General features: G+C 34.2%; 2 protein-coding genes across 3 annotated transcripts; both read left to right on the forward strand.

Moving 5' to 3' along the window:
- Window positions 1-23,744: 23,744 nt before the first annotated feature.
- LOC18430812 (disease resistance protein RPM1) lies at window positions 23,745-27,118 on the forward strand. Of its 2 annotated transcripts, none has more exons than XM_088863583.1 (2): window positions 23,745-24,139; window positions 24,241-27,118. In XM_088863583.1, the coding sequence occupies exon 2, from the start codon at window positions 24,241-24,243 to the stop codon at window positions 25,327-25,329; it is 1,089 nt and encodes a 362-aa protein (XP_088719709.1). In that variant the 5' UTR covers window positions 23,745-24,139; the 3' UTR covers window positions 25,330-27,118. The 2 variants fall into 2 exon arrangements, with proteins under 2 accessions (XP_088719709.1, XP_088719710.1); XM_088863584.1 differs by having other exon boundaries at window positions 24,025-24,078.
- Window positions 27,119-35,147: 8,029 nt separating this feature from the next.
- Window positions 35,148-36,239, forward strand: LOC18430813 (putative pectinesterase/pectinesterase inhibitor 61). The gene has a single exon (XM_006840954.4). It carries the CDS (start codon window positions 35,246-35,248, stop codon window positions 35,783-35,785), a length of 540 nt encoding a protein of 179 aa, XP_006841017.2. The 5' UTR covers window positions 35,148-35,245; the 3' UTR covers window positions 35,786-36,239.
- Window positions 36,240-55,732: the final 19,493 nt, after the last annotated feature.

Here is a 55,732-nt window from a genome sequence, read left to right on the forward strand (position 1 = left end):
AGCGAAAACAATACTTATGCTTGGTTTTCGGGCGTAAACTTGTCACAGAGTAGGGATACTAGAGAATGGATCCCGTCGAGTTGCAGTCGAGGCGAAAGTTAGGGCAGAGGACCCTTCCTCGCTCAGATGGCCGGCTTTCAGAATTGCCAAACCTGAGACCAGTTCGAAAGTTTCAAAAATCAAGATAAAATGGGGATGGATTTGAAAAGGTTCGAAATAAAATAACAGGAAACAAATGCAACAAATGGATAAAGTAAAATGAAGACACCAAGAGATGTCGCCGATTCAGGACCAGTCTGAGCACGACTTTTTCTTTGCTGTAAAATGTTTTGCTAATTGAAAGTAGTGTATCTTGTTTTCATTTGAGGATTGAAGAGTAGGAATAGGGACTACAGTTTTGGGTTGGATCTAGTTTGAGATTTGAATGGGCAGAGTCCGGGTTAGAGATCTCAAGAATTCAAAATGGTAAAGTCTTGACACCCAATATTCTCTCTCTTTTCAACCTCTTGAAACAGGGGTACGAGCTCCAATTGATAGACAAGTGTCGTGTCTAATCATCATCCAAAGTTTGTGATTTGAATCTAGGCTATTGATGACCATAGTAGCTGTCATGTTTGCCAACGTAGGTGTTAACTACATTATTTGTAGTGACTACAGGTCTCATAGCATCTTAGTTTGATGTTACGTCCCGCGTGATTTTGGGCGGTGCCTTGTTGCATATGCAACGGAGCTATCACCAGCGTTGCCATCCTTTGAAACTTTGTTTTGGTCATTTTTAGACTGAAACGAGGGTTGCACCTTCAGTAGATCATGATGGTACCAATTGTCTCTCTCAAAACTTGTTCTTGGCGATGGCTCCAACCAATAAAAAACTACCAGATTAGCCAATGAAGCTATCAACATCGTTGTAGTCAATGATGAGTAATTATTAGGTGTCAGTTCTTGCATTCCAATGTTTGGTACATGGCAGTTGTTTTGACCAATTAGAAGCTGTCAAATCTGCCACTCTCGTTGACATAGGTTGCTTCTCCATCGCCAGCAACGATTGCTATTTCCCTCATTCCGATGTCAGGTGGTTAAACTGTCATTCTCGGCCAATCAAGCAGACAACAAGGTTGTGAGCTTCGTTAACGGCAATTGTTCCTCTATTTTCTGAAATGATTACAGTATCCTCACTCCAATGTCAGACTGTTAAACCACCTTTTTCTGGCCAAGCGGATTGCGAAGCTGCTTCCATATGTGTCAACAGAGCTTCAACCTGGGTTGCAGCTGTCATTGCCTTGAAATGAAGTTGGACCCTGCGTTTCTATGGGAGGAGCGCAATCACATAAATTTTCAGATGAAAGTATCAAGGCGCTAATAACTGCTAAGGAGGATCACCTCTCATGTCCGTGAGTTAGTTGATGTCAAAGCCAGAGCCATCCATATGTCGAAAAAGGCAATTGCTAAAAATATATAAATTACATGATGCCAACAACATTCTAAATTTCTCATTCAAGTTGCTTGTTCTTTCCTTCGTCCCCATCATTTCAAGTTGAATATTGACGGGGCCTCTTTACAGAATTCAGGGGCCTCAAGAGGTGGTGGTGTAATAAGGGATGGTGACAGTGCCTTTATTGTTGCTTTTGTCACAACTTTTAGTATTGCATCTAACAATTATGCGGAATTTTATACCCTTAGAGTGGGCATTGATCTGGCCATTTAGTGTGATTGTCTCCCTTTGCAAATTGAGAGTGATTCCTCCCTGCTCGTCAATGTCAGTCAACGCCGATGTAATCTTCCATGTACACTTCACATGATTGTAGTCAACTGCAAACATGGCCTTTAAATGCAGTGAGTGTTATTAGTTTATTATGTTGCTTGCTATTTGTTAGTGTAGTTTGGTTGATAACAAAGTTTATTTTATACTTTTATATTACTTTTGTGTCATAGGATGTCTCATATATTTGAAGTGGTTTAATGACAGCCTTGTAAATAGTACTCTCATATAAATTTGCTAGCAAAATCTTTAAAGCTATATATAGGTTGAAATGTTATGTGCGTTACATCTATGTAAGGGTGCGGTTTGTATAGAGCCGAGGCTTTAAACAATCAAAATAGAGTGCACCTTCAACTAGTATTGAGATATGTGGTTTCAATATTGGAAAGCCTTGCGATAGCTTTAACATATATTTTCATATTTAATTATAGAATTTAAAGCTTAAAAAAAAATGTAGATCGATCATATCTTTGAAAATTTGAAAATCTTGAAAATTGATGGTCAAAAACTATGTTACAAGATGCACTACTTCCAAAACTTGAAATCCATGTTTTTCTCATGTCCATGCATCGTGATGTTGAGATAATCAATTTGAGGATATTTGTGCATCAAAACAACTCTTCTAGTGAAATTTTTGAGGTGGGCTCTCATTTGATTGTTTAGAGCCTCGGCTCGATATAAACGTTTTCTTTTATGTAATAGAAATCTGTACAATGAGGTTATTTGCTTTTGATATAAGTAGGTCATGATCATTACATAATCATTATGACCACTGGATGTGAAATTGGATGGTTAAGGATGTGTCATTGATTAGGTACAAAGTCCAAAATAAAGTTTATCGAATACTGTAATACACTTCAATCTATTGGATTTCACATCTAATGCTTAAAAAAGATGGTGATCTCCTCGTACTGAAAGTAAATGATCTCATAGTATACATTTCCTCATGTAATATCTAAGAGTATCTATCAATCTAGTGCACCAATGTCAATAACAAGTAGCGATCAAAAGATGAGGGCCTGAGTAGGGATGGGGCACTTCATAAATAATTTCCCAAAAAAAAAAACTTTATAAAGATCATTGCTATCTTTTAATGAGTACAAGCAATGAAGAAAATTATTTAGAGTAATTTGCTTCTTATGCTTATGAATTATTGGTTTTTTTTTCAATTTGCCCATATACTGAAAAGGAAATTTCTATAGAGGTCATGGCTTTGTTGCTCACTTCTAGTGGGTATGCAATCCTCTTAATAAGAAAGAATACATATATATCACATATGGGACGATGATAACCTTGAATCTGATCATAGCGTCCAGTCTTGAGAATATGATGAAGTTTGGCTGTTTTTTTTTTTGGTAATTGAGTGGGGATTGGGACCCTGTTTGTGTAGGAATGGAGTCTGAGACCTCTTTCGGGTCGGCTGAGGTAATATCACCGGGACCCTAGCCCATTTCCTATGCCAAAATTTCATTTATAATTTTATTTTATTTTATTTTTTATCTTGAAAGGTAAAGAATTTATGTACTTCAGTATTTATCATAAATTAAATCGAAATTAAATCGTGTCATTGCGAACTATGCGAATCCATGGATTGTTTTGTTGGAATTCTCTAGCCTTATGTTATACAGTAGATGTGCATGCTAGATTCTTTACTTTCAATATATCGCACATTTGAGCTCTCTATCATATTTTAAAGTTTGTATATATTTTTAATCATGCAATGTCATATACCTGAACTACAAGACATAGTCATAATCTTTAACCATGACATTGTCATTTCTAATCTTTATATTATAATAAGATCTTTCTAATCAAGATTTGCAAATGCATATTTATTTTTCATCATGGCGTTGTCATATAACTGAACCACAGTTTTAATCATATTAATTGATCATGATTCTAATATTTTTTTTGTTTTGACCTTGGCAATACCAGTTAGGCCATGTGTTGCTACGTGCAGTAATAAATGGCAATTGAACCAATGATTTAAAAAATGCCGGGTCCGTACGGAATCGTTCGGTCCGACTAGAGAATCGGTCATACCGATTCAACCAATATATAGGAAGTCGCTCATGCCTTGAACAGAACCGGTAATTTTCTACAGTAAACGACTTTTTGCTACCGTAAAAACAATAGTGCTACAGTAAATTATGTGTTTCCCCTTCTTTTCACCGAAAAATCTGCTCCATCCATGATTTTGAGTTGCTTTTTCAGTCTTTTTTTTTATTAATAATTTAGGGGAATCATTTTTAAGTCTATAAAACATTGATTGGGGTTGGACCGAACCCAAAAAGACACATTTTTTGTGCATTTTTTATTGGAAATTTGGATTTTTTTTGTACGGATTAGTGTTTTTTGCCAAAACATTAATCTGGTGCCCATTTTGCATCTATTTGATCCAATTTTTTTGTTCAGTGATCATGTAAATACTAGCTTTCATCAAAATTAGGTAATGTGGTTTTTTGTTTGTATATTATTACAATTTCTTTTAGCAAAAGTTTCGATTTTTTTATGTGAGTTAGGGTTATCTGCCAAAACATGAATCTGGTGCGCATTTTGCATTGATTTGACCAATTTTTTTGTTGAATGATCATGTTGAATATGATCTTCCATCAAAATCAAGTAATGTGATTTTTGTTTTGTATTTTTTATATATATATACTTTTTTGAGCCAAAGTTTCGTTTTTTTATGAGGGTTAGGGTTTTCTGCCAAAACATGAATCTGATACCATTTTGCATCGATTTATTCCAATTTTTTTTGTTGATTGATCGTGTTAATACGAGCTTCAATCTATAGTCCTCAATTTATGAAGATTTACAACATAGAATCACAAATTGTGGCCTAACTTTTCATGCTCTATTTTACCAATAGTTTGTGAAAAGCTTTGAGCGATCTCTATGGGAGGATTGATTCGTCGAATTTCTATAGGTGTTTCGAGCTACAAGGGCTTACCTTTCATCAAAATTTGGTAATGTGAAATTTTCTTTTGTAATTTTTTTTTTTGTAATTTTTTTTTTTATCTAAGAAATTTGTTAAATTACTTAAGCAAAAATATTTCAAATTTAATTTAAATTTTTTAAAATTTTTTTGTTGTTTACCATTTATTATAAAATTAACTTTTTGTTGTTTACCAGTTTTAAAATTTATTTTAGTTAGAAACTTAAGTGGCTCATGAAATTTGATTAATCTTAATTTTTTTGACTATTATCAACCATTCTAGTGGGTTTTTAGTTATTCATGCATTTGGTTGTATGTTTTGTTATATTATATCAAAAAAAAATGTCGTTGGATTTTTTTCCCTCTGTTTTCTTGTACTCAAAGATGCAATTTGATGATTGTAATGCCACAAATTACGGTTTTTGTGAAATTTTATCTTCAATCAAATATTCTTCTAAGTAAAATGAAGAAAAATATTTTCTACATGGATTTTGGAGTAAGAGCGAACCAAATCGCTAACAGGCTACTAATTTGGATGATCCGTTCCTAGATCGAGTCAATGAATTGTCTCATCAAATCAATGAATGGAAACAATGTTACCAAAATGAAGAAGAACAAAGTCCTCCATTTTGGTTTTAGACCGTATTTTATAATTTGTATGCTTTGTTGTACTCTATATATGATTATATACTTCATCCATGATAATTCTATACTTCTTTTGTGTGATGAAAATTTAATTGTTAATAGTAGTTCATATAGAGAAAGAACATCTCAATATTTGCATATCGATGCAAAAAAATGAAAATCAATGATGTAGTACCCCCAATTCTTATTGAAAATCTAAAAACCAACATTTATAATGATTTTTTAAAATTTTTAAGGCCGAATCCAACTAAGCTGGTTGATACGTCGATTTGAACCGCTTATTCATCGATCCAGACCGGTTTTGAATGCCCATTCCGGGTCACCGATTCTGTTTTTTAACATACTGATCTGAACTATAGAAGAAGGCTATTTAGTTTCATTGGGTCACTCATGATTTCTACAATATTCACAGGTCATACCTCTTGCTATGGCCAAAAGACTATCCTCATGCGAGTATATGCTCCCCCGGGAAAAGACCGATTTGAGATTATTTTTAAGACCTCAAATTTCGAGGATGTCACACATTAAACCTATTTAGAAAAAAAAATAATAATAGCATACACATTCCTTATATGCTTAAAAATAATGATATACTAAAATCATATACAGACTCGGATCTAAGTGTTTAAAAACTACAAAATCCATTTTTTATTTTTCTTTAAATACTCATTTGTTGATTGTAAAGTGGCTCCCAAAATTTTTGATTTGGAAAACACTCCTATGCCAATCTTTTACCAATGAACTAAGCATATAATGTGATCCATTGGGAGTATGCTACATGCCCACTTTTCTAGGTCCCAACCATTCTTGTTATCCGTCTGGGTCCATCCTTTCATTGGATTATTCATATAGCAAGTTGTATCATGACATACTTTCGTAGTTCATCACTGTTTTTTCTTTTAAATTTGATATTTCTTATGGAATACAATTTTCATCCTAAAAAAAACAAAGACAAAGGAAAAACAAGAAAAGAAAATTGGCTTGAGGATTTTTTTCATTCCTAGCATTCAATTCTATCTTTTTTTTTTTTACTGTAGTTAAGTAGCGTATTTGAACGTCTAACCAATAGTGTTTGTTAATTAAATGCCATTACTTTATCTACTAGCAACCCTTTGAATTGTTCCCCTTAATGGAAATACTGTTGATAGACTTTACTACTAATAAAGTTCCAACCACTGGGGGAATCTGGATAAATTTTAGTAGTTTTATTTTTTTGGGTAATTTAGTGAGGAATACAGGCCCTACCTATTTTTAAAAGGAAAAAGTTTATGTAAGGTTGCAACTTTAAAAAGTAGAGTTACAGATATGCTTCAAAAGTCCATCGGAAAATGTTGATTTAATGTTGAAAAAACCTCTAATTGATCATCTCAACATCCAGATGTATGAATACGGAAAGAAAAAAGAAAAAAAGAAAAAAAGAAGAATTTGTGTCCTAAAAGTAGTGCATCTTGCCATACATTATTTAGATGGTCCATTTTCAAATTTTATAATTAGATATGAAAATAGGTTTTGAGATAATCCTAAGAATTATTTTACCAAAATTACATGTTATGATAAAATTTGGAGGTGCACCTTAATTGGATTGTTTAAGGTTGCAACCTTATAGAAACCACACCTTTTTTTAAATGGTTACATTTTCGAAGCTGTAAGTGGGATTGGAGAGCACAATGTGCGACTAAAGTGTGGATAAATTTTTAGAGGGTTTTAAAACCAAATAAAAATGAACTCGAAAAACCTTGGCTTTTATAATGTAAAGCGAGATATACATCTTATTTATTATTTGTTTTGGTTTTAAACATCATATGTTTCCCTTGATTTGTGCTGCTGTTACTTGTACTCCTAACAAAAACCACATAGGAGAATCATGTTTCTTCAATTTCCATTGTTAAGGCCTTCAATTTTTTGTTCACATGACCAATTCACAGTTCAATAAAAACTTCAGCTTCACAAATTTTTGTAATTTATTATATTAAAATTTAGTTCAACCAAATGCTAAAACATATAAAAAAGCACTTTTCACCAAGAAAATAGAGATAAAAAAAAGATGACAAGAAGTAGAGGAAGTTAACAAAAAAGAAAAAGAAAAAAATATCGCTCTCGATATAGATTCTGGTATCTATATAGAGAGAACAAAAAAAAAAAACAAGAAAGAAGAAGAAGAATAGACACTATATGAAATGAGTGTCTACAATTAGGCCCTCAAAGTTGCTATGTAGCCTGATCTTTTTGCGTTTCAATTTTGAAGTTGCATACCTGATGGTGATCCGCTCATTTGGTAGTTCCTTGTGCATAACATACCTACCTCCACAACTGATGATAAGCATTTACGTATTAAACTTGAATATTGTAGTTTTGAGTTGCTACCATTGTTGTGGCTATCATTTTCCATCAAGAGATCACCATCTACAACCTATAGCGTTCCATCCAGGTATTCTTGGTCCACCCATTTTGGCAAGCTCAAACCATTAAAGAGTATAACCCCAAAGTTATAGACATCTCCATTGGTTGTTATGCTCCCCCATGTTCTACATTCTAATGGTAGATCAAACCATAGTGAGCAAGTTGGTGAATAATAATATATCAGCAAACCAAACAAATCAGTTTTATTTTAAAATTTTGGTGTTAAAATCGGTTAAAAAATACAGATCGTCCAAAAATAAGTTGCGTTATAGAATCGTGAATATTTCGGACTTGGCTAAAAAAAATGAAGTAAAAATATCGAATGTATGAAGTTATTGGATAATACATTAAAGCCATTGAACAATAATTTTATGGCCTCACCTAGTGTCATAGGAGTAATCCTATATAGTTTTTGTTGAGACTCTCAATAAATCTAACAACAATACTACTCTATTGTTAAAACATAAAACATATAATAGATTTATTGGGGGTATAAAATGAAACAAAAACAACGATAATACTAAAAACAAGAACTACATTAGCAAATAACAAGAACTATTGTTCATTAAAAAAAAAAAGGGACCTTAAGTATAGGATTTTAGGTAACTAAAACAAAACATGAACATTAAAATATGTAAAATGGTGGTCCATTCAAAATGCTATGTCATATACATCAATGAAATAAAAAATAAAATAAAAATATGAAATTAATCAAACTTCTTTATGCATAAAGAAAGCAACAAAATACGTAAGCAAATCCATATCTCACATTGAATTCTTAGCTACCTAAATCTTTAGTACCATGGAATCTCTCTCTTGCTCTTTATAAGGACCTCCCAGGTTTCAAGGAAAATAAATACTAAAGATTTTGCATTGAGTTACTCTTCTTATAACTCCACCTCTTATTGTGAGATATACTATTATTTTGATATCTTAGTTATTGGTGAAATTTTTTATAGAATTTTTTATTAAATCAAGATTTTTTATTTACTTCCACAATTAATGTGTTTATCTTTAAACCAAAAATTAATAATATTAAGTTAATGAAGAAATACATTTATAGGGAAGAAGTTTTTGAAAAGTTGTTTTTTTTAAAATAAAATAAAATAAAATACGGATTTATATGGGTTCTATTAACAATAAGTGATTTTTTAAAGATCTTTTGAAAAACTTGGAGTTCTTAACGGATTTAAAAAAATGAGAGATTTTTTTTTTTTAAAAAATCGCCTTTTAAATGAAGACTTGATAACTGTAGATCAAAGAGTCAATAGAAAATTCCTTGAGGAATAATATGTGTATCATGTAAAAGTCATCTTATGTTGTGGCCTCTCTCTCTCTCCAAGACAATGTCAACTCTTAATACACCTAGGGCTGGCAATGGCCTAGCCCGGCTCTAAAAAAAGTAGGTCTTGGGCTAAAAGTTATGGCCCAAGGGCTGAGCTAGAACCAATGCTGCTAGTTTGCCAGGCCTGGCCCTTTGTTTTTCTTGGTTTTTATTTTCTATTTATGTTCTTTTTTTTTTTTGTCGGCCTCGATCCAGCCCTATAGGTATAAGGTCCCGCCCTAGGCCAAGGCGAGCCCTTGGCCCGTGGCCACCCTTAATTAATAACCATGTGGACATAGATTAGCCCTTACTTTCCCTAGAAAGACCTTTTATTTTAACTTTATCTAGCATGATCCACTATCTCTCACAATTCATACGCCAACAAACAAGTTAATATATATTTAATGTAAGATTCTAAGATTAAACAAAATACATCTAAATAAAGTTAAAAAAATGGTGAAAAAAATCGATTTCGACAAAAATCGGTTTATGACTAGGGGTATTTTTGAAATATTTCATAAAAAAAGGGAAATCGTAAAAATAAGTACTTCCGGCCAAAATACGTTTCAATCTTTCTAAAATGATAGAACACATAAAAGAACATGTCACAAATAGTTTTTTTATTTTTTTTCGAATTGTTTATAATTTTTTGAATTTTTTTAAGGTCCCCAAATTACGATAACCATCCCGAGTACTTGGAACTCAGGCCAAGTAGCCAAACATAGCTATGAACTATTACTTACTTAGAACTCAGGCCAAGTAGCCAAACATAGCTATGAACTATTACTGTTAGTGCATATTTTCGAATTGTTGCGACATGTGCATTTGTTGGTGAATTGTTTTTCAGTGACAGAATTGAGTATGGCTTGCATGGCAATAATTAGATGAAACGGGTGCAACAGGAAAGGATGTAATATACCATTTACAATAAAATGCCAAAATCAATGTGGTAAAAAAGTTGTAACTGGAGCTATATATCTGATGGTTCCAATGGTGCTCGTCTCGGTAGCAAAGTTTTCCTCACCAATCAACTTTGCGAGTCCAAAATCCACAACATGTGCAGTCATATCTTCATCTAGGAAGACATTACTAGGTTTCAAATCACAATGTACTATTGGCACTGAACAATTGTGATCGAGGTATTCCAATGCATATGTTATATTTATCACAATGTTCAATCTTTGAAGAAGGCTCAGTCGACAATGTGCTTCATCTTGAGGCTACAACAGCTCTCTAGATCACCATTCGGCGTAAATTGCAAAACCAAAGATTTGAAATCCAATTGGAACATACAGTAATAATCTTTACCAAGTTCCGGTGGCGTATCTTTTGCAGCATTCTGCATTCTACTTGAAAACTCTTTGTGGCACATTCTTGTAACAAATTCAAAACTTTGATTGTATCCAGCAACCCATCTGATGGGATTTCTTGTAAACAGAACCAAAGCTACCAACTCAGTTTGACTAGTTGAAGTTATTAGTTGCCCGACGAAGTTCATAGTAAGATATCTCAGATTTTGGAGGTTACCAATGCTTACTGGGATGCTTCCCTCAATATAACAGCCACAAATGGTAAATGATTTAAGATTGTTTGAGAGGTTTCCTATGGAGTTGGGTAAAAAGGCTGCAATTGGATTATTGTCTAGTTCTATTACTTCCAAGAATGTGCAATTAGTTAAAGAATCAATGAAACTAAGGCTAGGACTTCCAGGCTTATTCTCTATATGATTGTCAAGGAGGTAGAGCTCTTTGAGAACTGTTAGATGTCCAAGTGATGTGGGCAATGGTCCATTGAATTGGTTCTCCCCAAGATCAAGTACAGTGAGCTTTGAAGCATTATGTAAAGAAGATGGGATTGGCCCACTCAGTTTGTTGGCCCAAGACAGTTCTTCAAAATTAGGCAATATAGTGAGGAAGTTAAAGGTCCACTCAAGTTGTTAGTGTAGGAATTTAAGATGGATAAACTACCTAAAAATCCTATCTCATCAGGTATGCTATCGTGCAGAAAATTTTCATCTAATGCTGCAACTTTTTACTGGCCACTGATGCTTGGTGGGATCTCCCCTTCCAACTGGTTGTCGCTTGTGCGTAGGACTTGAAGTTGATACAAGCTGCCGATTTCATAAGGTATGCTGCCATGGAAGCAGTTGTTTCGCAAGGAAAGAACTCGCAAAAATGATAAGAGTCCTTATGTGGGGGGTGAGTGTACCTTGCAGTCCAATGGCAGGAGTTCATGCTGGTGTTCCAGTCACCAAAGACATCATAGGGATCGAAGGTACCATGGTCTTTGAAGGAAAGCAAGACTTGTTGGTCGGTGAGGTTGTTGAGTAATGATAAGTGTGATACACACATAAGAGGCAAAGTCATGGAGAAAGCAAAGAGGATGAGCATAAAAAATGACAGAAGGTGAGACAACTCCATGGTTGCGGTGGAGTGGAGAAGAGATGGAGAGTTAGTTGTGAAGACATATGGTTGGGTAAGCTTAAATAAGGATTCCACTTTCTTCAAGATTTGGAGTCACCAAAAACAATAATGCAGCACCTGTCACCTTTTCTTAGTTGACATTACTGCCCAAGTGGTCCATAGTGTTGAAAAAGTGAGTGCATGTTATTTTTTCCATGCTTGATTTGGAATTATATGGAAAAATTACAAACTTTTTATGCAAGTTACCCAACCAATTTTTTTTTCTTATTTTTTCCCCAAAAGACATTTTTGTAGCAAATACCCACACTTTTCTAGCCATTAACCTTAAGTAAAAAAAGTAAATTTTTTTTTGACGAAAATACTATTTTACATACATTAAATTTTACCCATTCATGTGGGCTTACATGGGCTGCCGGACCGCTCTTTGACATTGCCTATCCTGTTAAACTAAAAATAGTGTCGGACCACTCTTTGACATTGTTGAACTCCGTTAAACTAAAAATAGTGCCAGACCGCTCTTTGACATGGTCGGACCTCACTTTGGGCCTATTGTCGGACCGCATGTGCCTATTAACGGACTGATTTTTGCCAGTGCCGGGCCACATGGGCCTATTGCCTGACCATTCTTTGTCAGTGCCGGACTGCTACTTGTACTACTGGACTGCCACTGTTTTTTATTGTACCGATATTACACTGCTGGACAGCCCTAAGAATATGCCGGACCGCCTTTTCATAGGAAATAGGAGAGAGAGGCATGGGTAAAAGTAAGCGAGGGTAGTTTAGACATTTTTTTTTTTTTTTTTGAGTTGAGAAGGCATTTGCTAAGAAAGTATATTTTGAGTTAAAAAGTGAGAAAAAAAAGTTTGATTGGAAATAACTTGCACACAAAATCTAGTCTTTGGGGGTTATTTATAATTTTTCCATTATCTTTATGAATAAGTAGGTCAAGTGGCGTATTCCATACGCATTGTAGTAGCTCATCCACCGTTCATTTTGAAAAACGAGGGTGGATATGAATCGACAAACTAACTATAATGGTCTAGCTAAGAAGCCGATTTACAAATTGAAAAATAAGCAAGTGTATCCTGGCTTTCATTTCTGCAGGTCCATTTCAATGTGTCCACATTTGGGGCCCTGTGTTCCCCTACTTGATGTAATGGACGAGCACTTTGTGGTGCTCTTTGTCTGCCCATCCTAACAATCACGTCTAAAAGTATATATATATATATATATATATATATTCTAATAAAATATATAAGGTTGCAATTTTTTTTTGGAGAAATAAAGTGCACATCAAAAATTCGATAGAAAAGATCTCCTCAATCTTACAAGTATTTTGACATCTACCACCAAGTCTCTCTACATATCCCTTCATTACGAAGAGAAACCAAGATGTTTTTACATGCATTGTAATTTTTCTATTTTATACAGTTCCCAGATTGAGCACCCTTCATATAGAGTGTCATATCTTATCAACATTGAATTAGCTCTCCCTAAAGTTTTACTATTATAAACCATATTTATAGCACACTATAGAACTTTGAATGAGCCTAAAAGGCGTCCATTATGAGGAGTACAAAGATGTGCTTTAACATGTCATGTCTTTCGATTTACTGCATAATAGAGTAAAAGCATCCCATGATAATAATATGATAACTCTCAATTCATAAAGAGTTTATCTCTGGAACCTTTTGAGTTTGAAAATAGACTCAAAATTTAAAAATCAATACTCAATGCCATCCTCAAATTACATCATTTAGTGAGTCTATTAATTAGTGACATTTACATCAAAATACAGTTTTCACAATAAAAAATTAGGTTGCACACCTCTAAATAAAACAATTGTTTCTCTCAATCCACAAAGAATTTCTTCATCAACTTTTTCTGTTGAAAACTAGACTCATATCCAAAACTTAACATTATGATGTGAATCCAAATAATATTTTTATTCGTATAAATAAGTGACATTCATACCACAAAACAAATCATTCTGCACAATTCCAGGGTGAACATTTTATAGTAAAATTGCATTTTCTCTCTATCCATATGGAGCTTCCCTTTCAAACCCTTTTTATTTGAAGATAGACACAAAAATGGCAATAAATATATTTCTACAGGCCTCATATATCTCGGTTAAATAGGCATGACAAATTTAGATATTCACATCTCAATTCAACACATCAAACTACAAAAATTTTAATTTTAATTTTATTTCCCATGGATTTTTCTCTCTCAAATAATTTTTGTTAAAAACTAAATTCAAAATAGCAATTTAACAACTCAGTGTGGGCCTCAAAACATTCTGGTAAGAAAAAAAATAAAATCATGACATTCATGTCATAGAAACAATTTTCATTTTCGTTGCCCAAAACAACAGTTGTGCATCCTTTAATAAAATGACCATACATTCCAAACCACAAAGGTTTTCTCTATGCAAATTTTTTTTTTTTTTTAAAGTAGACTTAATTTGATGAGTTATCGTAAAAAATTAACCAAAAGTAAAGTTATTTTCTTGGTGAAAAAAAAAATTACGGTACTCAGTAGACAATTCCTGGATTTTACAGAGTCATAATTGATACCCCTCAATGATATGTCTATAACTCTCAATTCCCACATAATCTCGCACTGAAATTTTGTAGGCAGATATTAATCTAAAAAACACAAAATATTACTAGGGTATTCATTAGAGAAATAATTCATCCTCTTGTTCATATCATTGCTCCAAAACAACGCAGAATACCTTTTTCAGTGTAGGAATCATGCCAATAATCTTTCCGAAAGTTTGTCATATTACCACGATGCCATTGGCTTTCAAATTTTTGATTCTTAGATCACCAAAACAATGAAATAAAAGAGATATGACAACAAGAGATCTAACTCTGTTACCAATGAAAATTGGACCATGTAACCCCAACCAAGTATAACGGTTAAAATTTTTCTTTCTTTTCTTAATTTTTACCACTCGGATTACTTACATATACCCAAATACATAATAAAAAACACAAATAATCTCACTTGCTACCATTTTAACAACTCTTTATTACATAAATAAAATTACACAAACTTGATCTTGAGTTCATGAAACATATAATACTCATGAAAACATAATGGGAAAAGTTTATATAAGACTGCAACCTTAAAATGTAGAATCACATATTCACCTCAAAAATCTATTGAAAATGTTGTTTTAGTGTTGAAAAAACACTCGATCGATCATCTTGACATCGAGATGTATGAATATGAAAAAAAAAAGTTGTTGAGTCCTGGAAATAGTGCATCTTGCTACACATTATCTAGACCGTCCATTTTCAAGATTTTGATATATTTATAGATCTACTTAATTTTAACCATTTTTGGCATTTAAAATTTTCTAATTAGGTATGAAAATAGATTTTAAGGTAATAATAAGAATTTTTTACAACAAAATTAAATGTTATGATAAAATTTTAAGGTGCGCTTTAATTGGATTGTTTAAGGTGCAACCTTATAGAAACCGCACCCAAAAATAATACTACAAACTATAAAAAAGATTAATAGAAGATTACCTCAACTAGACTTTGTACACCCCACTCTGGGTTTTTTTCTCCAATGGTGTACAGGATTAATAATCTATCTTAGAACTTTGAAGCATAGGAAACCATAGGCTATAACCCTTAAACAAACGTGAGAGCAATGGAACAATGTGCACACTACAAGATCTCAATACCTTGTGTATGGGGCGTGACACCTCTTAGCACCATAGGCTTGGGTGTACCCTCTATTTCTTCCTCAATATTTTTTTAAGGGAGAGAGGAGAGAGATGAGAGGTGTAGAGAATGTCTAAAGATTTCTGTTTCTTCCTCAATATTTTTCTAAGGGAGAGCGGAGAACGATCTTAGAGAGATGAGAGGTGTAGAGAAAGTGTAAAGATTTAACCTCTATTTATAGATTTTCTCTAGGGTCAAAGTTTCTTAGGATTAGTCATTCTTATAGGGATTATATTTAAATCATTGATCATAGGGAACATGTGGGGTGAGAGATTTGAGCCACATAATTTTTAGATTAGCCATCAAGATTCAAAGGAATGTGCTAGAACCTTATCATTCAGCTTCTTTAACTTATACCAATCAAATAAATAAATATGAAATGCATATTATACTCGTCTTTCTTTTCCATAATTTTCTTACACATACTTCAACTTGAAAAATCAAATTTCTTAATTTTCAAAACTTTCCTTTATTGTTTCAATCAAACTCTTTGCAAAACAATTTTCATAAATTTCAATTTAAAACTTCATGGCTTCTTTCACAAGCCACTAGAATAGGGAAGTTCTCTTTTATGTTGGGCATACTTCTTATGGAGCCCCAAGTGGGTACACACACATCGCCACATGCTTTATTTTAGTGGGGCCATGGAGTACAATGGGCCTCCATTTGTAATATTAATTTTAAAACAAAGAAAATGTATTAATTTTAAAACAAAATGATTTTTAGAAAAATGTGATTGTTTTATTTTTCTCTCTGAATATTTAAAACATTGAAACTTCAATTTCTTTGTGGTTATTATTTTATTTTTCTCTCTGGATATTTAAAACACTGAAAATTCAATTTCTCTGATTTGCAAATCTATTTTGTGAATTTTAAAAATTCAAACTATCAATTTAAAAATTATTTAATATCAAAATAAATTAATTCTAAATAATTTTGAAGGGAATCATATCCAACTAGGTCAATGAATTATAACATTGTTGAAGCACTCCATCTTTTATTGCAGACAATAATCCATACTCATTTTTTCAAACTGACTCAACTGTTCCCATGACCAACATACCATCACAGGGGTTAATGATTGACTTACCAAAGTCAGCCAATAGGTAAAGAGATACAATCCTAGTCTATAGATTATGGTATCTCCTCTAGAGACAAGTCCAATATCACACATAGCTGGTGCAACCTCAGTTTTGTGGTGCATAGGGGTAATCTCTCGCATATGTATATGTATCACCCTCAATGGTGATTTGATTTCTTCAGTCCCTTGACTCATTACCCTAGGCAACTCCAACCTCATCAATGGATGACTATATTAACCATCATCAGTTGTGCACTAAACCTAGATAATTGAGCATTTTTCAACTCGATTGGCCAAGCATGGTAAGCTCAATCTAAGTATCGGCAAATTTGCCTATTTCGTTCCCTTCAGACCATATTATCTTGGTTCCTATAGGCTACAATCTTTTGGTCCCTCTGGACCTTACTCCCACTAGAGTTCTTTGTTCTATTACAGTAGATATTGATTACATGCTTTTATAAGGCCATTAATGGCAATAGAGACCCAACAAATTTTGACATCAGTAGCAGGCTTTCTTTATAACCGTGGAGAAGAAATTTAGAGAGAGAAAATAAGTTTTGGAGAGAGATAAGAAAGTTCAAAAAATAGGTTTTTACAAAGGGAATGAGTTCTTAGAGAGAGAAAGAGAGGGGAGGTGGGGTGAGGAAACATAGTTTTTAAAGTCATTGGGCTTTTAGAGAGAGAGAGAGGGGGGGCGGTGGGGCCACCCCCTCTTTCCAATGTTTTTTATTTCCCAATGTTAGTTTAGGTTTTTAAATTAGTTTAAAGAATATTTTAGCATAATTTTTTTAAAGAATTTTATTTTTGGTTTACAAACAAGAAACTTTTGAAGATATTTTAATAGAAAAATAAAATGATGACAAAAATAATAATAATAATAATAATAATAATAATAATGAGGCTTCTAATTGGGCCAGGTTGGGCTTACAATTGGGCTAGTTCAATCCCAGTCCAAAAACATATTTTCGGGCCGAGTACAGTACGTGCCGGGCTGAAATTTTTTTTGAATTTTTGGAAATCTAGATTGCCACCGCTCTCTAAAAATCTATTATGGAACTTTCATTTCCGATTACGTTTGAAGCCTTTTAGGATCTTTAAAATCACTATTTTAGGGCTGATGATTTGCAGACGAATTAGATAAGAGTAGTTTGGGTATGGTTAGCAAGTAAATAATATATCGGCATGGTAATAAATTGGATTTATTCAAAAAAAAAAGTGGTAAAAATTAGGAAAAAAATACGGATTGCCAAAAATTAGATAAATTAGAGAATAGTGAATATTATGGATTTGGCTAAAAAAAAAGTTGCAGTGATTTTTCTGAATATTACGGATTTAGCTAAAAAAAAGTGCAGTGATTTTTTTTAATATTATGGATTTGGCTAAAAATATACGAGATGGGTAAAGTTTATATAGAGCTTAGGCTCTAAATAATCAAATTAGAGCCTATATCAAAAATTTCACTAGAAGAGATTGTTTTGATCCCCAAATATCATCAAATTGATCATCTAGACATCAAGATGCATGGAGATGAGAAAAAAATGGACTTCAAGTTTTGGAAATAGTGCATATTGTAACGCATTTTTGGACTGTCAATTTTCAAGATTTTCAAGTTTTTATAGATTTGCTTGATCTGCACTATTTTTTAAGCTTTAAATTTTATAATTAAATATAAAAATATATTTTGAGGTTATCACAAAAATTTCTAATATTAAAACCATATTTCTCAGCACTATTTGAAGGTGGGCTCGAATTTGATTGTTTAGAGCCTCGGTCTATATAAACTGCACCCATAAGAGATTAGGGAAAAGTTTATATAGAGCCGAGGCTCTAATTAATCAAATTAGAGCCTACCTCAAAACTTTCACTAGAAGAAATTGTTTTGATGCCCAAATATCCTCAAATTGATTATCTCGACAACACGATGTATGGAAAGCAGATCAAAATGGATTTCAAGTTTTAGAAATATTGTATTTTGTAATGCATTTTTGAACCGTCAATTTTCAAGATTTTCAAGATGTCATAGATCTGTAGATCTACACTATTTTCGAAGCTTTAAACTATATAAATAAAAATAAAAATATATTTTAAGGCTATCACAAAGATTTCTAGTATTGAAACCACATCTCTCGATACTATTTAGAGGTAGGCTCTAATTTGATTGTTTACCAACCGTGGTTATGGTGTAAGTATATTAAAACCATTGAGCTACAATTTGTATGTCCTCACCTTGTATCATGGAGTCAAACTTGACAATTTTTTGTCTAAATTTTTAATAAATACAACAATAACCTTGTAATATGGAGTCAAACTTGACAATTTTTGGCCTAAATTTTTAATAAATACAATAATAGAGCTTACTCTACTCTCCCAAAACAAAACATATGATAGACTTATTGGGAAAATACAATAAAATAATAACAACAAAAATACACACAAGAACTATATTAGCAAACTGAAAAATAGTAACACAAGGTATGAGATTATTGTTTGAAGGAAAAAAACAAAAATGGCCCTTCGTATAGGATTGTAGTTAACTACAACACAAAAATCCAGAAATATAAAATAGTGATTCATCCAAATTGCTATATTGTATACACTAATTAAATAAATAAATAATAATAAATGTGAAATTAATCAAACTTCTGTTTTATACATAAAGAAAGCATTTTGACAAAATATTTAAGCAAATTCAAATACTCGAAGCTCATCCTGAATTCCTAGTTGCGTAGACCTTTAGTTCACCAAATATCTCTCTTGATCTTTATAATGACACTCTATGTATTCGGAAAAAAAAAAAAAAAAATCATTGTGTTACTCTTCATTTAACTATAAATATTATTTTATTTTGAGATATAGTTGTTTTGATGGATTATTATTTGGTGAATATATTGCACTTTTTTTTAAAAGGAAAATATTGGTAAAATGGTTTATGGAAATTTTTGTTAAATCAATATTCTTAATTTACTCCCACTTTTAATGCGCTTATCAAGCCAAAATTTAAAGATATTAAATCAATGACGAGATAAAGTTATAGGAAAAAAAAAAAATTCGAAAGGCTTTCTGAAAAAAGATAAAATACGAATTTATATAAATTCTATTAACAAAACACGATTTTTTAAATTTTTTTTTAAAATACTAGAATTCTTAAGTGATTTTAAAAAATCGTATATTTTTTTTCAAAAATCGTATTTTAAGCATAGATATGCTAACTGGTAGGGGTGGCAATGGACCTGGACCCAACACGGGTCCGGGTATGAGTCCAACATTTGGACCCGAAGGGTCGGGTCTGAGTCCAAAACCTGGACTCGAACACTATCTGGGTTTGGATCCGATTGGACCTGATTTGTACCCGTAAAATGTTGGAGATAAAATACTTCAAGCCCTATTCATTTGGGTGTATTAAGGATTATATACAATAATAATTTGTGGTCATCTTTAGTTATTACACGACAAATTAGACTGCTTGAAATCTAATTATGAGTGATTTTGACCTTGTTGCCAATAATATGGATATATGATGGTAAAAAAAAAGGGAAATTATCATAAATATACCTTTATTTTTGCTTAATTAAAAATGAAACCCCTCAACTTTCATAAATCTCATCCACATTTTTTTGGCTTTTTTTACTAAAATAGTTTCCATAGTAGTTGTATTATTGTGAAGCCCTAAGTACCGTAATGACTACCCCATTTTATACGGTATTTTGAATGTTGTGATAACTCGACGTATTTTAAATGCCAAAACTGAAAAAAAAGGGTGTGGACGAGGTTTATGAAAGCTGAGATTTTTTTTTCCCCCCCTAATATGTAAAAAATTAAGGTATATTTATGATAATTTCTCGAAAAAAAAAAGCTCATAATGCGGGTGGCAATGGACCCGACCAAACCCAGGACCCGATGAGATAGACTTGGTACCCAACAGGTCGGGTATGGGTCCAACTTTTGGACCCCTCCAGGTCCAACACCTAGACCTAAATACTATTCACTTATGGGTTTAGGTCCAGCCAGACCCGACTCGTGTCTGATTCGTTGCGACCCCTACGAACTAGCCCTTGAACCATTAGAAAAGTGGAGATTCTTTGCACCAATGGTTTAAAAAATAGATTGTTGGCCCGGATCGGGTAACCCATAAACCCATTCGGATCGGTCGATCGGCAATCCGGATTGAGAATCGGCCGAATCGGTTGGATTAAGGTGTAAAAAAAATATAAAAAAATTATTAAAATTTATTATAAATGTTGTTTTTTTGAAATCCAATAAGAAATCGGGGTTTAATTTTCATTTTTTCATCAATATATGAATATTGAGATATTTTTTCTCTGTATGAACTTATTTTAACAATTAAATTACATCACATAAAATAAAAATCATAGAACTATCATGGATGAAATATATAATCATACATGGACCACAATAAACAATGATTTTTTTATAAGAGCATTTTAGTTTTTTTGAAAAAAACCTTTTATTTTTTTACAAGAAATGTTTGTCGTATTACATTTTTTTTTTGTTTTTAGCAAGAACCATTTTTTTGACAAAAAATACTTGTTGTATTATTTTTTTTTATAAGAACATTTTTTTTTGACAATAACTTTTTAATAATTTTTATTTTTTTGACAAAAACCTTTATTTTTTTTGACAAAAAAAAGAAATTTGACAAGAAAAATAATTGATAAGAACCTTTCATATTTTTTTATAAGAAATTTTTTATTTTATTGATAAGAAAAAAATTTGACAAAAAGCAAAATTGATAAAAAAAACCTTTCATTTTTTTGATAAGAAAAAAATTTGACAAAAAGCGAAATTGATAAAAAGCCCTTTCATTTTTTTCTTATGACAAAAATACTTGTTGTATTATTAATTTTTTATAAGAACTTTTTTTTTTTGACAATAACTTTCTATTACTTTTTTTTTTTTGACAAAATTTTTTTATTTTTTTGACAAAAAAAATAAATTTGACAAGAAAAATAATTGATAAGAACCTTTCATTTTTTTTTATAAGAAAATTTTTATTTTATTGATAAGAAAAAAATTTGACAAAATGCGAAATTGATAAAAAAACCTTTCATTTTTTCGATGATAAAAAAATTTGATAAAAAGCGAAATTGATAAAAAAAAACCTTTCATTTTTTTTATAAGAAAAAAATTTGACCTCAAAAAAATAAAATTGACAAGAAAAAAAATAAAATTGACAAGAAAAATAGTTGATCAAAGAACCCCCTTTTCGTCCGAAGGAGAATGGAACCCACGCCCTCCACATACAAAAAGATAATTACAACCAATAAGCCACATGATACTTAATAATATTAAAAGCGCAAAAAAAAAAAAAATATATTAATTTTTCAAGTTAATACCTTCACATTATCCCACTTCAAAGCGGTAGAAAGAAATTGCAGTGAATAAATACCTCTTTGTAGTTATTGAGTATAAGACGTGCAAAGTGAGGAGAGTCACGTGTTGAGCTGTGCAGACTTTAAGATACATGTATTTTTTAAAATTTACAAAAATACCCAATAAATTTCCAGTATTGAAACCATATTTCTCAATACTATTTAAAGGTGGCTTTACAAAAATACCCATTAAATTTCCAGTATTAAAACCATATTTCTCGATACTATTTAAAGGTGGCTTTACTTTAATTGTTTAGAGCCTCTTCTTTATAGAAGCCGCACCCTTATTATAATGTTCAAGATACATTACTTTATTATGATATGGGCAAAACCAAGTCAAAAGTCCGACAAAAAATCACCCAATCAATTTACATTGCATTACTTTATTGTGGGCCATAACAAATTTAAAAGTTGCCGGAAGGTAGGGAAATTCAAAGAAAGACAAAGCTTATATAAAGTGAAGTGGTAAACCTTCAAATTAAAACGAACCACCAAAATTCACCGTAAGAGGTTGCTTTGATGCTGAAAGATTCTTCATCTCGACCTCAATTTATATAGATACAAGAAAAAATAAATTTTAACTATTGAAAATAGTACATCTTGTTATGCATTATTTAGGTCAGCAATATTTATGATTTTCAAGTGTTCATAAATGTGTTCGATCTATATTATTTTTTAATTTTTAAATTTAGAATTAGAGATGAAAATGAATTTTTAGGCCATAAAAAAGATTTATAATACTGAAATAATATATTTCGACACTATTTAAGGATGCAACTTACTTTAATTGTTTAGGATCACAGCTTTATACAAATTGCATCCATTTAGTTTGGGGAAAGGTTTATATACTTCCGCTACAACATAAAAGATCTATGCTTCCCTTACCATCCATCCGTCTAATTATGATCAAGAGAGCCACTCACCGTTTGATCTTAGATCTGATGTCTCAAAGTATTTTATTTTTATACAAATTGTATGAATATGAAATTTCATATGTACTATCTTCTCATTTGGGAGCACCTATAAAAAAGATATTAAGAATAATTTTTTGACAAAATATAATGACCAAAATACCTCTTGAAATTTTAAAGGTATTTCGATTATTTTATTTTATTGAAAATATTTTTTCAATATTTTTTGCTAGTGCAAGTTTAATAGAGGATTGAACATCCAAAATTTGGTATCAAAATAGTTTATAAAAAAAAATTAAAAATAAAATAGTGTAAAGACGTGATATTGTAATCGAGACAAGCTTAACCTTCCGTTCAGAATTGACTGTTGGATATAGGGAAGTATATAAATTTTATGCCGTAGAAAAAGCATACAAAACTTGCCCTTTAGTTTCTCCTTTGAAGAAGATATACATGCCTCCATTATACGGAAGTTAAATCAGGAGAGAAAAAATAGAAAAGAAAACAAGAACGAGATATATGTCATGATATGCGTGATACAGCAGGGAATGAGACAAGGATACGGATTTGGTGAGTCAGCCGACTCAGTTATTACCGTGTCGTCCCTTGTCTATCTAACCTTCATCTCTAGGGTGGATGTCAAAAAATGTTGCATCCTTAAAATGGAAGGTGAAGAAATGAATTTAAAAAGTAAAATTTATATTTTTTAAAAAAAGAAATTTCCAAATTTAGATCATTATCATGGTTGAGATTAATGAACTCTAAAATTTTAAATTGAAAATACATCTTTGAAATATATTTATTGAGACCACACAAAAATAATATGAGTTAGCCTATTCACCAAACATTTTTCCATGAGATGAGGACAATAAAGCACGGGCCTTGCTGGTCTTCTGACTAAAGTGGCACATTTTGAATCTTTGTTGAAAGGTACATTGCATTATTTTAGATGTGGGACACAACCAATTTGAAAGTTTGCCAAAAGGGAGGAGAAAAAACAAAGAATCACAGGTGGAAAGATAAAATAATTCATGGGAACTGTTTGCTCTTTTTCCAAACTGTATAGAAGTCGTTATTTGATGGGTACTATCATCAATTTAAAAGTTGGACAAAAGTAGAAGAGATTCAAGGAGTCACAGCTGTAAAGCCAAAATAATTCATGGTAAAGTTCCCAGCTCTTGCAAGTGGCCATGAAGTTATCTTTTCTTTTGACAGTATGTGGCCATGAACTCTTCATGACATCTTTGAAATACCAGAATTCACAGGAGGCCATTAGATGATTTCAAGCTAACTCTTTGTTGGAGGTAGAGAAGGATGGCTGAGGCTGTGGTAAAGTCCCTGTTAGGAAAAATGGGTGAGCTACTTCAAAAGGAAGGTCCACTACTCTCAGTTGTCCACATGATGATGTTCGATGGATCAAAACCGAGCTCGAAATGACGAACAATTTCCTCAATTTTGGAGGTCATGTTCGATGGATCAAAACCGAGCTTGAAATGAACGAACAATTTCCTCAATTTTGAAGGTAAATTAAGAGAGAGATATCAAATAGTGGATGCTTTCATTGAGCAAGTGAGAGAGTGGACCTATGATACTGAAGATATTCTTGATGAATTCATTGTTCAGATGGGGAGTATGAATCAAACGAGTGGATCCATGGGCTACCTTTTATCTCCAGGCCGCGCTGTCAAGGAAGTGTATATTCGCCACCAATTTGCAACAAACATGCACAATATCAAAGCAAGCGGCAGTGGTATTATAGAGAAGAGGGACCAGTTCATGCTTCAATGGAAAGAAGAAGCAAGCTCCTCAAATGCCACGGCAACTGCTGTATATTCACGATCACTTTCCTCTTTGGTTGAGGGAGCATATGTCATTGGAATTGAGTGCAAAGTGAAAAGAGTAGAAGGGTTGTTGCTGGAAGGTGAGCCACAACTGATGTTAATTTCGATCGTTGGCATGGGCGGCTTGGGGAAACTTACCCTTGCACATACAATTTATAGTAGGCGTAGTGTTAAGGAACATTTTCGTTGCCGTGCTTGGGTTATAGTGTCACAGTCATTCACACCAGAGCGGATTTTAAGCTCCATACTAGTAGAATTTCAGGGTGCTCATGTACTAGAGCGTGTAATGGATGTGCGAGCTCTGCGACGAGAGCTGCATGGGTACTTGGAAGGTAAGACTTTTCTTGTGGTGTTGGATGATGTATGGAGCGAATGGGTGTGGGCAGAAGTGTGCACTTCATATCCCGATGCTGGAAATGCGAGTCGGTTCATCATTACAGCTCGTAATGAAGGGGCTTTACCTTCACCAAAACACATCAAGACTGAAGTGTATACCCTTGAATTCCTTTCGGAAAAGGATGCATGGTCCCTCTTTTGCAAGAATGTATTTGGGAAGGAAGCATGTCCACCAGAACTAGTGGATGCAGCGTGTCTCATAGTTAAGAAATGTGGTGGTCTACCACTGGCAATTGTGGATATTGGGAGAATGATGTCTAAGAAGAAACCATATGAGTGGGCAACAGTTCGCTATTCTCTAGAGTGGGAATTGAGCAATCGATCCCAATTTTATTTGGTGGGGGGCGAAGTGGTTAGGGGTGTTTTGTTACTATCTTATGAGGATTTGCCGGCTTTCCTAAAACATTGTTTCTTGCATTGTTGCTTATACCCAAAGGACTATTTGATTTTCCGTTCGAAATTGGTTAGGCAATAGATAGGTGAGATTTTTATAGGAGGAAGACAAGGAATGTTAGATGAGGAGGTAGCTGAGGAATACTTTAAAGACTTGCTTGATAGGAATTTGATTCTTGTGGGGGGAGGGGGGGGAATTGGTAGGAGTGAGCATGTCGAGTGCACATTGTAGTTCGTGCACTTGGCATTGATTTATCACACAAAAAGAAGTTTGGAGTATTTTATTATGACCAAAATGAAGAACCTAACCCGAGGAGTCGGCGTGTCTCCATGAACCGCAATTCTACATTGATCCATAGACATAGAGAAATGTCTTGTCTCCGGACATTCTTCACGTTCGGCATGGATAGAGAAGCAGAAACAGAAACAGAATCGGGAACCGATTCAGTTATGCCTGGATTTTTGTGTAGCTCAAGATTCATGCGTTGTCTCAAAACCCTCCTTGAGTGCTTCATACATATAGAACTAGAAACAGGGTGGGTACCTTACTCTTAGCTATGCCTGGCTTTTTGTGTAGCTCAAGATTTTTGAGGGTCTTGGACCTTCACGGCATGAGGCTTAAGCGCATGCCAGAAGTTGGGCACCTCGTTCTTGTCAGATACTTTACAATAGAGGGTTCATCCTGGGATGATGTCGTAGAGGTCCCAGAATCTATCGCGAACTTAACATGTCTACAAACCCTACACTTGAATAGCATGAAAGGAAGTTTGCCGAGTGGGATCTCAAATCTGGTTAGTTTGAAGTGTTTGAAATTATCTTACTGGAATTCTTCTGGGGTGACAGGTTTAAATGCTCCAGAAAGGATTGGAGGCTTGACTAAACTCCAACTTTGAAATATGTTGCTGTTGATTCAAACTTTGTTAAATACCTAACCCACTTGATGCAGCTTCGTTTGCTAAAGATTGAGTTAATGAGTGACAAAGATGGGGAGGCATTGTGCTCCTCTATCCAAAAAATGAAATTTCTGCATTCCCTCAGCATAACCACCTCTGAGGGTACTTTACCGATGAGGGAATTATTATCGCCTTCCCAAATGATAACTCTTCATAAACTGCGTCTGTGGGGGAGATTGGAGGGGCTACCAAGTTGGTTTAATTCTTCCCTCTCATCCCTCACCGTGGTAGAATTGGGCAATTCCTTTCTGAGGAGGGATCCATTTCGTACCTTTCAAAAATTGCCCGAACTTACGCATCTGGATATAAACACCAGAGCATACTCGGGTGAGCAAATAGGAGAATGGTGCATCGGGGTATCCTAAGCTTCAATTTCTCCATTTGACTCGATTATATGAATTGAGAGAGTGGAGAGAAGTGAAGAAGGGCGCTATGCCCTGCTTGAGGGAAGACTGCAAAAATCTGAGCGCATTGCCGGAAGGCTTCCAGAACCTGTGTTCCCTTCAGACCTTGCGAGTTCGTTGCATGTCAGATGAGTTTATGGATGGGCTGAGGCATGAAGACCGTTACAAAGTGCAGCATATCCCTGTTGTTCAATATGATTAGCGCTATAATGAAAACTGAATGCCTTTAGGGAGGTTATTCATGTGCAGCATAATATTCATGTTTCCTAGATTTACTCCCATCTTTCTCTTGATTGTTTCCCATGTGTTTTGCCCATTAAACTCTCTTCATTTGCTACTTTTTTTCGTTGTTCTTTATTTTGGAGAATGGGGATTTTCATTATAAATGTTGTAGATGGGAGGTGGTTTTAGCCTTTTATGTGTTGGGGAAAAGAAAAAACAATAAGAAAAATCCCTTGTTCTTTCATTGTTTGTTGTGGGTCCCTATGATAAGATAATAAAGAGACTTCCCCCATGTTTGTTTCTTTATTTTTCTTAGCATACATTACTGGTTTGCTCTCTCTCTCTATAGAAAAGTTTTCTCTTGTTACTTGAAATGGTTTGCTGATGCCTCTTGTTCTTTACACAACAGGGGTAGTGTTTGCTGTGGATTAACTTGTTGTGGCGCCGATCGAAATTCTCAACAGATATGCACTCATAATATGTGTGTGGATATTGTTATTTGATATTGAGGAGAAAATCTAGGTAAGTATGTTTCTCTTTCACAGTAACAAATATAACAAATAGAGCAGTTTTAAAGCATCTCTGTCTGGTTTATAAGCTCATGAATGTTATTTGCAGTCTTGAGATGAACATATTTTAGGTTGATCTTATGCATCAATATAATAATCATTAGGTCGTAAATGGAATTTCCATATTGTATTGTTTTATTTTGTATCGAATTGTGCATGTTAACACTAACATCTATTCTATGTCCACCCAGCTCTGTTCCTAAGGGGGATGTATTCTATGTCCACGCAGCTCTCTTTCCGTATGTCCCTAAGTGGGTCCTGTAAGAGACTGTTTGTGGGGGATCTGGGAGCAGGCGCTCTCGATTCCTTGGAAGGATTTTTGTATTGCTTTGCATGATGTCCTTGCATGCTTTAAACAGTTGATAATAATAAGTAACAGTAGGACGTATTTGGATGTAATAAAAAAATATACAGGGACTTATAGTCTTACTGAGGATATCCCTTAGTAGAGCAAAATGACAGACGAGAAATCATGTGCTCGACCTCAATTAGTTAGAAAAAAGCTCTGTTGATCAGTAGAAGAACCTTTAAAATTAAATGTACCCAATAGTACTTTCTAGACATAGACACAGAGTCATATTTCCATTGTGATATTGTAAGTTTGCTTGCACATAAATCGTCAGCAGAAGGAAAAGTAGAGTTTCTTTGCATGCATATTTCTTAATATTCTTCTTAGTCAATGCTTTCAGATAAGATATGTTACTAGAACGCGTGATTAAAGTGTTCGCTGTCTCATTAACTGCAGCTTATGAATGGATTGGGTCGTGGTGGTAGCACCCCCCCACCTAATCACCGCATTGTGGTTTCCATTGTCACTTATAACATCTCACTAATACCTTTAAAAAACTAACTCCTAAGCTATTTGATAAAATCAGTAAGGGCACGTCTTCTCCACTCAATTACCCAAAAAGAAAAAAAGCTTATGCATGGACTCGGTGGTTTGGCCAGGGGTTCTCTGTGGAGGTACACTACCTTGGATATCCATAGTCATTGATCAAAGTCGGTGAATGATTGAATTTTGGCTAGTCAGCTTTTTTCCAATTTTAGTTCGACTGGCTAAACAAAGTTGATGGAAAAAATTTTGTCGTTGTTTTTATTTTTTCCTGTATTTTTTTTCAAAATATTATCCAAATAGTTAGATCCACAATTAGCGAATCGGGGAATAACAATATATGCACTCACCACAATATCAGAAGTAAATCAGTTTTGGTCCAAAAAGTCGGATGCAAAAATTCAGGAAAAAATACAAATTGGCAAAAATATTGTAAATAATATTATGAATATAGCAGATTGGATCAAGAAACCGGATTGAAAAAATTGCAAATATAAAATTTCATTTTTAAAAAAATAATAATAATATGCATTAGCCATCAATAACTAATGCATCCATGAAAATTTTATAGAAGTAAATTAAATTAATTAATTCAAATATCTCATCCCATAATCTAGAGTTACTAGATCCAAATTGAAATACAAGAAATGCAATACTAAAAATGTTAGTGTCAACATAACTAATAGAAAGGTTAAGAGCCGGGAGGATATATTTACAATGTAATGGTATTCTTTGTTTATGGCATGCTCTTCCATTGTGTTGGTGTTTTCTAAGTAATATTTTTTTGGGATTGTATACAATGAGATTATTTACATTTGATACAAGGCGGTCACAATTTCTTACAATCATTTGACGTGAAATTTGAAAACTTGGATGTGTCACAAAGTTTGATAATTTTTTTTTAAAAGTTTGAGATTGGTCAATGGAATAATTGCAACCACCCAACTTCACATCCAATGGTCGAGATTATTGTGACCACAGTGTATAAAGGTGAATGGTCTCATTTTATATATATATATATATATATATTTATTTATTTATTTATTTATTTTTTTTAAGGGAATGTGTTTTTCTTGGAGACTATGTTTTGGATTAATTTTTTTTGAAAAACATGATTTTCTTGGAAGTTAGAACACTTACCTTGAAGCATCAAAAATGCCTTTTTTGGTTAGTTGTAGTATTTTTTTACCAAAATTTACTAATAATCCAAACTATTGAACATTGATTCAATTCTACTTAATAAGTTTAATGTTTATCATATATTAATCTTAAAAAGATTTAGTAAATTATCACGTTAATCGTTTTCTAAAAGTACCAATGGGATAAAGATAGACAATTCCAAAAACTTTGAATTTGGATGTCAAAAAGCAAGAAAGCTTTTCGAAAAGTTTTTTTCATAAAAAAGTAAAAATAAATGGAATAAGATAGAAAGCTCCAAAAAATTCAATTTTTGGATACACAAAAAAGTAGGAAAGGTTTTTAAACCGTTTTTTCCCTTAAAAAGTAAAAAAATAAAAAGGACAAGGATAGTAAGTTCAAAAAAATTCGATTTTGGAAGTAAAAAATACGAAAGTTTTGTGAAATGTTTTTTTTTCAAAAAGTCAAAATAGAAGTGAGAAACCTATACAAACTTCCAAATGTTTGAATTTAAATGCAATACATATAGGAAAGTTTTAGTGGAAATTTTTATTTTTTGTCAAAATGTCAAAATAAAGTGATGTTAACGCTTTTATGAAAAAATCACCTCTTTTTTTTTTTTTTCCAATATTGAGAATCCTATACAAAGTTCCAAATATTTGAATTTAAATGCAATTAGTATAGGAAAGTTTTTATGGAAAGTAATTTTTTTCCAAAATGTCAAAATAAAGTGATTTTAATGCTTTTTTAAAAAATCACTTTTTTTTTTCTGATATTTTAAAAATACAGCAGTTAAATTGTTGTAGAAAAAAAGGAAGATAGTATGGAAAAGTACCTGATGATTTTTTCTCAATGGAAAAAAAGGGACCTGATAAATTTTTCTGAATGGTGTACATGCCTTCCATATATAATTGTACCCGTGTCATGTAACAAGGTGCAACAATTCTTTCCTCTTGCCACGATCCTTTAGTAAGCATTTAATGCTCACTGCTAAAGTAATATATATAGTCTTCTTCATCGAATTTGCCTACGAAAATGAAATTAAGTCTTAGGTCTAGAACATGTCCCATCTCTTTGAGAACCAATTTGCAGTCAACATTGGTCTCCACAAATATTGCATATTCCCACAATTTTTGAAGAGCCATTATTTCCCATCCTTATGATGCGAAAGTCTCATGACTTGTAAGATGTAAAAATGGTCTTTTCGTGGGGTAGCATAGTAGGAAACACCAATATCAATAACCCAGTTTGTATATGGACATGCAACACATAGACAAGCCTTTTCACAAGCTAAAAAAGCAATAATATCACTCTCAGTGGTAACTACAGTAGTCTCATTGTTTTTTTATTTTATCTTTTTTTTACTTTTTCCTTATGTTTTTTTTTCTCAAACTTCTATTATTCTCGTTTCATATGTTCTGACTTGCCACAATGGTAGCAATTTATTGCCTTTCGATTTGTACCGACCTCTTGATCTTTCACGATTGCGAAGGTTCATGTTTGTACTTCTCCCTTAGTTTTTGTTATAAGAGCATGTGATTGAGATGAATCTTGTTCTCATTGAATAAATTACTTGTAACTTGATTCATTATTACTATTCCATCTGGTGCAGAGTCACTAAGAGACGCCACCAATATCTCCTAGATTTAAGGTAACGAGCTCAGGAGCAATAAGGACTGACTCATCATCCAACACCATCTTTATAGAAAAGAGTCAATTTACTATGATTTTCATCTCATTTAAATAATCTGTAATTGATGCATCTTATTTGAACCTCAAATTATCTAGCTTTTGGATCAAGAAATCTTTGTTGCTGGCTGTCTTTCGTTCATACAACCCTTCCAATTTTTTTCATAAAGAATGTGTTGAAGTTTCATTCGACATGTGGTGAAACATATTTGCTGTGCACGGAAGCTTTAAACCCGATAGGTTGGTCAAAAAAAAAAAATGAAGTCCATAACCAAGACTCTGATACCACTTGTTGGGAAGCAGTGCCTTCCCGTCTATATGTAAATAAAAAAAAATACCAAACCTCCAAGAAATAAAAATATAAAAATTTGCAGAAAATAAAAAACAAACCAAATACCAAGATTTACGTAGAAAAACCTTCAAAGAAGGGAAAAACCACATGGCACCACAGATGAAATCCAGTATGTAGAAAAATAATTGCAATAGTTCTTCCCAAATTAACTGATTATAATTTGAGGATTATGAACAAGAAATAATAAGGAAAAATAGGGGTCACCTCTATGGAACTATTTCATCATCCTCTCCTTAAAAGAATATATTCTTTCCAAGTTTCATTGGAGAACTTCAATTTAAATCATTTAAAAAGCTCCAAACCTTTTGTGATTTTATAAGAAACCCTTTGTAATTTTTTGCATATAAAAAAACCACGAGAGAGAAATAAATGATTTTAACCCCTCCTTATAATTTTTTTGGTTCACCCCTCTCATATCTTTTTAAAAAATGAGAAAGACTTTTCTTATTTGTTACTTAATTGTTATATTTTTTCCGCTTCACAAAAACACCTTTTTAAATAGAGAAAATATCTCTATATCTTCTATTTTTAAGTTTTATTTCTTGATAAACCCAATGTTTCAAAAGATATCTTCCGACCCCCTGGTCGCTTTAAACCTATTTTTTAATATAAACAAATGTGAAAAAGGCAAGTTCTTTCTAAACCCAATTCTTTTTCTCTCTTCACTTATATACCCCAAACTTCTCTCTTTTTCTCTCTCTTCATGCGTCTCTCACTCTCTTTCTCTTCTCATGTTTCTCCAAACACCTCTTTCTCTCCTCCCGGTAACCGCTCACCTTCATGAATCCCTTTTCTCTCTCTAGAAGTTTGGGAGGTTGACTTTTAGAAAATCTATGCTATTTTAGGTTTGTTTGTCCTAAACAAACAAGTTTAAATTAGCTAAGGGGTTTAGAAGAAATAAAATCTACAATTTTTATGCCCCAAGATATCTTTTAAAAGCTTAGTCTATTGTGAAATGAAACCTAAAAATGGATGGTATGAAGATATCTTTCCTTTTAAATATTCTTTTCCCAAAAAAAAAAATCCCCAAACCTCATGGGCCGAGAAATCCACGGATTTTTTGAAAAGTCCTAATAGTATTTTGGCTTCTTGCCATTATTGTTGAGAGCTCTCACCTTTTCCTTTTCAATTTTCTCCCTTTGCTAATACCATTGTGTCATTTTTCTCGAGGAGGAAACTCTGGTATCCATCAATCCATGTAGTCTACATATTCTGCCTGCTTTATTTGTAACCATATCATAGAATGGAATAGTATCCACCGATATCATCTAAGTTTTGAACACTATGCCAGTATCTCCTCAACCATCTGATGTCAATAATGAATGGTTGAGAAGCTGCTAGCAAACTGTTTGAAAGCCAAATTCTATCATAGTATACATTCCCTTATGAGATTAATTTGTGAGGGATTTATTCTAGGACGAAGTTTCTATAGTGCCTAGGCTTTATGAAAACCAAATAAAGACTCACCTCAAATCCTTGTCTGGAAGGTGCTTTCGGCAAAGGAAATTTTTCATGGTAGTTCTCAAATCAATTTCCAACACCGGCAATAAAATTTGAAAACTAAAAAAATGTACAGATCTTATGGATCTTTGAACACTTATTTTTAAGGAGAAATAGGCGGTCTAGATAATTTGCTAAAATACACACTTTCTTTATAGTTTTTTTTATGCAACCATATTGTTCAAGTTGAGATGCTCGATGTAAAGGCTTTCCAACGCTTGAATTACAATTTTCGATGAGTTATTAGGTGAGGCTTTTATTCATTAGGAAAGCCCACTATACTAAATGATCATTGTTATATAGTCCATGTAGTTATCGTGTCTGTTCTCAATGACAGTGCAGATAAATAGTTACCTCACCATCGCTGGAGATAGGGTTCATCCCCATTGTCCCCAACTGTGAACTAATGGCACCCTTCAATGATGAATTGATAATTCTCAATTCCCTTATGATATCCCATTAAAAATTTGCACGAAGATTCTATTATAAAAAGTACAAAATATCGCAAGGGTATGCATCAGAGAAATAGCTCATCCTCTGATTCATATTAGTGCTCCAAAACAGCACAAAAATCCTTAGTTATAATACCTCTTGGTATTTGAACGTACCAATAATTCTTTCGAAAGTGTATCACTTGACCACAAAAGCAGTTGACTTTCTAATATCTTATTCTAAAACTCACTAAAACAGTAAAATAAAAGAAATGGGGCAGCAAATAGATCTAGCTTTGATACTAATGAAAATTGGAAAACGTGACCTAGTACGGTATATATAGTTTTTAATTTTTCTTTTTCTCATCGATTAAAACACTTACAAAGGTCCAATTACAATAACACTTACTTTAAATAAATAATGATTCAAAAGAAAGTACTAAAACTGTATCCTTTAGCTTCCTAAACCTTATCCCATCAAATATTAAAGATATACAAAATATTAGATATTGACCTCTCTCTTGTATAAATCTCTTTATTTATACATATCTTTTTGAATATTCGAACTTCTTATATTTATCAAAAGTTTCCATAATGGATATATTTTGAATATCCAAAACTTCTTATATGTTAAAAGTTTACATAATACATATCTTGTTAATTAGCTTGGTTAACAAGATATTGACAATAGGAAAAATATATACCAACTAAGAGTGGCATAATATTCATGAGGCTCCCAAGTGGGCTCCACACGCATACCATATGTGGTCCTATGGTGGGACGCTATCGGCCCCCATATTGTACATGATTTATTAAATATAAAATTGAATTTTAAAATATAGGAAATAACTTTTATTTCTTTCTGAATATTTAAATATTAAAAAAATAAGATCTCTTAATTTATTTATCCTTTTTGCAAAAATAAAATATCCAGACTCAAAAAAATTCAAATAATCAATTTTAAAATTATTAAACATTACGAAAGTTGAAGAGGGCTTTTTGCTGCTGCGAACCTTGCCAATAGTTTGACCTTGCAAAGCCTTATGGATTAGAACCAGCCCTTATTTTAAATGGTCGGTTCAAATTTTTTTATTATTTATTTATTTTTTTTTCTCGTTAAAGGAGATTGTGCTCGTAAAACAACCCCATTTTTTTTGGTAAGTTATTTAATTTATTTTTTGGCAAAAGATGTATACTCCCGCAAGTGTATAATGTATATTTACACCCTTGGTAAACCCAATATAAGAGTAACTCTAGGCCCCTATATTTTGGGGGATATAGCCCCTTCAACTCCATAGACCAATCCAAGTGAAAAAAATTTCCTAAATTGAACTCTCTATGTACTTGGAAAAAAATAATGTATCAAGATTGAAACCAATGTTTAAAGGGCTAGATCTAGTTCAAAAGACTCAAAATATAAATTTTTCTTTTGAAAATAATCATCTAGTGATTCTTAGATGATTCCCAGAATTTCAGACCGTAAAATTCTCCATGTAGGTCTCGTGAGCAAGGGAGTAGATGCACAGTATACGCTCCAGTGGGAGTATAAAATTCATGCTAGTTATTCTTTTTTTAGTTTTCATTTTTCCTGGATCTTCGTGTTTGGTGGGGGCAACTTCATAACCAACCGCCTTCCTTCCTAGCAAAAATGAAGGGCTCTAAACCCAACTTCCACACTCCTACACTCACTCTCACCCTCAGACCCACCCCTAAAAATAGGACATTCCGAACGAAATGCGTCTCAAAAAGAGTGGTGGGCAACCCAAATTTAATTCAAAACAAAACCCCACCTCTCCCCTTCCCCTGTTTCCAATCGCATTGGTGTGGGGGATCAGCTCAATAAAACAAAGAAGAAGAAGAAGAAGCCACAAAGGGGTAAAAGCCCCACCCCACCCCACCCCACCCTACCATGGCTTCTGCCCTCTCTCTCTCCCTAGCCTTGCTCTCCGCCACCCTCTTCCTCGCAAGTGCCCCGGCGACAGATGCCTCCCGCCCATCCCGTGGACTGGGATCCGTCTGTCGCCACACCGACTACCCCACCCTCTGCCAGTCTGCATTGGGAAGGCGCCAACATGTTGACCCCATATCGGCCACCGCAGCCTCGGTCAAAGCCCTCATGGCCAAGACTGCACAGGCTCGGGCATATGCTCAGAGGTTGATCACGTCCGGGAGAGTGTACGGGATGGGCAAAGGAAACTTGAAGGTGTGCAAGGAAAACTACTCTGATGCGTTGGCTAACTTGGCCACTTCACTGAAGAATTTACATTCCCGGGCTCATGCTGACCTCTTGAGCAACCTCAGCGCCGTGGGGACAGATATCGACACGTGCGACGATGGGTATAAAGAGACACCAGGAGTGCGGTCGCCCATGGTGAATTACCAGAAAAACCTCAGCAAGATGGCCAGCAACTGCCTTGCATTGGCAACCGCCGTGAAGAAAGGTCATTGATTCGTCGCAATGCCGGAGATTAGTGAGGTTGAGGTTGTGGTTAATGGTTGTGTGTTGAGTTCATTTCAAATTCTTGGGCTTTAGAGGTCTCTTGTTCTTTCCTGGTTTGTTTCCCTGCATCTCTGCTCTTTCCTTCTTCTTTTTTTGTTATTTTTTATTTATTTTTTTTAAAGGGGGGTGGGGGGTTTGGGATTTTTACGAGTGCCTTGTGGAGAGGGTTTGGCAAATTACAGTCATGGTTTAAGTATTTACTTATTCCTAGGCAGTATGTCATAAGAGAGGGCATGTGTTTCCCGTAACACAAGGTAGAATTCAAGAGTTGAGAGTGAGAGGGACTTCTTTCTTTCTGAAAATAAAAGAAAACGGTTTTTAATGATGGAAAGTCCTTTGTCTATGATGAAATATTATGCTTAAAAGGCTGGAGAGCCGATAAATAAATCTAGGTGCTTGTTTATATGATTTCCTATTTTTGGGATTTATTTGTTTTTCTTTTTGGGTGAGACAATGGGAAAGGGCTGCTATTCTCGATAGGAATTGAGTTTTGGACGAAATATTGTAAATCGTCAAGCGCTAACCAATTAAGCGTAGCTCTTTTCTTAAAGATTTATTTGTTAACACATGTTGTTTTTTGCCCACATTCCGACCCGAATGGATACTACCCACCATGAATTCTTATATTTTCATCCACAATCTTTTTCAAGGCAAATCAAACAGCAATACTATGGGAGGCAATGGGTCGGGTCGGGTCCGGGTCGACTTGACCAGACCTGCACCGAACCCGGTTTAGGTCCAAGTGTAGAACCCAACAAAAACTTTTTTAATATATATATATATATATATATATGTGGGTGCAGTTTACGAATGCATCCGTAGGTGTAGAGGTAAGGTGCACCTCCAAATTTTATCGTGGTATATAATTTTGATGTAAAATGTTCTTAGGATTATATCAAAATGTATTTTTATATCTAATTATAAAAGTTTAAATTTTGAAAATGGTTAAAATCAAATAGATCTATAAACATATGAAAATCTTGAAAATGGACGATGTAGATAATATGTTGTAAAATACACTATTTCTAAGACTTAAAGTCTTTTTATTTTTCATGGTCATACATCTTGATGTCGAGATGATCAATCAAAGGGTTTTTCAAAATTAAAACTACCTTTTCCGATGGATTTTTGAAGTGCATCCGTAGTTCTACATTATTAGGTTGCATCCTTATATAAACTTTTTCATATATATATCTACATATCAGAAAATATTTATACCATATGTGTGTGTATGTATATATATAAAGGGAAAGGTTTCTATACTTCCCCTACAATATAGAAGATTTATGCTACCCCTACCATCCAGTTGTCTCATTGGGATGCTCCTATAAAAAATATTGAAAATAATTTTTAGATAAAATATAATGACCAAAATACCCTTTGAATCTTTGAAGGGTATTTTGGTTATTTTGTTTTATTAGAAATATTTTTTTATATTTTTCGCTAGTGCTAGTTTAATAGAGGATTGGATGTCCAAAATTGGGTGTAAAAATAGTTTATAAAAAAAATTGAAAATAAAATAGTGTAAAGACGTGACATTGTGATTGGGACAATCTTTGCCCTCCATTTAAAATGGACTATTGGATAAGGGGAACTATATAAATTTTATGCTATTGGGGAAGCATAAAAAGCTTGCCTATATATAAATATATATGTGTATGTGTGTGTATAGATATGTTTAGGTTGATCCGGATCAGTCAACCTGGAGCCAAGCCCAATTTGGGATTTTGGAACCTGACCCAACCCACCAGGGCGTCCAAACGACCCGACCCAATTGCCCCCTTTAATTTGGCATTGCAGGGAGAGAGAGAGAGAGAGAGAGGGGGGGGGGGGGGGGGGGGGGGGGGGTGGTTGGTTGGGTGGAGGAGGAGGATATAGAGAAGGCCTAGACTTTATTAAAACAAAATAGAGCCTCACCTCAAATCTTCATCTGGAAAGTACTTTTGGTAATGAAAATCTCTATGATGGATCTAAAATCAATTTCCAACAAGGACAATTAAATTTGAAACTAAAAAGATGGTATAGATCTTGAGGATCGATGAATACTTATTTTTAGGGTGAAATGGATTGTCTAGAGAATTTGTTACAATATATACTATTTTTAGAACTTTAAATCCTCTTTTTTTTTTTTCACGACCATAATGTTAAAGCTTAGATGATCCATGTAAAGGTTTTCCAATGCTTGAATTGTAATTTTCAATGAGCTATAAGATCAGGCTTTACGTATTTTGATGAAGTTGCAACTCTATCAAACTATTTTCCTTATATTTTAGATATCTAAACTTCTTGGCAATGGTGTTGAGTATTTTTTTTTTGTTTTTTCTTTTTTTTCATATGTTTGTAATGCTGCTTAAAATTGAAGCATAAATTCAACTTGGTCTTTTACAAGTTAGATAATAAAAAATAGAGAAAATTGTCAAAATAAATGTAAATTATTAACTTCCAACTCATGATCATGTATCTTTTTATACGAATTCTGAAATTAAATCAAATGATGTATGTATAAGATGTTAAATAGTGCATTTTTAATGTTCATTTTGATAAATTTCCGTAAAAAATATGTATTAAGATATAAGAAACGAGGTTGAAGGTGATATAGAGAGAGAGACAAGATATGGTGCCAAAGGGTCATTTTTTGCGTGTATACATGCGAGGGAGAGGGGGGTGGTTAAATTTCATAAATAATACTAATTTAGTGTTTAAAGAACAATAAAGTTAAGGTATTGTCTATAACGAGACCATTTATTTTTTGTACGGGGACGTCACAACCATTCTTGTTTCTTAGATTTCAAAATGAGTGGTTGTAAGAGTGTCATTGATTAGACACAAAATTCCAAAAAAAAATCTCCGAGATTTCGTGACTCACCCCATGCCATCCAATTTGATATCTAATGAGTGGGAATACTTGTAACCTCTTTGTATAAAAGGTAAACAATCTCTTTGAAAGAAGGACTCGTGTGATCTAGCCGGACTATATAATTTTTTCTTTCTTTCTTTTCAATTCTTTTCTTTTCTTTTCTTCATAACCTAGATAACTCACAAGTAGTCATTTTATATTATAACAACCTCAAATAAAATAAAATAAAAGAATACATTAGGATATCAAGAACTTGAAGCCATTCAAAACCTTACTTTTATTAACAATGAAAAGACACAACTTATGGTTGGGAATGAATAAAGCAATAAACAAATAAGCAAGAAACAAAAGAGAGGACTTGATATTACCTCAACTGAGGTTCTTACATCTCACACTGAGTCACCACCTTCCAATAGTGTGGGATCTACTGATCAACTTTCAATCTCAACCGAGAAAGCAAGTTTGGATAAGCCACACCAATGGAACATGAACCCCTTAGATTATAAAACTCAAACCCTTGATAACCTAGTTTGAGGGAGATGTTTTTCTTTCTACCACAATCCTATAGACTTCACCCCAATGTGAGATAAGAGTTGAGAGAAACACCATGAGAGTAAGAGAGAGAAAACAAGAAATGAGTAGAGAGTGGAGCGTGCCCCTTAGGCCTTTCAAGAGAGAGAGATAAACTTTCTTAAGAGAGAGATTATAAGAGGATGGAGCACGCCCTTTTTTGTGGGTGGGAGAGAGATAGAAAGCCCAAGGTGTAGAGATTTGGGTAGGAGATAACCCTTTTTTATAGTGCTTGAACAAAATTAGGGTTTCTTAAGGTTTTCTTTTTCCTTACCACTCACGTGTGATGAATATGCACCATTGATATTGAGTGACTTGTGGGGTGAGAGATTGGAGTTGTCTATGCCATAGATGGGCCATCAGCATCTTATGGAAGGTACTAGAACTATTATCCCCCATTTTTAAAATCATTTTCCCTTCAATTAATTCAAATAAGAAATTAATATATGATAATATTATCCTTACTTATTTTATGCATAAGCCTTCTAATATATACCAAAATTTCATTCAAAATTTCCTCTAGGGTTAAGCTTTTTTAAAACAACACAAACTTATCTATCAAGCTATAGAGCGTGATCTCACAAGATAGAAAGTATCCAAGGTGGGGTGTTCCACCCATTGTGGCACATAATGGGCCCCACCCAATTTGCTATGGTGGGCCCAAAAGTCCTATTGAGCCTCCCATGCAATTATATTATTTTTAATTAAAAACATATAAAATCATTATTTAAATATTTAAATTATTATAAAATTAATATCTCTGTTTTTATAAATCCAAATTCGATAAATAAAATATAAAAATATTTAGAAAAATTCAAATAACAATTCTAAAAATCATATATTATTAAATTAAATAAAAGTAAATACTTTGATGGGAAAAAGATCCATATAGTCTAGGAATAAATATGCACTAGGGCAAAGGGTCGCAGTTCCAACATATGGATTTTAAGTCCCCCCTTGGAGACGAAACCAAGGTCATTTAACCTAATGCAATCCATTGCTTGATGGTGCATAGGGAGTATCTCTCGCACATACACATACTTCACCTTGAAAGGTGGTTCGCTTTCCCGAAAACAGTTATCAATGTACATGTCGTGTGATGGTAATGAGGTGTTGGTCCCATCTCTGAGGGCCTTCATTATACACAAGTATCACACGGTCCTTCAGCTCACTCTTTCGGGCATACTCCGACCTCATCAAGGGATAACACATCTAACCCTTATCAATTTGTTTCTCTATGCCCAAGTAATATTAGTTTTTCCCAACTAAATGGACCTAGCACATTAAGCACATTCTAGTATCAACAAACATTATTTGTTTAGTATGCACACTCCCACTGAGTTCATGTTCCACTATATAATTTTATTTACAAGCACTCATAAGGCCGTTAATGACCACACACTCAATATCTACGACTTGGCCTTTGAAGGCCTTACATTCTCTCTTATTCACTCTCTCTCATCTCCATTTCTCTTACATGTCTCATAAAAACATTAGGGGCAACCCCCTTTGTCAGAGGGTCTGTAATCATTAGCTTTGTGGATATATAAATGATATCGATCTCTATCAATCTCACATTGTTCTGTAGGTGCTAGAAGTAGGGCTTTATATGGTTGGAGTTCTTATGGAAACGTGGCTCTTTTGATACACAAATCGTCATCGTGTTGTCACAGAGAATCCTTATCGCCTCACAACGCACGGGGTAAAAGTCAAATCGATTAAGAAAATTAATCCATACACCCTACTTGGCTGCTAAACAATATGTCACGTACTCAGCCCCTATGGTAGACAACACCACCACATCCAATTTTTTGGACTTCCAAGAATTTATACCCCCTCTAAGTATAAACATATATCCAAATGCGGACTTCACATCATCTAGATCCGAGAAATAGCTTGCATCTGAATACCCCTCAATTGCTATTTCAGTTCTTTCTCCATATATAAGCGTGTAATTCATGGTCCCTTTCAAATATATGAGTATTCTCTTAACCGCCTTCCACTGCTCAACATCAAGATTTCATTGGAATCAACTAACCATACTCATGACGAAAGACCAGTCGGGCCTTGTACCTATCATGACGTACATAAGGGATCCCACCGCGCTTCTATATGATACTTTCTCTGTAGCTTTTATATCTTCATCTTCAGTCAAACACATTTTATTACTAAGCTTCATCTTTTTGTCTATTGGGGTAAACATGGGCTTACATTTATCAATATCAAACTTTTCCAGTATCCTCTTGTAATAGGTTGCTTGAGAAAGTTGAATGGTTTTCTCTCCTCTGTTTCTTATTATCTTGATGCCCAACATATATGAAGTTTCTTCAAGATCCTTCATATCAAAGTGTTGTGTCAGAAATTTTTTCGTCTCTATTATTATAGCAATCGAGCTACTAACGATTAGCATATCATCCACATATAAGAAAATAAACATCATATCACTCCCACTGACCTTTTGGTAGATACAGTAGTCCTCATCATTTCTAGAAAATCTTGCAAGAGCAATGGTCTTTTAAAATTTTATGTATCACTGAAGCGATACTTTTTTAAGACCATAGAATGATTTATTAAGTTTGTAGACTAGGTTTCCGTTTTAGTTTTTTTCAAATCCCCAAGTTGATTAATATAAATTTTTTCTTCTAAATCCCCATTTAGAAAGGCAGTTTTCACATCCATTTGATAAGCCTCAAAATCAAAATGGGCAGCTATGACTATTAGGATGTGGATAGACGAAAACTTTGCAACTGGGGAAAATGTTTCATCATAGTCTATCCCTTCTTTTTAGGTGAATATCTTGGCTACTAGTCAGGCTTTGTATTTTTCTATTATCCCCTTTGAGTTCAATTTCTTCTTATAAATCCATTTATATCCTATAACCTTATAGTTTTGAGGTAGGGGTAACAATTCTCAAACATTGTTTTGGTTTATAGAGACATACTTGTCTTTCATGGCTTCTACCTAATATTCCTTTTCAAGACATGTCAAGGCTTCATAGTAAGATTTAGGCTTAGTATCAAGATCTTCTCTAATCCTATCAAAGTGTTCCCCTAGGTAGACAAAGTGTTCAAGGTATTGAGGTGGTCTAGTAGCTTGATGACTTCTTTTTAGTTCTTCAGGTTCAAATTGATTTGAGGATGGAGGTACAGGTTCACGTGGATTGGAGGTTCAGGTTTGGGTTCTTGAAACACACCCTTGTCTCTCGCCTCCTCAAAAAGGTCGGCTTATTTGTGACTCAATCTTGCTTTAAAGAATTCTTTCTCTAAGAAGTGAGCATCGCGACTTTCAATAATGGCCTTAGTTTCAAGGTTGTAGAATCAATACCTCTTACCATGATCAGGGTAGCCAATAAATATGGATTTCACAGTTTTGCGTTGAAGCTTAGTTCTGTTTTGGTATGGAATTAAGACATGGGTTGAGCATCCCTATACTCTAAGGTGGTCAAGGGAAGGAGTATGACCAGTGAATATTTCGTGAAAAGTAAGTGGGGCAGCTTTTGTGGGAGTGATGAAGGATATAACATGCCATCAACACGGCTTCTCCCCAAAATTCAAGGGAGAGTATTGCATGCCCCATCATACTCCTAACCATTTCAACCAAGGTCATATTCCTTCTCTCGATGATATTCACGGATGTATGACATAGTGTAATGATAGATGATTCCATTTTCTACGCATAAAAAAATCGAATGAGTATTCTCCTCTCTATCGGTTCTAAGGACTTTGATTCTCATGTTTGTTTGGTTTTCTACATCGGCTTTGTATACCTTAAACTTTTTTAAGGCTTCGGATTTAGTATGCATTAGGTACACATGGCCATATCGCAAGTGCTCATCTATAAAAGTGATAAAATATCTTTGACGGATTTTGGTAGCCATATTCATAGAACCACATATGTCACAATGAATGATTTTTAATAAATTAGTATTTCTTTTTGCCCGAGTGGTATTTTTCCTTATTAGTTTTCCCTACACACAAAACTCACACACTTTTGATAAATCTCCTTTATATTTTTGAAGAATCCCACCATTTTTTAATCTTTCCATTTTTTAAAGTTAATGTGTCCTAACCGCATATGCCATAGGGTGGCATCCAAACCATTTGGGGCAAGACATAAGCAACGTTACCATTTGGGGCAAGACATAAGCAACGTTCTCTTTCATTTCAATGATATAAAGACTCTCTACAAGATATCCGATCATAACAAAGTTACTTCCACTCTTGACTATCACTTTATCTCCAACAAAAGTGGTGACAGAACCCGCTCTAGTCATCTTGGGAACCGAAACCAAGCAATTCCTCATATTGGAAGCATAACGTATTTGCTTTAGGATCAAGACCCTCCCACTCTTCAATTTCAGCTCAAAATCTCCGACTCCTAACACGTTGGTCTTTTGATTCCCTCTCATATAAATATGTTGCTTTCCCGACCCCATGGGAGTAAAAGAGTGGAAGCCGTCCTTGGTGTTCGTGACATGAGCTGTTGTTCTCGAGTCAAGACACCAAAAAGTTCCCTTGGGATCAGCTAGCAACACAAGTAAGTTCCTTGTTGGTCCCAACATATTGGCTATGCGGCCCGCTTTCTTGAAATTAAAGCAAGTCCTAGTCTCTCTCCTCTCCTTATTTCCATAATCTCTCTTCTTATCATTCAATTTCTTTCTAAAATTGGATTTACCCTTTTAATACTTAGGTTTAAAGAAGGGTGGAGATTTTACCATGTGCACGACCTCCTTTTGAGATGGTGCAGGTGCATGCTTTGAGTTCCTCCTCTCCGCCTCGCCTTTGAGCGCCGTGATAAGCTCCTCCAAGTTTGAGGCCCTCTCTCAAATGGAGAGGGAAGTCACGAAAGTCTCCTATGAGTTAGGAAGTGTGTTCATAACTTGAACCACTTGTATGGGTTCAATGGGTTTCACGCACATAGCTTCCACATATCGGATTAATGCATGGTAAGTTTGCACAAAGTCTAATATCTTTGTTCCTTCGGGCATCTTTAACTCATGGTATTTTTTCATGGCTATGACTTGTCTCATGAAAGGGATTTGAAAACTCTCTTTCAAGTCTATCATAGATCTCTTTAGCATTAGCAATAGACTCATATTCGGAAGCGTATGAGTTGATCATTGTGCACAAGAGGAGGTTCCTACACTTAATGTTTTTGTGCTTCCAAGTGGCGTATGCATCTTTAGTTTCGTGAGATGAGTCGTCACTTGGACTAAGAGGAGGTTGCTCATTGCGCATCTTTTGCAAGCCTTCCTCATAGAATACATACCCCATCTTTCTCTTCTAAGAAACATAATTGGTCCTATCAAACTTTTCAACTTTTAGGATCTCCAAGAGAAAGATCTGGGCACCCATATCTTATTCTCAAGCTAGATCTAGACTCAATAAAGAGAATATACTACTAATAACAATAAGTATCAATAGCTCTGATACCAATGAAAGAAGTACTCGTGTGATCTAGTTGGAATATGTAATATATTTTTTTCTTTCTTTTTATTACTTCACGGCCTGGATCACTCACAAGTAGCCCTTTTACAATATAACAAATTCAAATAAAATGAAATATAATAATACTATAGGATCTCAAGAGCTTGAAGTAATTCAAAACCCCACTTTTCATTAACAAAGAAAAGACACAACCTATGCTTGGAATGTAGAAAGCAATAAACAAATAAGAAGAAACAAAAGAGGGTGTCAGAGAATACCTCAATCGAGCTTCTTACACCCCATACCAAATCGTCACCTTCTGATGGCGTAGGATCTAATGGTAAACCTTCAATCTCAACCGGTTAAACAAGTTTGGACAAGTCACACCAATGGAACATGAACCCCTTAGATTATAAAACTCAAATCTTTAGGTGAACCCCCTTGATAACCTAGTTTGAGAGAGATGTTTCTCATTCTACCACAACTTATAGACTTAACCCCAATGTGATATAAGAGATAAGAGAAACACCATAAGAGTAAGAGAGAGAAAACAAGAGATGAGTAGAGAGTGGAGCATGCCTCTTAGGCCTTTCAAGAGAGAGAGAGAGAAACTTTCGTAAGAGAGAGATTATAACAGAGTAGGGCATGCCCCCTTTGTGGATGAGAGAGAGATAGAAAGTCTAAGGTGTAGAGATTTGAGTAAGGGACAACCTTTTTTTATAATGCTTGAACAAGATTAAGGTTTTTTAGGATTTTCTTTGGCTTGCCATACATGTGAGATTAAAAATGTATCATTGATCTTGGGTGACTTGTGGGATGAGAGATATGAGTTGTCCATTCCATAGATGAGCCATTCACATCCTATAAAAGATGCTAAAACTATTATCCTCTATTTTCTAAACTATTTTTTCATCAATTAATTCAAATAAGAAATTAATATATGATAATATTATCCTTTTTTATTTTATGCATAAGTCTTCTCATACATTTCTTAAAACAATACAAACTTATCTCTCAAGCTAGTGTCATGCATTATGGCACATAATGGGCCCCACCCAATTTGTTATGATGAGCCCAAAAGTCCTATTGGGCCTCTCATGTAATTATTATTATTTTTATTTTAGAAAGACATAAAATTATTATTTTAATATTTAAATCATTAAAAAATCAATATCTGTTTTTATAAATCCAAATTTGATAAATAAAATATCCAGATATTTAAAAAAATTCAAATAACAATTTTAAAAATTATATATTATTAAATTAAATAAAATTAAATACATTGATGAGAAATGATCCATATGGTCTAGGAATAAATATGCACTGGGGCATTCCATCTTCAACTGCGAACTACATACTACATATGTTTTCTTAAACTAACTTAGTGTTGCTCCATACAGGGGATCATTAGTGGGTCACCAAAGTTTAGCCAATGGGCAAGGGGTCACAGTTCCAATATATGGATTTCAAGTCTCCCCTTGGAGACGAAACCAATGATATCTTGACCTGATGCAATTCATTGCTCGATGGTGTACATAAGGTATCTCTCGCTCATGCACACGCTTCACCCTAAAAGGTAATTCACTTTTTCGAAAACGGCTATCAATGTGTATGTCGTGTGATGATATAATTGATGAGGCTTTGACCCCGCTTCTGAAGGCCTCCATCACACACAAAGGTCACACAGTCCATCGGCTCACTCTTCCAGGCATATTTCGACCTCATCAAGAGGTAACCAATCTAAACCTTATTAGTTTGTTTCTCTATGCACATGTAACATGGGTTTTTCCCAACCAGACCGACCTAACACATTAAGCACGATCTAGTATCAGCAAACATTGTTTGCTTAGTATAGTCCACATAGAACCACACTCCTACTCAGTTCATGTTCCACTATATAATTTTATTTGCAAGCACTCATATGGCCTTTAATGGCCACACACACTCAACACTCTTTGTAAACAACCCCTAAAGATAATAACAACGAGAAGGGCAAAACTCACTTTTACCATCAAGTTACAGAGAAACAAGGTTGCGATGTTTATACGATTCATTAATTTCAAGGCAGTGCGGTAAGGAACTCAAACTATAGTATAATTGATGATGTAGATTTGATATGTCTTTTAAGACAACATCAAAAAGTAGAATATATTTTAAGATGAGAGGTTTGTATAAGGTGCCCATCTTATACAAGTAAGGCGCACCTCTAAATTTTGCAGGTAGTTTTGATTTCAGAAATCTTATATAGCTTGAAAATTCATCTTCAACCCTACTTACAAGATTTAAATTTTCGAAAATGATGCGGATTGCACTATTTTTTGTTGAAGTGCTACTTTTTTTTCCCTTTATATCCTTACATCTCAAGATCGAGATGATCAACTGGAAGGTTTTCCAACTTCATAACACATTTTTCTACTAGATTTTGAGGCGCACCCTACTTCTATAATATAAGATTACAACTTTATATAATTTTTTTTTTTTTAAAGTAGTTCATATCTACATCATCCAAATAAAATAGATAGCGTAGAACACGTTTTTCTACTAGATTTCGTAATATAAGGTTACAACTTTATACAAACTTTTCCCTTTTAAAAATAGTTCAAATCTACATCATTCAAATAAAATAGATAGTATAGAATATTACATCCAGGTTGCAACTACATACAAACTTTGAATTGCCACTCGTGTTCTTTCTTTCTTTAAGTAATGCCTGTTGTATTCATTATTTATTTAAAAAAATGCCCCTTGTAACAAAAAAAAAAAGAGGAAAAATAATGAAAATATTCGTTTTATTGTTTGTTACTACGAAAATACCTAAAATTTTCCGTTATTATTCATAAGTATGTTTTTTAACTTGGTAATAATTTTTTTTAAAAAAGACGAAACTACCCATTTTCGGTTTTTTAAAAACTGAAATTTGGTTTTTGAAAAGCCAAAACTTTTCTCTCTAAATGTGTAGTCAGTTTCTTCTTTCTCTAAAACCAGTTCAAATTTCATATTCTTTATATATAATAAGATACTTGCTTATATTACTATTACTCAAATAGCATAATGGAAAAAGTATACGAGCCTCTTCAAAAGGTTTTTGGTATCAACTCCCAACCATTCCATGATGGGTTTTTTTTTTTAGCTTTTATTTCTCTATTTTTCTTCGTACAATCGTGAAAAATTTGAAGAGTCACATGAGTCGAATATAGAGAAATTGGGGTTTTTGCCTTCTCTAGGCGACTTGCAAACTTGCAATATCCATGGCTAATGAAATTTTAGGGTTTTAAGGTTCATCAAGTTGCATGCTGCAAAAATCATCGAAGAGGTGTTGGGTTTGGTGATAGCTAAATCACTATACCCATATTTTCTTCTAAAGATTAGGGTATTATGAGAAATAGAAAATTGACTTTCTTGGAAAGCAAGAAAGTGATATCTTTATAAGAGAGTGAATGATGCCATAATACCCACCCTTTGAGAGTTATAGGAATCGATATCCAATATGGAGTTTTGGGTATTCTCATGAGTTTTGGGTTGGTTAACTTTCACTTCTGGAGAAAGAGAAAGTCTCTCGATTAGTCTCAAGGTTATCTTTTTCGGTAGCGGTATGCAGTAGGAAAGAGCATGTTAATCGACGGTGTTGCTCGGTCTGGAGAACGGGTTTAGAAGGGAAGATCGCTGACGGTCATTTATCGATGTTTAGGGATATGTATTATCTCTTGTAACCCAAAACTGTAATCTTCATTGTGCTAGTGGATTTCTAGTTGCCAAGGTCGTAGATGTAACTGTACGGGGTGAACCACATAAATCGTGTATTGTTGTGATGTGCTTTTTATGTTTGCTTTATTTCTCTCATTCAATTTATAGTTGTATTCATCTACTTTGCATTTAGCCGATTGAGTACACGATCTTGGGTGGGATCCTGGTGTTTGAGACTCCCGGTTCTTGAAGCCTAGGGGTTCACGAGAACCCTACTAGAGGGAGGGAGAGGAATGTGAGTGGGTTTTACGGGGGGAAGAGAGAAGGGCCAAAAAAGGTGTAAAAACAAAAACTTAAAAACCATTCACACCCTCTACTAATGTGAAAGTGTAGAGGCATGCATGATAACAAAAAGGTCAATTTGTACTCAAGTTTAAATATTTGGGTATATATAATATTGATAAACAATCGGTACTTAGGCTGACGCCAATTAACTTGGACAAGTCCACAAGGAGTGAAATGCAGTTTTTCAAAAACCAAAATTTAAAAAATTATAGTTTTTACAAGGAGTGAAATGCGGTTTTTCAAAAACCAAAATTTAAAAAATTATAGTTTTTGAAAAAATAAATATAGGTAGTTTTGTCTTTTTTTTTTAAATTTGTTATGAAGTTCAAAAATGGACATATGAGTAATAACAAATAGTTTTAGATACGTTTGTAATAACGAAAAATAAAACGGATATTTACGTAATTTTCCCTTTATGATTTTTTTTTAAAACATTTTATAACTCTCTCTCATCACATTTTTTTTTTTTAAGTCTCTCAAACTTCAAAGTCCTTGATCTTTAGCCTCTCTTGCTAAGAAACATTTAATCTTGATCTCATGAGATTCAACGGCTCTCCATGAACCTTAAAGCCCTAAGCCCGGTGTCTCCTTCTCTCTCTACCACCCATGAAACTAAAAACCCTAGGCCCTTCTCTCTCTACCGATGAACATAAAAGCCCCCAGCTCTGGCCTCTGTAGACCAATTATAAGAACTACAAGCTGGCTCTCTCGACCAAGAAAAACCTAAACCTATCTCACTCTAGCTTAATGTTGTCAAATTTGCTTGAAAGACTTTTTTTAGTTTGGTGAGAAAAATAAAACAATTCAGTGCTTCGATCGAATCAGGATAAAATTTTGGATCTTTTTTTTTTAATTTATTATAGATAAATTATATATTTATATTAAAAATATATAAAAATAAATGAAAATTTTCAAAATAAAATTTTCAAAAAAATAAAAATATTTTTATATAATTTTTTCTTTGTTTTCCAAAAAAACCGAATTTTTGGCCAAATTAGCTTGAAGCAAACTTGAATTTGACAGAAACAGTCTAAAGCGAGAGCACCATCGCTTTATAGCGAATTTAATAGCACTGCTCTACCCTCTCAACGCAAAGCCAAAAAACTTATTCTCCTTAGAAGCCTAAACCTTGCCTGGCCCTCTAGCCAAAGTCCAAAGCCTTGTCTTGGGCTAATAGGCTCACAAATATGTTCCTGCTTCCAAATCACACTTGAGAGAGGAAAACAATTTAAAATATTGGGTGGACCCCCCTTTTTAAAAGAAGAAAGAGAAAATTCTTTTTTAAGGAAAATTGTTTTATCAGGGCTGGACCACATTGCTTCAATATGCAGTCCAAAGAAATAAAGCATCCACATGGATGCAAATAGGTTGTTCATCTAAAAACAAGTGTAACTAACGCTTCAAATGTTTTTTTTAATATAATTATTATTTTTAATTTTCAATTTTTTTTTTTCATTTTCATAATCTCCTTATTAAAGATTATATATCCCCTAAAATCAGGATCATATTATATTTTAGAAATATATTATTTGCTAAGCCCGTATTTCTACAATATGCGGACTCGCCGCATAAAAACCGTGTCCTTTTTCTAGTATTAACATGTAATCTTCTCATTTTGGACAAGTAAAAAACTGTGCATCTAGATCCGGTCGCTAGAAAGGGAAACCACTATTTATATAGGGACGTTGTTTTTTTGAGTCCTAGGATATGCGGCTCTTCTTCAGTTCCATTTTTAAGACGAATTTTGGATTTAATGTCTTAGGCATATATGATCTCTACCATGGAGATCATTAATATTTAAAAATAAATAAATACATTTTAAAAACTAAAAATGATAATTTTTTGAGAAAATCTTTAGATCATTGATCTTTGGTTGTTTTGGAGGTAGGCGTGGCAACGAGTCAGATCGGGTCTGGGACCTTTACTCGAAAAAAATATTAATGGGACCATGACTCGGACTCGGACTTGAACCTGAAGTCACCGGATCCTGATTTGGACCCGAAAATATAATGCGGTATATGAACCCCGGTTCCGAATCCGACTCAAAAATCAAACTATCTATATATTTAAATGAATTTAAATATATTTCATAAATTTGCTAAATATATACATGCATTATTTAAATATTATAACTAAAATATATAGTCATATTTATTTAAATATCATATAATAAATACTTTTTAAATTTCAACACTCTTCAAGTCGGGTCTGGGTCGCTAATGGACCTGAACCGAATATTATTTTCGTCCAAGATTTGGACTCGGACTTGATCTGTTGGGTCCAATTGTTGGACCTATACCCATACATGGTTCAGGTCTATTTGTCAAGTCCTAGGTTGGGTTTAGGTCCATTTCCACTCTATTTGGACGGACCTCCACTCTATGTTTATCTTAAAGACGGATGTGTGACATTAGTATTGTAAACTACTATAAATTAATTCAAAATAATATCTCTATAAGCATTGTTTTTTCTAAGTTTTAAATAGATAGAGAGAGAAAGTGGTGGGGTTTCGTCCCACATTGAAAAGTGAAGTGTGGAAAGAATGTGAGCACTCTCATGCCTTATGTTCATAGAACTAAAGTGTGAATGTGGGTGAATGTGCGAAGCACGAATGTGGGTGAATGTGCGGAGCACGAATGTGGGTGAATGTGCGGAGCACGTGAATCATGAGACACACTCGCGTAAGGTTGATAGCGCATTTTGCACTTTGCACTTTGCATATTTGTATCAGTATATGAAGTGCCCATCGCATGTATGCAGGCCGGGCTCGAGCCTTGGTCCAAATTTGTGCGACGCAACCCATGCCCGCACATGTGCTTGGAGGGGTGCGACCATGACGTGTATGAGATCAAACAACTAAGAAACTATTGACAATCTGGTTAAGAGGGGTAAGTTCTTGCCTAATGTATGCTCGTTATATAAGGATGATGCGGAATCTATTGCTCATTTGCTTCTTCACTGTTCTTTTGCTACAAGGATATGGGATATTTCTTCTCTCTCTTAGGTTTTCAGTTGACTATGCCTTAAGATGTTTTAGGTGTTATTTCTTAATTGTCCATGCCTTACTTACCTAAAGTGGGCAAGGTGATTTAGAAGATTTTTAGAGGGGTAGTTCTATGGGAAATTTGGAAAGAGAGAGCTTCCAGTTGAGACAGTGTTGGAGAAAATCAAGCACTCGTTGTGGTCTTTCTTTTGGTATCTAAAGAAGGTAGAGGTATCATTGAGATTGATACTATGACGAACCTTCAAAATCTAATGTCTATAGGAGTGGCTAGAAGTCGACCTATTCGTTTTTGGACTCCTCCTATGCCGGGTACTTCCTAGTTCAATTTTGATGGTAGTTCTCAAAGGAGTCCGAGGTCCGCAGGTATAGGCGGTGTTGGTCGAGATTGGTATGGGAATGTTTTGCTTACCTTTGCTGGACCAGTTGGGGTAGCCTCCGCAAATTAAGCCAAAATGCTTGCTCTTCTACAAGCCTCAAAATTTTGAAAAGTAGAAACTTGGGTGGGTGCTGCTTGGTGAAGGGGGATTATTTGAATGCTATCCAATAGTTCAAGAACGAGCTGCGAGTCCCTTGGAGATTAGCTTCTATTTGGTCTCAAATTGTGGATCTCGCTGAGGTGTTGTCAATTTCGTTTAGTTATGTTTTTAGGGAAGCTAATTATTTACCAGACTCTTTGGCTAAGTGTGGCTCTACGCTGCCTTCTCTTATTATTTCTGATGATGTAATCCCGTTTGGGTAGGTTTTATTGATAAAAGTCTGAAACGTTTATAAAAAAAGAAGAAAAAAAAGAAGAAATTAGCCGGTGCGATAAAAGTTATGTTCACATATCGAACGGTGTATAACCATTGGATGGTGACTGTTAGAAACCCAATAGTCACATGTCATTGTAACAGGAACAAGCACCTTAACAACTATTTTTCACTCTTTGAAGGGGACATTTACTTCATTTTGAATCACCTTTTGCTATTTCAAATTTTCTCTCTCAACATTTTCTTCCTGACTTTCTCTCTCTCAAAATACAAAATGTATTCAGGCATGCTTGTAGCATCAACATTCTCATGCATTTCTAATGGGATTAGATCATGAAAATGCAAAAGCAATATACCATAGACCACATTAAATGGGGTCTTTCCGGTTGCTTGATTTAGAGAATTATGGTATACAAAATCAGCCTGTGGTAGCACCAAATTCTACATCTTAACATTCTCTCCAACCAAGCTTTTTAGCATTTTATCGACATTCGTATTAACCACCTCGGTTTGATAATCAATTTGTGGTTGGTATGGACTACTAGACTACAATTTGGTACCCATTTTTTTCCACAAAGTTTTATAAAAGTCACTAAGGAACCTAGTGTATCAGTTGGAAATAATGGTCTCAAGAAAGCAATGCAAGCGCACAACCTCCTTGAAGAAGAGATTGGCTACTGTAGTGGCATCTATGGTTTGCCTACATGGTATAAAATGTGCCAATTTTTTAAAACCTATCAACCATCACCATAATCGAATGTTTTTTGCAGTCCCATTGTGAAATCCATCGATAAATACTATTTGAAACAGATAATGGAGTATAAAAACCTATATTTTGTGATTGCCCCTTTGCCACATGACATTTTATTTACCGATTGACAAATCTACATCCCTCTCTCCTCATAGAAGGGCAAAAATATCTTTTCTCCATCAAAGAAAATGTTTTTGTCCCTTTCAAAATGTCCACTAAGACATACCAAATTCAAATTAGCAATAGGATACTCCCATAAAGAGGTATGATGGATACATAAACAAGAACCATAAAACAAACAGCCATCCAACAAAAGAAATTGGTGATAAGAGTTAATATTACTTGTTCGATACCTTTGCACTATGCCCATATCGTATGGGTCATCTTGATAGGCCTCTCACGCCACTTCTAAACCTATCACTTCAATTGCTAATTTTCCCACCAAATGAACACAACGAGTAAGGGCTTCAGCACCCTACTGCACACCCTACTGCACTCCACAGACTGATGCCTTAAAATGACTCTAAATTCTTGCAAATAAGCCTTTCACTTGGCATGTCTTGCACCAACTTCTTTTGGTTATTAATATGTTTGAGTACATCATGATCGGTACAAAGAAAAAACTCCTGATAAATCAAATAATGTCCCCAATGAAAAAGAGTTTGAATAACAACTTAAAACTCAATATCCTAGGTTGAATATCGCCACTTTGCATCACTGGGTTTCCTGTTAAAAAATGCATTGGGTCCCTTTTCTTAACTCGGTAAAACTCCAATTATGACATGAGAGGCATCACACTCTTCCTCAAATACCTTATAGAAATTGGGCAAAACAAAGGACATGTGCATGTGTCATCCTTCCTTAATCTCCTGGAATGCCTTTGTAGTTGTGGGAGTCCATCTATAACCTTCAACTTCTAAGAACTTTGTGATTGGTGCCACAATGGTGCTGAAATTTCAAATGAACGGCCTGCAAAAGGTTGCACGCCAATAGAAACTTCAAAATTTTAGACGTGGATCTAGGTATAGGCTAATCAACAATTGCCTTAGCTTTCTTCAGATCCACCTTAACACCATTCGAAGATGCTAAAAAACCCAAGAATGCCAAATTGTCCATCATGAAACTACACTTCTTAAGGTTAGTATACAACTTTTCAATCCTCAAAACAATAGACGCTTGGTATAAATGATTAAGGTGTGAGTCTATTTCAGTGCTATATATCAAGTTATCATCAAAATATATGACAACAAACTTTCCAAGGAAATCACATAAGATTTGAGTCTAGGTCAGCACTTTATATCAATTTATCATCCAAATATACGACAACTAACTTTTTAAGGAAATCACACAAGATTTGAGTTATCAAATGCATGAAAGTGCTAGTGTGCATTGGACAATCTGACTGGCAAAACCAGCTACTATTTGTTTTAAGGTTGTCTTTCACTCATCCCCTTCTCCTATATGGATATAATGATATCTGCTCTTCAAATCTATCTTTGAGAACACCAACGAATCGCTGAGTGTTGGTATCAAAATCGGATACATAACTGTGATCTTGCTAATGGCTCAACTATTAAAACACATGCACTAAGTTCTATCTTTCTTAAGTGTGAGCAATGTTGGAGCTACACATGGGCTCATACTTGGCTGAATCAGTCCCTTAGACATCAACTCATTAATTTGGTGCTACAATTCGTCATGTTTCTTGGGGCTCATCTGATATGCCGGTAAACTAAGCAAACTAAACCCCAAAATGAGGTTAATACATTGTTATATATTCCTTATTGGCAGCAATCCAATAGGTAATTCTTCTAGTATAAGGTCAGCAAATTAAAAGGCATAAGGGCTTCGAGCACCATGGACGACTGCCCCAAGTCCTTTTCAACCATCATGAAAACCTTCCCCATATCCTCACTTGCCTCCTCAAATTGTCGATACAAAATTCAAGTCACACTCTCCTCCTTAATGAATTTACGTGGAACTTCATCTTACCACGGCAATAAAATAATCTTTTGTCTATCATTCCTAAAGGTTCAAGTGTTGCATTCACCATTTATGAAATATCTTGTGATCATATTGATGCAATATCACACCACATCTCATCTCGATAAAAAGTTTTAAAAGAAAATTTTCCTCTTTTGCACTAACCAATTTTATAAGGTTATGGGTGTTTGACCTCCTTAAATCATAATTTGTTGACAGCCAATTTGTTGACAGCCTCCTTTGACGCCATGTTCTCACAAATAGTACTATCCAGTGTTTGAAAACTCGCCGAGTGGAGCCGGACTCGCCCGGTTTGACTCGGGAATCGTCTGCTACCGAGCCAGTTCCACGAAGAAACCGAGAATCGCCCATGTCCAGAGAGAACCGGAGCAATTCCGAATAGTGAATCGTGAGTCTCAACAAAAAAACCCATATTTTTTTGATGGATTTACATGTGGCAGCCTCACATTTGTGACACGTGGCCACCTCAAGAGAGTGACATGTGGCTACACATGGTAACTCACCTC

Source organism: Amborella trichopoda, chromosome 3 (assembly GCF_054954075.1).
Source record: "Amborella trichopoda isolate Santa Cruz 75 chromosome 3, AtrichopodaSantaCruz75HAP2 v2.0, whole genome shotgun sequence".
NCBI classification, from domain to species: Eukaryota; Viridiplantae; Streptophyta; class Magnoliopsida; order Amborellales; family Amborellaceae; genus Amborella; species Amborella trichopoda.

Coding starts and splice junctions, on each gene's coding strand:
- LOC18430812 (XM_088863583.1), top strand. CDS start 24,241: ATGGGGAGTATGAATCAAACGAGTGGATCCATGGGCTACCTTTTATCT.
- LOC18430813 (XM_006840954.4), top strand. CDS start 35,246: ATGGCTTCTGCCCTCTCTCTCTCCCTAGCCTTGCTCTCCGCCACCCTC.